Source organism: Symphalangus syndactylus, chromosome 3 (assembly GCF_028878055.3).
Source record: "Symphalangus syndactylus isolate Jambi chromosome 3, NHGRI_mSymSyn1-v2.1_pri, whole genome shotgun sequence".
Classification (NCBI taxonomy): domain Eukaryota; kingdom Metazoa; phylum Chordata; class Mammalia; order Primates; family Hylobatidae; genus Symphalangus; species Symphalangus syndactylus.
This window is the reverse complement of record NC_072425.2, coordinates 79,092,404-79,164,492: the sequence shown is the minus strand read 5'-3', so window position 1 is coordinate 79,164,492 and position 72,089 is coordinate 79,092,404. Positions and strand designations below refer to the sequence as shown.

Below are 72,089 nucleotides of genomic sequence, written 5' to 3'. Positions count from 1 at the left end.
ACCATCACAATTGAGATCATGCTTTATTCTGCCTCTGATGTAAGATTTTGATTGCTCAAGGCAGTCAATAAATTTTGATTCTTAAAGACACGCTCTGATAATTTTCTGTGAAGTAGGAAACTCACTCAAGAAGATCAACCTTTGAGTGGTATCACAGTCTAGACTTTAAATTTATAAAGTGGAAATGGGCTACAGTTGGAATAGATTCTTAGCTCTATGGATTCTATTTCTATCACAGCTCTCCTATCCACCTCCCTCTCCATTGCCCATGAAACAGCCTAAATCCAGGCCTTTAACACTTTTTATTTGAATTATTATGGAAATAGTTAACTGTCTTTACTGCCTCCAGATATGCTTCCCTCTAGCTTCCTCCTTCATATTGATGTGCAATGATATAAACTCCATATCTGATCCAAATCTGCTGAAAAACCTTTAATAAATGACTTCCTACATTTTTCAGGAAAAAGTTTAAGTTTTGCGGATCATCACATACCACACTGTTTGAATGAATACAGAGTAAAATAAAAAGTAGTAGAAATACCATTTGACCCAGCCATCCCATTACTGGGTATATACCCAAAGGATTATAAATCATGCTGCTACAAAGACACATGCACACGTATGTTTATTGCGGCACTATTCACAACAGCAAAGACTTGGAACCAACCCAATGTCCAACAATGATAGACTGGATTAAGAAAATGTTGCACATATACACCATGGAATACTATGCAGCCATAAAAAATGATGAGTTCATGTCCTTTGTAGGGACATGGATGAAGCTGGAAACCATCATTCTCACAAACTGTCGCAAGAACAGAAAACCAAACACCGCATGTTCTCACTCATAGGTGGGAATTGAACAATGAGAACACATGGACACAGGAAGGGGAACATCACACACCGGGGACTGTTGTGGGGTGGGGTGATGGGGGAGGGATAGCATTAGGAGATATACCTAATGCTAAATGATGAGTTAATGGGTGCAGCACACCAACATGGCACATGTATATGTACGTAACAAACCTGCACATTGTGCACAGGTACCCTAAAACTTAAAGTATAATAATAATAAAAGAAAAAAAAGTAGTTGAATGAATGTAGAGTAAACAAAAATGGGTGGGCCTCATGCTTCTATAAAATACAAGGTTTTATTAGGTAAATTAAAAGTTTCTTAAGCTTCCAACATTTTCTTATTCCACAGGAAGCTGTAAAATTTTCTGCACTGGATCCACACTTTGTCTTTATATTCTCCTCTCAGCACACCCTTCCCCAGTATTTGGTAACCCACAGGTTAACATAGAAAATAAACAAGTCAGGGTGGCTGGCAAGGTGGCCAAATAGGAACAGTTCTGGTCTGCAGCTCTCAGTGAGATCAACGCAGAAGGCAGAAGGTGGGTGATTTCTGCATTTCCAACTGAGGTACCCAGCTCGTCTCATTGGGACTCATTAGACAGTGGGTGCAGCCCAAGGAAGGTGAGCTGAAGCAGGGTGGGGCATCACCTCACTCATGAAGTGCAAGGGGTTTGGGAACTCCCTCCCCTAGCCAAGGGAAGCCGTAAGGGACTGTGCCATGAGGAATGGTGCATTACAGCCCACGTACTATGCTTTTCCCATGGTCTTCACAACCTGCAGACCAGGAGATTCTCTCGGGTGCCTACACCGCCAGGGCCCTGGGTTTCAAGCACAAAACTGGGTGGCCATTTGGACAGACACTGAGCTAGCTGCAGGAGTTTTTTCATACCCCATTGGTGCCTGGGAATGCCAGCAAAACAGAACCATTCACTCCCCTGGAAAGGGGGCTGAAACCAGGGAGCCAAGTATTCTAGCTCAGGGTATCCCACCCCCACAGAGCCCAGCAAGCTAAGATCCACTAGCTTGAAATTTTCACTGCTGGCACAGCAGTCTGAAGTTGATCTGGGATGCTTGAGCTTGGTGGGGGGAAGGCTACTCAAACCATCACTGAGGCTTGAGTAGGTGGTTTTCCCCTCACAGTGTAAACAAAGCTGCCAGGAAGTTTGAACTGGGCAGAGCCCACCGCAGCTCAGCAAAGCCACTGTAGACAGACTCTCTAGATTCCTCTTCTCTGGGGAGGGCATCTCTGAAAGAAAGGCAGCAGCCCTAGTCAGGGGCTTATAGATAAAACTCCCATCTCCCTGGGACAGAGCACCTGGGGGAAGGGGCAGCTGCGGGCACAGCTTCAGCAGACTTAAACTTTCCTATCTGCCGGCTCTGAAGACAGCAATGGATCTCCCAGCACAGCCCTCAAGCTCTGCTATGGGACACACTGCCTCCTCAAGTGAGTCCCTGACCCCTGTGCGTCCTGACTGGGAGACACCTCCCAGCAGGGGTCGACAGACACCTCACACAGGAAAGCTCTGGCATGACCCTCTGGGACAAAGCTTCCAGAGGATGGAACAGGCAGCAATCTTTGCTGTCCTGCAGCCTCCACTGGTGATACGTGGGCACACAGGGTCTGGAGTGGACCTCCAGCAAATTCTAGCAGACCTGCAGCAGAGGGGCCTGACTGTTAGAAGGAAAACAAACAAACAGAAATGAATAGCATCAACATCAACAAAAACGATGTCCACACAAAAACTCCATCCGAAGGACACCAACATCAAAGACAAAAGGTTGATAAATCCACAAAGATGAGGAAAAACCAGTGCAAAAAGGCTGAAAATTCCAAAAACCAGAACGCCTCTTCTCCTCCAAAGGATCACACTCCTTGCCAGCAAGGGAGGAAAACTAGATGGAGAATGAATGTGATGAATTGAGAGAAGTAGGCTTCAGAAGGTAGGTAATAAAAACTCCTCCAAGCTAAAGGAGCATATTCTAACCCAATGCAAGGTAGTTAAGAGCCTGGAAAAAACGTTGGAGGAATTGTTAACTAGAATAACCAGTTTAGAGAAGATCATAAATGACTGTATGGAGCTGAAAAACACAGCACAAGAACTTCATGAAGCATACACAAGTATCAATAGCTGAACTGATCAAACAGAAGAAAGAATATCAGATATTGAAGATCAGCTTAATGAAGTAAAGCAAGAAGATAAGATTAGAGAAAAAAGAATGAAAATAAATGAACAAAGCCTCCAAGAAATATTGGACTATGTGAAAAGACCAAACCTACATTTGATTGGTGTACCTGAAAATGATGGGGAGAATGGAACCAATTTGGAAAACACTCTTCGGGATATTATCCAGGAGAACTTCCCCAACCTAGCGAGACAGACCAACATTCAAATTCAGGAAATACAGAGAACACCACAAAGATACTCCTTGAGAAGACCAACCCCAAGATACACAATCATCAGATTCACCAAGGTTGAAATGAAGGAAAAAATATTAAGGGCAGCCAGAGAGAAAGGTCGAGTTACCCACAAAGGGAACCCCATTAGACTAACAGTGGATCTCTCTGCAGAAACTCTACAAGCCAGAAGAGAGTGGGGGCCAATATTCAACGTTCTTAAAGAAAAGAATTTTCAACCCAGAATTTTATAGCCAGCCAAACTATGTTTCATAAGTGAAGGAGAAATAAAATCCTTTACAGACAAGCAAATGCTGAGAGATTTTGTCACCACCAGGCTTGCCTTACAAGAACTCCTAAAGGAAGCACTAAATATGGAAAGGAAAAACTGGTACCAGCCACTGCAAAACATACCAAATTGTAAAGACCATCAACACTATGAAGAAACTGCATCAACTAATGGGCAAAATAACCAGCTAGCATCATAATGACAGGATCAAATTCTCACATAACAATATTAACCTTACATATAAATGGGCTAAATGGGCTAAATACCCCAATTAAGACACAGACTGGCAAATTGGATAAAGAGTCAAGACCCATTGGTTTGCTGTATTCAGGAGGCCCATCTCATGTGCAAAGACACACATAAGCCCAAAATAAAGGGATGGAGGAATATTTACCAAGCAAATGGAAAGCAAAAAAAAAAAAAAAAAAAAAAAAAGCAGGAGTTGCAATCTTAGTCTCTGATAAAACAGACTTTAAACCAACAAAGATCAAAAAGACAAAGAAGGGCATTACATAATGGTAAAGGGATCAGTGCAACAAGAAGAGCTAACTATCCTAAATATATATGCAGCCAATACATGAGCACCCAGATTGATAAAGCAAGTTCTTAGAGACCTACAAAGAGGCTTAGACTCCCACACAATAATAGTGGGAGACTTTAACACCACACTGTCAATATTAGACAGATCAATGAGACAGAAAATTAACAAGGATATTCAGGACTTGAACTCAGCTCTAGACCAAGTGGACTTAATAGACATCTACAGAACTCTCCACCCCAAGTCAAGAGAATATACATTCTTCTCTGCACCACATCACACTTATTCTAAAATTGACCACATAATTGGAAGTAAAACATTCCTCAGCAAATCCAAAAGAACTGAAAACATAACAGTCTCTCAGACCACAGTGCAATCAAATTAGAATTCAGGATTAAGAAAATCACTCAAAACCACACAACTATGTGGAAACTGAACAACCTGCTTCTGAATGACTACTGGGTAAATAACACAATAAAGGCAGGAATAAATAAGTTCTTTGAAACCAGTGAGAACAAAGACACAATGTACCAGAATCTCTGGGACACAGCTAAAGCAGTGTTTAGAGGGAAATTTATAGCACTAAATGCCCACAGGAGAAAGTGGGAAAGATCTAAAATCAACACCCTAATCACAATTAAAAGAACTAGAGAAGCAAGAAGAACTAGAGAAGCAAGAGTAAGCAAATTCAAAAGCTAGCAGAAGACAAGAAACAACTAAGATCAGAACAGAACTGAAGGAGATAAGAGACATGAAAAACCCTTCAAAAAAATCAATGAATCCAGGAGCTGGTTTTTTGACAACATTAAAAAGTAGACCATTAGCCACACTAATAAAGAAGAAAAGAGAGAAAAATCAAATAGATACTATAAAAAATAATAAAGGGAATATCACCACTGATCCCACAGAAATACAAACTACCATCAGAGAATACTATAAACATCTCTACACAAATAAACTGGAAAATCTAGAAGAAATGGGTAAATTCCTGGACACATACACCCTCCCAAGGCTAAACCAGGAAGAAATTGAATCCCTGAATAGACCAATAACAAGTTCTGAAGTCAAGGCAGTAATTAATAGCCTACTAATCAAAAAAAGCCCAGGAGCAGATGGATTCACAGCATAATTCTACCAGAGGTACAAAGAGGAGCTGGTACCAGTCCTCCTGAAACTATTCCAAACAATAGAAAAAGAGGGACTCCTCCCAAATTCATTTTATGAGTCCAGCATCATCCTGATACCAAAACCTGGCAGAGACACAACAAGAAAAGAAAATTTCAGGCCAATATCCCTGATGAACATCGATGTGAAAATCCTCAATAAAATACTGGCAAAATGAATCCAGCAGCACATCAAAAGGCTTATCCACCACGATCAAGTCGGCTTCATCCCTGGGATGCAAGGCTGGTTCAACATATGGAAACCAATGCAGATAAGGCCTTCGATGAAATTCAACACCTCTTCATGCTAAAAATGCTCAAGAAACTAGGTATTGATGGAACATATCTCAAAATAATAAGAGCTATTTATGAGAAACACACAGCCAATATTATACTGAATGGGCAAAAGCTGGAAGCATTCCCTTTGAAAACCGGCAAAAGACAAGGATGTCCTCTCTCACCACTCCTATTCAACATAGTATTGGAAGTTCTGGCCAGGGCAATCAGGCAGGAGAAAGAAAGGGTATTCAAATAGGAAGACAGGAAGTCAAATTGTCTCTCTTTGCAGATGACATGATTGTATATTTAGGAAACCTCATCGTCTCAGCTAAAAATCTCCTTAAGCTGATAAGCAACTTCAGCAAAGTCTCAGGATACAAAATCAATGTGAAAAAAACAAAGCATTCCTATACACCAATAATAGACAAACAGAGAGCCAAATCACATGAATGAACTCTCATTCACAATTGCCACAAAAAGAATAAAATACCTAGGAATACAACTTACAAGGGATTTGAAGGACCTCTTCAAGGAGAACTACAAACCACTGCTCAAGGAAATAAGAGAGGACACAAACAAATGGAAAAACATTCCATGCTCATGGATAAGAAGAATCAATATTGTGAAAATGGTCATACAACCCAAAGTAATTTATAGATTCAGTGCTATCCCCATCAAGCTACCATTGATTTTCTTCACAGAATTAGAAAAAAGCTACTTGAAATTTAATATGGAACCAAAAAAAGAGCCAGCATAGCCAAGACAATCTTAAGCAAAAAGATCAAAGCTGGAGGCATCATGCTACCTGACTTCAAACTATACTACAAGGCTACAGTAACCAAAACAGCATGGTAATAGTACCAAAACAGATATATAGACCAATGGAACAGAATGGAGGCCTCAGAAATAATGCCACCCATCTACAGCAATCTGATCTTTGACAAACCTGACAAAAACAAGCAATGGGGAAAGGATTTCCTATTTAATAAATGATGTTGGGAAAACTGGCTAGCCATATGCAGAAAACTGAAACTGGACCCCTTCCTTACACCTTATACAAAAGTTAACTCGAGATTGACTAAAGATTTAAATGTAAGACCTAAAACCATAAAAACCCTAGAAGAAATCCTAGGCAATACCATTCAGGACATAGGCATGGGCAAAGACTTCATGACTAAAACACCAAAAGCAATGGCAATAAAAGCCAAAATTGACAAATGGGATCTAATTAAACTAAAGAGCTTCTGCACAGAAAAAGAAACTACCATCAGAGTGAACAGGCAACCTACAAAATGGGAGAAAATTTTTGCAATCTATCCATCTGACAAAGGGCTAATATCCAGAATCTACAAGGAACTTAAACAAATTTATGAGAAAAACACAACCCCATCAAAAAGTGGGCAAAGGATATAAACAGACACTTCTCAAAAGAAGACATGTATGTGACCAAAAAACATATGAAAAAAACTCATCATTACTAGTCATTAGAGAAATGCGAATCAAAACCACAATGAGATACCATCTCACGCATTAGAAAGGCGATCATTAAAAAGTCAGGAAACAACAGATGATGGAGAGGATGTGGAGAAATAGGAATGCCTTTACACTGTTGGTGGGAGTGTAAATTAGTTCAATCATTGTGGAAAACAGTGGTGCAATTCCTCAAGGACCTTGAACCAGAAATACCATTTGACCCAGCAATCCCATTACTGGGTATATACCCAAAGGATTATAAATCATCCTACTATAAAGACACATGCACATGTATATTTATTGCAGCACTGTTCACAATAGCAAAGACTTGGAACCAACCCAGTGTCCAATGATGATAGACTGGATGAAGAAAATGTGGCACATATACACCATGGAATACTATGCAGCCATAAAAAAGGATGAGTTCATGTCCTTTACAGGGACATAGATGAAGCTGGAAACTATCATTCTCAGCAAACTAACAGGAAGAGAAAACCAAACACCACATGCTCTCACTCATAAGTGGGAGTTGAACAATGAGAACACATGGACATAAGGAGGGGAATATCACACACTGGGGCCTGTCAGGGGTAGGAGGCTAGGGGAGGGATAGCACTCGGAGAAATACCTAATGTAGATGATGGCTTGATGGGCGCAGCAAACCACCATGGCACATGTATACCTATGTAACAAACCTGCACGTTCTGTACATGTATCCTAGAACTTAAAGTATAATAATAATAAAAATAAAATGAACAAGTCTTTAAATGAGTCTTGAAACATTTTGTTTGTATAAGCTTTAGAAGATTTTACCTATCATCCCTGCATCCTCATATCAGGAGAGTAGGCCATGACATTTCAGTCTTGACCCCTAGAAAGAAATATCCTAGGGCCAGGTGCGGTGGCTCACGCTTGTAATCCCAGCATTTTGGGAGGCCGAGGCGGGCGGATCACGAGGTCAGGAGATCGAGACCACGGTGAAACCCCGTCTCTACTAAAAATACAAAAACTTAGCCGGGCGTGGTAGCGGGCGCCTGTAGTCCCAGCTACTCGGAGAGGCTGAGGTGGGAGAATGGCATGAACCCGCGAGGCGGAGCTTGCAGTGAGCCGAGATTGCGCCACTGCACTCCAGCCTGGGCGACAGAGCGAGACTCTATCTCAAAAAAAAAAAAAAAAAAGAAATATCCTAAAAGTTTTTAGAAATGAGCTCCCTATGTATAACAATATAGCTATCTTTTTCCATGCAGTCATTTGTGGTCCCATAGCAACCCACGTGCTCCAATCACAAAGGAGGCAAGAGGTTTTGATGCGCATTTGTGGAGGGGATTAATTTCCTTTTTTTTCTTTCCAACTTTTATTTTAGGTTCAAGGGGGGTACATATACAGATTTGTTACATAGGAAAAGTGTGTATCATGGGGGCTTGGTATACAGATAATTTTGTCACTGAGGTTATCAGCATAATATCTGATAGGTAGTTTTAAAATCCTCACCCAGCTCCCACCCTCTACTCTCAAGTAGGCCCCAGTGTCTATTGTTTCCTACTTTGTGTCCAATTTATATTCCCTAAGGAATATAAATTGTTCTAACATAAAGACAAATGCACTCATGTTCATTTCAGCACTTGTTCACAATAGCAAAGACATAGAATCAATGCAGATGCCCATACATGGTGGAATGGATAAGGAAAATGTGGTACATATACATGATGAAACTTATATTCAATGTTTAGTTCCCACTTATAAGTGAGAATGTGCAGTATTTGGTTTACTGTTCCTGCATTAATTCACTTAGGATAATGGCCTCCACCTCCATCGATGTTGCTGCAAAGGACATGATCTCAATCTTTTTTATGGCTGTGTAGTATTTCATCATTTATGTGTACCACATTTTCCTTATCCAGTACACCATTGATGGGCATCTGCATTGATTCCACGTCTTTGCTATTGTGAACAAGTGCCGCAATGAACATATGATTGTGTTTATCTTTATGTTAGGACAATTTATATTCCTTTGGGTATACATCCAGTAATGGGATTGCTGGGTCAAAAGCTAGTTCTATTTTAAACTCTTTGTGATATCTCCAGGCTGCTTTCCATAGTGGCTGAACTAATTTACATTCCCACCAGCAGTGTATAAACATTCCCTTTTCTCCACAACCTCGTCAGCATCTGTTATTTACTGACTTTTTAATAATAGTAATTCTGACTGGTGTGAGATGGTATCTCATTGTGATTGTGATTAACATTGTCCTAATGATTAGTGATACTGAGCATTTTTTCCTATGCTTGGTGGCCCCATGTATGTCTTCTTTTGAGAAGTGTCTGTTTATGTCCTTTGCCCATTTTTTAATGGAGTGGGTTTTTTTGTGCATTGCGATTTGCTTAAGTTCCTTATAGATTCTAGATATTAGACTCGTGTTGCATTTATAGTTTGTGAATATTTTCTTCCATTCTCTAGTCTGTTTATTCTGTTGATAGTTTCTTTTGCTCTCAATAAGCTCTTTAGTTTAATTAGGTCCCACTTGCCAATTTTTGTTTTTGTTGCAATTGCTTCTGGGGACTTAGCCAATTTTTTTTTCCTAGGCTGATGTTGAGAAGGTTATTTCCTAGGTTTTATTCTAGGGTTTTTAGAGTTTCAGGTTTTACATTTATGTCTTTAATCCACCTTGAATTAATTTTTGTATATGGTAAAATGTAGTGGTCCAGTTTCAATCTTCTGCATATGGCTAGCCAGTTATTCCATCACCATTTATTGAATGAAGCATTCTTTTCCCATTGCTTGTTGATGTCAGCTTTGTCAAAAATCAGATGGTTGTAGGTTTGCAGCTTTATTTCTGGCTTCTTTATTCCATTTCATTGGTCTACTGTTTTTGGACCAGTACCATGCTGTTTTAGTTACTGTAGCCATGTGGTATAGTTTGAAGTCAGGTAGTGTGATGCCTCCAGCTTTGTTCTTTTTGCTTAGGATTGCTTTGGCTATTTGGACTCCTTTTTGGCTTCAAATTAATTTTAGAATGTTTTTTTCTAGTTTTGTGAAAGATGTCATGGGTAGTTTGCTAGGAATAGCATTGAATCTGTAATTTGCTTTGGGCTGTATGGTCATTTTGACAATATTGATTCTTCCTATTCATGAGAATGAAATGTTTTCCATTTGTTTGAGTTGTCTGTGATTTCTTTCAGTAGTGTTTTGTAATTCTCATTGTAGAGATCTTTCACCTACCTGGTTAGCTGTATTCCCAGGTATTTTATTCTTTTTCTGGCTATTGCAAATGGGATTACATTCTTGATTTGGCTTTCAACTTGGATGCTATTGGTTTATAGAAATGCTACTGACTTTTGGACATTGATTGTGTATCCTGAAACTTTGTTGAAGTTGTTTATCAGAGCTGGGACCCTTTTGTCAGAGACTGGGATTTTCTAGGTATAGAATTATATTATCCGCAAACAGAGATAGTTTGACTTCCTCTTTTCCTATTTGGACATCTTTTATTTCCTTCTCTTGCCTGATTGCTCTTGCTAGGACTGCTAGTACTACAATGGCTAGGAGTGATGAGAGTGGGTATCCTTGTTTTGTTCCAGTTCTCAAGGGGAATGTTTCTGGATTTTGCCCATTCAATAAGATGCTGGCTGTGAGTTTGTCATGGATGGCTCTTATTATTTTGAGTTATGTACCTTCAATATCTAGTTTGTTGAGGGTTTTTAAACATGAAAAGATGTTGAATGTTATTGAAAGACTTTTCTATGATGGTCATGTGGTTTTTGTTTTTAGTTCTGCTTATGCAGTGAATCACATTTATTGATTTATGTATGTTGAACCAACCTTATATCCTAGGAATAACACCTACTTGACTGTGGTAGATTAGCTTTTCGATGTGCTGCTGGATTTTTGTTGAGGATTTTTGCATCTATGTTTATCAGGGATATTGGCCTGAAGTTTTCTTTTTCCATTGTTGCTCTGGCAGGTTTTGGTATCAGAATAATGCTGGCCTCATAGAATGACTGAGGGCTCAGCTCAGGCTTTTTATTCCCTCCCCAGCTTGCAGGCAGCAGGGGCAGGGACCTTGACAGTGACAATGTTAGAGGCCTTACACTTGCCTCTTGGAGCTCCAACCCAGAGAAATGCAGAGCCTCTGCTAACCAAAATGATCAGCCCGGGGTGGAGTGGCTATGTCACACACCCAAGTTGGAGGCCTTGCCTGATGATGAGCAGGGGGTGGGGGCTCACAGGGAAGACAGTCTGCCCTTTTTGGGAAAGAGCAAAGAACCTGAGTGCCTGTGGTGTGCTGGAGGTGTAATAAGGCACACAGGTTCTTTGTTCTTTCCCAACCTGGTGGCAGCAACAGCAGGTGCCGCTGTAGCAGTGGTGTCAGAGGGATCGTCAGTTGCCTCTGAGAGCTCCACCCCAGAGATACATGAAGCTACTGCCAATGCCAATGATCAGCTGGGGGTGGGGTGTCTGCACAGCAGGCCCAATCGAGGGTCCCTGCCTGGTGTAGGCAGGGGGTTGGGGGTTCACAGGGAAAAGAGACTGGCTTCCTCTCTGTATGGCAGCTGCAGCATGATGGAAGTACCAGCAAAACAGTCAGGATCTTTGTTCTTTCCCCAGCCCGAGGGCAGCAAGGGCAATATCCCTGCAGCTGAAATGGTAGAGAGCCTTTGGGTGGTCTCTGGGATTTGCTCTCCAGAAAAACGCAGTGCCGCCACTGACTGAAGTGCTCAGGCGGGGACAGGATGACTGTGCTGGGGTCCAGGATGGGAGGCCCTGCACAGTGAGGAGTAGCGGGGGCAGGAATCCACATGGGAAATAGTCTGGCTGCTTTTCTGTATGGCAGCTGCACTGCGTTGGAGACACACGATAGTCCTTAAGCTCATCACTTACTCCCTCTGCAGCCTCAGGGCAGTTGGGGTGGGGGCTGCAGCAGCAACAAGGCAGAACTGTCAGTTAACTCTGGGAGCTCTGGCCCAGGGAAGTGCAGAGTCGCCACTAGCCTAAGTGTTCAGGCAGGGGTGTGTTGGCTGCGCTGGGGACCTGGGCCAGTGGGCTTTGGCTGGCAAGGTGTGGCGAAGGTAAGGCCTATAGTCTGTCTGCTCCTCAGCACTGTGAAAGCAGCATGTATCTTGGGAGCATGCAAGAGGGCCTGGCCTCGCCGGCTGGCAGGGCTATGGCAGCTGACCCTGGGATGCTCAGGAGCCCAAGGCCCTTGGGGCTCCATATGTGCCTGAGTGGCAGCTCTGCCCAGACTCCGCACAGCTCTCTGTCAGTCTGGAGGCCCTGGAGAGAGAGGGTCAGGGGATCTCCTGTGCCCAGGATTGCAGAGATCCATGGCAAGAGTCTGGGCTCCTGGGGGCTCTTGCTCCCTCACCCTTCCCCTGTGGTGAGAAGCCTTCCTTGGCTCCATGCCAGTCCCAGGTGGGCCGCTGTCCTGTCTCACTCTTCTCTGTTCTCTCTGGGTTTTGTTGCTTCCTTGATGAGTCCCAACATGTCCTCCTGGGCAATCCATTTGAAGAGGTAGTATTTATGGGCCATTCTGTCCCTTGATATTATGCAACCCATCTGAGCCATAGTCCTTCAGCCACATCCATGACCAAGTGCCTGGGAGATTTAAATAAACTTGGTGCTCCGCTTGTGTAGTAAAAACAGACTACCATCTAAGCTGAGATTTTTAATCATCACTTATGGAAAGGATATCCATGAAAGTCCATTAAAACTATGAATATATACAGATTGAATATCTGATAAGACACATCTTGAAAATATGTAAATATTTTGATGCATAATGTTTAAAGAAGGAGAAAAGAACAGAGACCCTTTTTTAAGCTTTTCGTCCTATGTGATGTCTGTATTTAGAATATAGTTAACTCATTTGCAAATCCGATTCTAAATAATAGAGAAAAAAATCTGTGTTCATTTATCCCCATTTCACTTGTAGTATTTGGGGATATGTAATTTCTAAAAGGCAATAGGCAATACAATGATATTTTAATTTTTAAAAACAAGCAGTTTTTTTTTTTTGCTTTTCTCAATTGGAATGCCAATCAACAAGAGTTTTTTGTTTTTTTGTTTTTTTGCTTGTTTGTTTACTCCACTTATAATGAAATCAAGTAGTTTTTCTGAACAGAATAATATATTTAGGGGAAGAAATAGCTTGTAAGATTATTGACTGAATGTGAAACTCAAACATTAAATGAGATGAAAAAACTAAATTAGTTATTCCCTGAGACAAACAGGGTGGGAGAATACCTCTGGGAGGCAGCTCCTTTTCCTCAGTTTTACTTATGAATTTAGTTCAACATATCCACACATAGTGCTTATCATATGCCAGGTGCTATTGTAAAATACATAACTGCTGATTTACTGGATTCTCATAACTCCCTAGGAAGGTGATTGTTATCATTTTGTCCTTTTACCTGAGGCAAGTGAGGCTCATACATGGTGTGATGGTTGATTTTATGCATTTACTTGACTGGGCATGGGGTGCACAGACATTTGATCAAACATTCTTCTGGGTATTTCCATGAGGGTGTTTTCTGATGAGATTAACATTGCAATCAGTAGGCTAGTTAAAGAAAGCAGATTGTCCTTCTTAATGTGAGTAGCCCTCATCTAATCACCAGAAAGTCTGTTAAGTATAACAAAAAGGCTGACTCTTGTGCAAATAAGAAAGAACTCCTCCTGCCTGGCTGTTTGAGCTTGGACATTGGTGTCTTCTGTCTTCAGACTCAACTGAAACATTGGCTCCTCAGACTCACACTGGAACTACACCATTGGCTCTCCCAAGTCTCTAGCTTGTCAGTTGCACATCTTGGGACTTCTCAGCCTCCATAATTACATAAGCCAATTCCTTATCATAAATTTTTTTATATATATGCACGTGTACACACACACACACGCACACATACACACACACACACACACACACACGCACGCACACAATCTGTTTATCCAGAGGACTCTAATACGGGGAGTAAGTGTCTCAAGGCCACATAGTTACAAAGCTCACCCAGGGAGTCTGATTCCAGGGCCCACGCTCTGTTGCCTCTATTGGCCCTTCAAATATCACTCAGTATTCACATAAAACATAATGTCTTAGGCACATTACGTGTACAGTAAGTCATAATGTCATTAATAGGTTGTTTGAAATTGCAACTTTGAGTGAAATGACATACTGTATGCCATAGGAATTTAACTCTTATTAATATCAATTAGCCTATGGTAAAATTGGTTTTGTTATATAGTACAACATTTTACTTAAAGTTGCAATTTCTTTTTTTTTTTTTTTTTTTGAGACAGAGTCTCACTCTGTCGCCCAGGCTGCAGTGCAGTGGTGCGATCTTGGCTCACTGCAAGCTCCACCTCCTGGGTTCACGCCCTTCTCCTCCCTCAGCCTCCCAAGTAGCTGGGACCACAGGGGCCCGTCACCACGCCCGGCTAATTTTTTTTTTTTTTTTTGTATTTTTTTTTTAGTAGAGACCAGGTTTCACGAAGTTAGCCAGGATGGTCTCAATCTCCTGACCTTGTGATCTGCCCGCCTTGGCCTCCCAAAGTGCTGGGATTACAGGCATGAGCCACCACGCCCAGCCTAAAGTTGCAGTTTCTAAGAACCTGTCAATACCATTAAGTGAAAACTTACTATACTCCTGTGAGATCAATACTAATATCTCAATTTGAAAAATGAAAAATTTGAGTCTCAGATGATTTAAGCAAAATACCCAAGGTTACATATTTCTATGTAGCTGAGGTAGAACTTGAACCCAGATCTTTGTGGCTCCAAACACCATTTTCTTTCCACTTTGCCTTCTGTCAGTTATCTACCTTTAATTAATGTAAGTATTTATCTACCTTTAATTAATTAATATACATAATCATGAAATAAGCTGAATTATCTCTGCATTTTAAGATCCAGATAAAATGGGTTTAATACCACACCGGTGGAAAATCCCAGTAGCCCTCCTGCATTTATGCGAATTTCAGATTCCCTGACTCTGAATTGACAAGTTCTCTAAACTCTTTTTTCTCTTTGCAGCATCTAGAAACTTCTTACTTCCACATGAGGAATGCAATGTCATTTGATGGATTTTCACATGACAACAAAAGAAAATAACAAAAATAATAAACAAGACCTTGCTTGCGTGGCAAATTCATTGCCTATTTTAGGAAAAGTCAGGGATGTCATTACACAGAGCAAAGAAAATAACAGAGGTTAATCAATGTTACTGCTAGCTTGCTCTTATATATACTTATTTTCATTTCTGATGCTTTTTTCCTCTCAAGGGTAAAAAACAAACATCAAACCTCTATAAATCTCTCATGCAGGGCACCCAGCTTTCTGCCGCTCTGTCCTTCTTTGTTTTGTAATCCACACTTTTGAAGCCCGTCTAAGTGCATTCATAGACAAGGCCATCTCTCCCCTTGGCCTCTGACTGTGGGGCAGGGGGTAAAAAGTGGGAGGTGGGTTATGTGCTTCTAGTTGGGTAAATGCTAAGCGTTTTTATGTGGGTTGCATTTTATTATCACTTTCTAACAAACAGATAATTGAATATTCAGAAAGGGTAAGTAACTTTCCAAAAGTTTCACAGATACTGAAAAATAAGTCAGGGTTCATACTTTGGTCGGTCTGATCACAAGCCAGACTAAGATTTGAACTTCTCTGAAACTGTTTCCTCAAATTTAAAATCAGAATCATGTTATCTAATTCACTGGCTGAACCAAGCTCATTCCTCACCCATTTTTTATTGATAATTCTTAAAGAATGTGGTCCTCACTCTCTAGGTTCCATGTTTTGAGCGTGAAATTCGTATCCCTGTACCCCACGCAGACAGGACTGGACCAGTTGTGGACCTCTGACCTACAAGATCCAAGGCATTACGTTCGCCTGGTTCATCACCTCCTTCAATTGTAGATGCTGCAGATGGAAGTAAATTGGTGTGAGATGACTGAACTGCAAGATGAGGTGGAATTTCAACATTCAGGCTGCCCTCTCTGTAGAAGCTTAAGTAAACAGGAAAGAATATTTAATGAAAATAAGGGGAACAAAGCAACCATGTGGAGAAAAGCAGAGATGACACATCAGGAGGCCACAAATGAACAATAAGTGAAACATTAGTTCCTGGACCTCAAACCTTGATGCCAGCATTCAGGAGGCTTCCTAAGCAAGGCCTGTCAGCTGTCCTATTTCCTTCCACTAGATTTCTTTCTTTTGTTTTGTTTAAGCTAGTTTCAATGACAGGCAGCTATCTCTTGTAATGAAATGATCCTAAGATAAAGGGTTATTGTAAAGTTCAAATGTAATTAGATAAGGAAATATGCATACATGTGGTTAGCACATATCTAGAAAATGATGATTATTAAAGAGTAACTGTTTGCTTACAATTATCTCAATCTTAACACTATTAAAATTTCCCCGAGGTCAGCCTACTTCTTTCAGGACAAGGATTATAACATTCTATGAGATTCAAATTAGTCATATATTTTTAATTTGAAAAGAAAAGTACAAAAGATGTTATAATTCAATGTAAGCACACTTTATAGCACATTTATTGTTTGATTTTATTTTCATGATATATTAAAAATTTTTTTGTATCAGTGCTTGTCCAACATGGTACAATGGAAACAATGACACTGGAATAATCAATTTTTTGAATTACTTATAATATGCTCTTTCATTTTACCAGATTTTTTGAAATAAAAAATGAATATTGAAGAATATTCATAGTAATTTTAGCTATTTTCTGTTCAATTTCTGAAAGAATAAGGAATACTAGCTTTTCAAAAGTTGGATTTTGGTTTTTGTTTAATTATAATATCATTCAAAGGACTAGTAAAGACTAAAAGGAACAATGACTTTATTGTAAAGATACATATAGACTGACTTTTCAAAGTCACCATGAGGAAGGCTGCACTGTGGCTATTTAAATGTAAATATATTTAGATTAAACAAAACTAAAAATATAGTTTTTTAGTTATATGAGCCACATTTCAAGCGCTCAATATATTGCTACCATATTAGATAGGTATGGAAGATTTCCTTCACCCCAGGAAGTTCTATAAAGCACTAGCTTTCTCCACATCTTTCTTTATTAGGCATTGTTTTCCATTAAATTTTCTACCTGCTATGACCACTCAAAGCCCTACTTCCATCTCACCCATGGGCAAAATATCCGCTACAGTGGCCATTTACCTTTTTCTTAAAGTCACAGAAAGAATGTAGTAACACTCTAATTTTTTTTAATCCAACAACCTCTTTTAATTGTGAAACTGCTGCCTCTGACAAGCATGAGCCATTGACCAGATCTAATCTCATCAACCATGGCTTCTTATATTGCTTACTCTAGTTGTGAGTCCAAGGGTAGGCATGGAATCATATTAGGATCATAGACCTTCTACGAGATTATAATATTCCAATATTGGGGCAAGATTGGTCTCTTTTGCTTTTACTTGGAACAAGTGATCGATGGAGCTGGCAGAGGCCATCTTGGCACCATAGGGAAAAGAGAAAAGGCAGAATGAAGCTAAGCAAATGCAAACAGTGCTGAGAGATGTGGCATTGTTCCTAAATCTCAATGTGTGAAAAAACCAATTCCTTTAGCTTGAATGTGGTTACAGCTGTTTGCAACCAAAATATTTCTGAGGCTGAGGAGGGAGGATTGCTTGAGCCCAGGAGTTTGAGACCAGCCTGGGCAATGTAGCAAGACCCTGCCTCCATGAAAAAAAAAATTCCCTGGGCCCGTTTGTGTGTGCCTGTAGTCCCAGCTACTTGGGAGGCTGGGGTAGGAGGACCTCTCAAGCCCAAGAAGTAAAGGCTGCAGTGAGCCATGATGACACTGCTGCACTCCAGCCTAGACAACAGAGTGAGACCATTTCAAAAAAAAAGTCTGGCTAATATATGGGTATTCGTGCATTTTATGGCACTGTGTATTAAAAGATACATATTTACAATACTACATTATTTAACTCTCTAAGTAGATTTCTATATAGTATAATTCTGCCATTATGTTTTGTCTTTGACATTGCATATTGTCAATTTTATTCAGTTTATTTAGTGCATACTTTATGTAAGGTACTCTCATATTCAACAAAAATTATTCAAATAAAATAAATGGACAAATCAAGAATGTATCAAAGAACATGAGTTCTGTCTTGATCATTGGTACAGCTTGGATGCTTGTGCCCTCCAAATCTCATGTTGAAATGTGATCCCCAATGTTGGAAGTGGGGCCTCATGGGAGGTGTTTGCGTCATAGGGGTGGGTTCCTCATGAAAAGCTTGGTGTCCTCCCTGTGGTAACGAGTGGGCTCTGGTTCTATTAGTTCACAGGAGGTCTGATTGGCAAAAAGAGTCTGGCACTTCGTTCCCTCTCTCGCCATGTGAGAGGCCAACTCCCCCTTCACCATCTGCCATGATTGTAAGCTTCCTGAGGCCTCACCAGAAGCAGATGCTGATGCCATGCTTTTTGTACAGTCTGCAGAACTGTGAGCCAAAATAAATCTCTTTTCTCTATAAATCACTCAGCCCCCACCGGGCGCGGTGGCTCATGCCTGTAATCCCAGCACTTTGGGAGGTCGAGAAGGGTGGATCACGAGGTCAGGAAATCGAGACCATCCTGGCTAACACGGTGAAACCCCGTCTCTACTAAAAATACAAAAAAAAAATTACCGGGCGTGATGGCGGGCGCCTGTAGTCCCAGCTACTCGGAGAGGCTGAGGCAGGAGAATGGCGTGAACCCGGGAGGCGGAGCTTACAGTGAGCCGATATCGCGCCGCTGCACTCCAGCCTGGGTGACAGAGCGAGACTCCGTCTCAAAAAAAAAAAAAAAAAATATCACTCAGCCTCAGGTATTCCTTTATAGCAACGCCACAAAATTGACTAATACAATCACAATTACTTTTTAAATGCAAACTAGCTGTGAGAGTTGTCTGTCTCAAATATTTAAGACTATAATTTTATGATCATACAACTCATACTCCCAGCACTCAGTAAAGACAACTTATATTATATTTCTGTCAGTCTTTTATATGCACAATTAGAAAATGATTAAAATAGTCTGATAATAGATTTCCCTGTTAAGTTCAGAAGCCCAGTATTCTTTCTTGGTTTTTAACTGTCATACTCCCTTTAATTTTATATTTATTTCTTTTAATGATGAATACAGAGGCAATAAATAATACTTTTCTTTATATAGGATTGGATTACAATTAACTGATGAATTTAGGAAAGGATTTAAAGATTTATTTTTATCATCTTGTAATTTAAAACAAAACAACAGGGCTATAAACTCCAAATATGCAGGTAAATGTAAAGCTCAACTTCAAATAAAATAAGACTTGACAATGATGAAAAAGTAGGAAATGTTTGAGAAACTTTATAGAAATATCCGTTTACTTCAAAAATAGGAGAAATGTGTACTACAGGTAGGCCACTACTTACAGACTCCTAATTACTCATATGTGAATTCTCAGAAGGCAAGGGCTGGGAGTAATACTGCTTTTAATGAAAGTCTGCTTTTATGAGTTTTCAGATGCCATAACCAAACTGACATTGTGTACCGTTGTTCTCTGGGGAGCTTCATGCGCAGAATGAACTCATATGTTCTATGACCTTGGGCCAAACAATATCTTAAAGAAGTGATCAGTATAACATTTCAGAAATTGAGGTGGCCAAAGTCAGTCTAGGAAAGTCTCTCAAGATTTGATATGCTGAATGCAGGAGAATTCATTTTCCATTCAGAGAAAAGGTCATACAAAGTATTCATGTGCCTCAACTGCTGAAAGCAATATAGAAAAAGAAAAATTGGGCTTAAACAAAACTTTTTAAAATCTGTCTTCATTTTCTCCCCTGTGATCCTTTATATCCAGGAAGGCTATTACTGTGGAAAGGCCTTAATATGGACTATTTAGACCAGTCATTTGAACAAATGTCCTAACGACAGCAGAAAAACATATCAGTGTTCTGCAGAATCCGGACTTGTAATCAAGTAGTCGGTGTTTAACAGACAAGTTTAGGTCATGGACATATACTGGAGCCAAGAATCAGAATTCTAGTTTTTGCTCCAGCACTGATTTGTTCAGCTATGTGTGATGTTTTCAGATAGATTTCTTTAGGGTAGGAAGCAATAATGTTATATGACTTGGAAAGGATTGATGAATGTTACTGAGTAAATAGATGTTTGCTGATTGCTGTGGAACAGTAGATCAAATTATTAAAGAAAAGTTAGGATAGAAAAACCCAAATACAGGCTGGGCGCGGTGGCTCATGCCTGTAATCCCAGCACTTTGGGAGGCTGAGGCGGGTGGATCACGAGGTCAGGAGATCGAGACCATCCTGGCTAACATGGTGAAACTCCGTCTCTACTAAAAATACAAAACATTAGCTGGGCATGGTGGCGGGTGCCTGTAGTCCCAGCTACTCGGGAGGCTGAGGCAGGAGAATGGCATGAACCCGGGAGGTGGAGCTTGCGGTGAGTTGAGATCGCGTCACTGCACTCCAGCCTGGGTGACAGAGCAAGACTCGATCTCCTAAAAAAAAGAAAAGAAAAGAAAAGAAAAATCTAAATACAAAATTATACCAGTATGTAGCTATTTAGAGTTCATTAGTTACAAAGCTGTTAAGATTATAGATATTGCATATTATAATATATACATGTGGAATTTCTGAAACTGATACTGTTTAGGCAGTTACCAGTTTGGCAAAATTTTACATTTTCTGTAGTGAGTGAAAACAAATTATTTGATCTGAAATTACTATTTTATGAAACATATTATTTGACTGTTAAATCATCAATTCTTTTGGAGCTGGCCAACAATGTACCAATTTATTTTTAGTAGTGCAGCCCATGATAAAGAAAAGCAGAAAGCCACTAAGGACAAAAAGATTACTGAGAGCTCCTCCTCATTGTACTTAAATTTTGTCTAGGATGAGATAAATGGAAAAAGAGCTTCAGACTTTGAAGATCTAGAAATTTGGGAAATTTTCCAAATGTTCATGTGGATGAGTAAACTGTCACATTTCCAGAATGAAGAACAGTGTTTTTTATTCTGCCTGGACTAGTATTAGGGAAAATGTTCAATTAAAAAAGTTACCATATAAGAATTATATCCAGAGTATCATATTTAATTGATTTTTTAGTTACGCAAAAAAAAAATTCAATTATCAATTTTTTGAGCAAAAATAAGGCAACAGGTCAGGCTCTAAAAATAAATATAAGACTATAAAAGATGCATGTCTTATATTCTACCATGGTAAATGGGGCAGTGCTAAAGGAGAATGCAGAGTCCTCCTTCTGGTATACAGAATTTATATTATTGCTTTATTATTGCCTCACACACATCAACCCTTGAGGCAGGAAAGATGTGTTCATAGAAAGCAACTTGCCAGTGACCATGCCAGAAATGTTCAAATATACTTCACTATGACATGGTAAGAATACACTAATATTAATGTAACATCGACAGGAATTCAGTAAAGATAGAAATCTGATAATAGTAAGAACCATCATTAATTAATGAGTCCTTGTTATACACCAGGCACTGTGTTAGTGCTCTCTGTCTTTCTGTCTGTCTCTCTCTCAGAAACCATGCATATTCATATATATTTATATAAAATGATCATACAATTCCAGCAGCCACATAAAAGTTTGGAAGCATTTCCTCTTTTTTCTCTTTTTGAAGAAATGGGGAAACACAGGCACAGACAAATATGGAAACTTTGCAGCATTCACGCAAAGGATGCAGAATGGAGCCTGAATTAAAATGCTCCCGCGGATAGAAGAGGCTTCATTCTTCTTTCTAGAAAGACTGTGGTGAAGGTCCTGGATTGTGACAAATATGCTATTTCCTCTAAACCCAGACTCCCTCCTCTTCAGGTAGTTTGAACCGTCTTTCCTACCCCTAAACCTGTAGATTATGCCTCCATCTCTCCCATCCTTACACTCTACTCAAAAGGTAAGCTGCTGTCTTCTTTCTCTTAGTCCATTCTGCATCCTAAAAGTCTCCACCATACTCTCTGTGGAACACCATTCCATTCTCATCAACTCCCTCCACATCCTCTACCACACACACCTTGACTTAAGTGAGGCTTCTATAAAGACACTGCCCACCTCCCACCTCCAGCAATTGCAAAGGGATGCTTCTCAGAGTTGGAGGCTTCTTGGGGTTGGGAGGAGTGGCCAGTGTTCTCCACCCTCGGTGCAGTTCCAGACCCTTCCTCCTATGTAACAAACCCTTTCCCTTGAGGCTGACAACATCCAGCCACGTGACCCTGTACTTCTTTCTCACACTCCTTTGCTTTTACTGAAGACTTTGCAGCTTTTTCTCTATGTCTAAGTTTCACCATCATTTTTTTATCTGGCACATAGTAGTTGCTAAATTATATTATTAAAAAATTCCCAGCGATTATTCTTAATAAATTATGTGTGATACACTCACAATTCATGGTGAAATGACCACGTATCTCGGAACGAGAGTTGAAAAGGACAATGAGGACACTGCTTCCCATACTCTGAACTCTAAGTTGCATGATCTTGCCAGTCTCAGGATTGTCAGCCATCCACTTCCACAGCCAAATCCTAGACATGCTGGAACTTTGAAATATTCAATTATAATATCACATACATACACACTTATTCCAAACCACATTCCTCCAGCCATAACTCATCACCTCCACTCTGCCTTTCTTCATTGTATTGTAAAGAATGAATTGGGTTATTGTGACAGTCTTTATCAGTATTCCCATTACTCTACTATTTTGTCTTTCTACGGTACCTCCTGTGGAAAAAAATTCCACATCATAATCCACCAGACTGTCTTGTGTTCTCCTCCTACACAAACAACTCTCCTACAGATGGAGAAACTCATATAACTGCATTAAAAGTTCATTTGAAAGGCATAGTTGCCAAACTCAATTGGAATACCACCTGGCATTTCTATATTTTCCTGGGCAACTTTCTCTTTCACTTCCCACAGAGCATATTTCAAACCTCTATTGTGCTTTAGTTTTCTTTATTACATCGCTATATGAAAGTGTAATTCATTTATTCTGCACTTACTTACTAGACATCTGTTACGTGCCAGGCAAAGTGTGCTAGGTATTATGGTAGAAAAAAGTGTAACATTTGACTTTGTTCCCTCTCACTCCTGCCTTCATTCCTAAAAGCATTCACCTATCTCTGTGCCCACCTTGCCTAGGGGAAGATATATCTCCCTCCGTGCCCACCCATTTTACCTGTACTCTGTTAGCTCACCCATTAGCTCAGTTAGCTTATCCCTCTCTCCTCTATCTGAAAATTCTCCATCCTACTAGCTCTTCCCCAGCAGCACTTGTACTTACTTATTTCTGCCCTATCTTTAACCAATCGATATGACCACTCTCAACCATCATGTTTGCTTCTAAGTATTTCCCTGTATCTTCTCATTCTTCAGAGCCGCGGTACAGTTGTCCACGCTCCCCTCCTCATTCATTTCATTCTCTCTCCAGCCTCCTGCAGTCTGGCATCTTCTCCACTATTCTACTGCAGCAGTCCCTTCCAGGGTCAACAAAGCCTCTTTATTAGAAAAGGCACAGGGCACTTACTGTCTTCAGTCTTTCAACTCTGCAGACATTTCTTTTTTGTGTGTGGGTGGGGGGAGACAGAATTTTGCTCTTGTTGCCCAAGGCTGGATTGCCATGGCACAATCCCAGCTCACTGCAACCTCCACCTCCCAGATTCAAGCGATTCTCCTGCCTTACCCTCCCAAGTAGCTGGGATTACAGGTGCCTGACACAATGCCTGGCTAATTTTTGCATTATTAGCAGAGACAGTGTTTCACCATGTTGGCCAGGCTGGTCTCAAACCCCTGATTCAGATGATCTACCTGCCTCAGCCTCCCAACGTGCTGGGATTACAGGCATGAGCCACTCTGCCTGGCCAGGCATTTCTTTTATAAACCATGTACCCTGCCTCTGGGCCACCAGAGGTTCCTGGTCTTCTCCCACTCACCTCTGTGGTCAGTTACTCTGCCTGTCATGACATGCGGTGATCCTCTATGTTCATTCTTCTCCCCTTACAGTTTGTGTGTTCCATGAATGACATCATTTACTCCCTCAAATCCAAGTGCATATTTTATTTGTATGAATCCTCAATAAGAAATTTCCTATGGACAGAGGCTGTGCATGTTCGTTGTTTTAGTCCTGACACCTATCACAGAGTGCCTGACAACCCAGTGCCCAGCAATACAGAAAAATGCACAGACTGAATAATACAGGAAGTTGTAGACCAGGCGCGGTGGCTCATGCCTGTAATCCCAGCACTTTGGGAGGCCGAGGAGGGTGGATCACGAGGTCAGGAGGTCGAGACCATCCTGGCTAACACCGTGAAACCCCGTCTCTACTAAAAATACAAAAATAATTAGCCAGGCGTAGTGGCAGGCGCCTGTAGTCCCAGCTACTTGGGAGGCTGAGGGAGGAGAATGGCCTGAACCCGGAAGGTGGAGCTTGCAGGAGCCAAGATTGCGCCATTGCACTCCAGCCTGGGCAAAGGAGTGAGACTCCCTCTCAAAAAAAAAAAAAAGAGAGAGAGAAAAAAAAATACGGGAAGTTGTAACCAGGAGGACCCATTGAAAGTGGAGTGTATTCTTTCACTCAGTATTCACTGGAAATGCACTATACACTAGTTCCACTGCTTGTGTTGGGAATTCAGTGAAGAGCAAGAAAGACTAAGTCTCTAGCCCCTGGCACTTACATTCTAGTAAGGGAAATAGTCATTAAACATACGTACTATATAGGGTGTCAGAGAGTGACAAGTGCCACGAAGCAAATAAAGCAGGGAAGGGAGTTAGAGACTGATAGAAGGTAAAAGTGTGCCAGCTAGTTGGGGTGGTCTGGGAAGGAAGGCTTTTTGGTGGCATTAACCCTGAAGAAATCAATGTAATGAGAAAATGCCTAGCGGCTATTTGAAAGAAAACCATTTCAAGAGGAGGAAATGGTAAGTACAGTGAAGTGGGAAAGGCTTTGGGGTACTTGAGGAGCAGAAATCAGGCCAAAGGGATTGGAGCCGAAGTTCTGATTCTAGACAGAATATAGGAGGCAGTGGCACTGCATCAATCCCACTGGAACAAGTAGTTCAAAAAGTAAAGAAATTGGAAATGTAATCGTTTTAAAGATATCAGAGAGCTGTGGTGGCATAGATGATTAGATGGACTACAAGTTAAGTTGAGATGACTCCCTGTTTCCTTCACTGACAGGCAAGGTTTCTGTTCAGACTTGCCCTAAGCTGAGGTGTTTTGCAAGGGGAAAGAGAAGACAATAGAGCTTACTTTCTACGTAGCTTCATTGAGGTACGACTCATGCACCGTACAATTCACCCATATAAAATTTACAATTCATTATTTTTTAGTGTTTTAGAGATATGTGCAACCATCCCCACAGTCAATTTTTGAACATTTTTATCACCTCAGAAGTAAAAGCCATGGCCGGGCGCGGTGGCTCACGCCTGTAATCCCAGCACTTTGGGAAGCTGAGGCAGGTGGATCACAAGGTCAGGAGTTTGAGACCAGCCTGGCCCATATGGTGAAACCCCATCTCTACTAAAAATACAAAAATTAGCCGGGCATTGTGGCACGTGCCTGTAGTCCCAGCTACTTCGGAGGCTGAGGTAGGAGAATTGCTTGAACCCTGCACTCCAGCCTGGGTGACAGGGCGAGACTCCATCTTAAGAAAAAAAAAAAGAAAAAAAAGCCACATGCTTCAGCTATTACTTCTTGTCTTCCTAAGCAACCACTAGGCTTCTTTCTCCCAGTAGATTGTCCTATTATTGACATTTCATATGAGTGGAGTCAATAATATGTGGTCTTTTGTTACTGACTTCTATCAGTTAACGTAATGTTTTCAGGGTTTTCCATGTTGTGGCATGTATCAGCTCCTCATTCCTTTCTTGTGAGTAAAGAAAAAATAACAAAATTTACATTTTAACCATTTTCAAGTGTACAGTACAGTACTGTTAACTGGATGCAAGTTGTTGTGCAATAGGCCTCTGTAACTTTTTCATCTTGCCAAAGGGAAACTCTCTACCCATGGAAAAACTCCCCATTCCCCCTCTTCCCCAGCTCTGGAGGTCACATTCTACTTGCTGTTTCTATGAATTTGATTACCTTAGAAAACATATACACAGGGAATCATGCAGCATTATTCCTTTTATGACTGGCATATTTCATGTAGCATAATGTACTCAAGCCTTATCCATGTTGTAGCATATGATAAGATTTTCTTCTTTCTTTAGGCTGAATAATATTCCAGTGAATATGTGGTTTATACATTAATTTCTCAGGAGATATTAGTGTTCTTCCAACTCTTGGCTATTGTGAGTAATACTGCAATAAAGATGGATGTGCAAAATCTTTTCAAAATCCTACTTTAAATTTTTTTGATATATACCCAGAAGTGGGATTGCTGGACTATATGGTAGTTCTGTTTTTAATTTTTTGAAGAACCTCTGTTTTCCATAGTGGCTACACCATTTTACATTGCCACCAACAGTGCACAAGAGTTTCAAGTTCTCTGTATCCTTGCCAGTATTTCTCATTTTCTGTTTCTGTTTTGTTTTTTGGATAGTGGTCTAGCTAAGAGATGTGAGGTGACATCTCATTGTGGTTTTGATTTGCATTTCTCTGCTTAGTGATATTGAACATATTTTTATACGTTGGCCATATTGATGTCATCTTTAAAGAAACATCTATTCAAGTACTTTGTTAATAGGGGTTTTTTGCTTGTTTGTTTGTCTGTCTAGTTTTGATGTTGTTGAGTTGTAGGAATTCTTTATATGTTTGGCTATTAACCCTTTTCAGATACGTGGTTTGCAAATATTTTATTCCGTTCTGTAGGTTGCCTTTTCACTCTCTTCATTATTTCCTTTCTGTGCAGAAGATTTGAAGTTTGATATAGTTCCATTTGTATATTTTTGCTTTTATTTCCTCTGCCTTTGCTGTCATATCCAAGAAATCATTGCCAAATCCAAAAACATGAAGCTCCTCCCCTATATTTTTATCTTACTAGATAATTTTATAATTTTATAAATTTTAGTTTTATAAACATAATTTTATAAATTACAGTTTTATAATTTTAGGCCTTACATTTAGGTCATTAATCCATTTTGGTTTGTTTGTTGTTTTGAGACAGGGCCTCTCTCTGACAACCAAGCTGGAGTGCAGTGGCGTCATCACAGCTCACTGCAGCCACAACTTTCTGGGCTCAAGCAATCCTCCTGCCTTACCCCCACCTCTCCCAGTAGGTGGCACTACAGGGTGCGCGCCACCACACCCGGGGGAATTTTTACATTTTTTGTAGAGACGGCTTCGCAGTGTTGCCCAGGGCTCGAGCGATCCTCCCACCTCAGCCTCCCAAAGTGGTGGGATCACGGGCGTGAGCCATTGCACTTAGCCGTTAGTTCATTCTGAAGTGATTTTTGTATATAGGTAGAGGAAGGTAAGGGTCTAACTTCATTATTTTACACGTGAATATCAAGTTTTCTCAGCACCATTTGTTGAAGACACTATCTTTTCCCCATTGTATTGTCTTGATGCCCTTATGGCAGATTATTTTACCATATATGTGAGTTTATTTCTGGGCTCTCTATTCTGGCCCATTGGTCTATATGTGTGTCTTTATTCCAGGATTATGCTATTTTGATTACTGTGGCTTTACACTGTTTTTTGAACTTGAGAAGTGTGAGACCTCCAGCTTTGTTTTTCTTTCTCATAACTGTCTTGACTATTTGGAATACTTTGAGATTCCTAATGGATTTTGGATTTTTTTCTATTTCTGCAAAAAATTCCAATGAGATTTTTGTACAGACTGCATTGAATCTGTAGATTTGGGGGGTAGTATGAACACTGTAACCATATTCTTTTCCAATCCAGGAACATGGGATGTCTTTATATTTATTCGTGTCTTCATTAATTACTTTCAGCAATATTAAGAGTATTCAGTATACAGGTCTTTTGCATCTTTGGTTGGGTTTATTCCTAAGTATTTTATTCTTTTTGATGCTCTTGTAAAGCGGATTTAAAAACATTTCCTTTTCTGATTATTTATTCTTAGCGTCTAGAAATGCAACTGATTTTTGTAGGTTGATTTTGTTTCCTGCAACTTTACTGAATTAGTTTATTAGTTGTAACAGTTGTCTCTGTGTGTGTGTGTGTGTGTGTGTGTGTGTGTGTAATCCTTCAGGTTTTCTACATATAAGATTATATCATCTGCAAATGAGATAATTTTATTTCTTCCTTTCAAAATTGAATGTTTTTTACTCCTTTTTCTTGTCTAATTGCTCTGACTAGAACTTCCAGTACTGTGTTGAATAGACGTGGCAAGACTGGGCATGCTTGCCTTGTTTCTATTTGTAGAGGGAAAGCTTGAGTATGATGATAGCTATGGGCATTACCTATAGGGCTTTTAATATGTTGATGTAATTTTCTTTTATTTCTATATTATTGAATTTTTTTACATGAAAGGGTGCTGAATTTTATTAAATGCTTGTTATTGCACTAATTGAGATGATCATGTGACTTTTTTACCTTTCTTTCAGTTAATACAGTGTATTGCATTGACTAATTTTTGTATGTTGAACCATCCTTGCATCCCAGGAATAAACACCACTTGGTCATAGTGTACTGCTGAATTAAGTTTATGATATTTTGTTGAGGATTTTTGCATCAATATTTAGCAAGATTATTGGTGTGTAGTCTTTTTGTGGTGTCCTTCTTTAGCATTGGTATTAAGGTAATACTGGCCTCATAAAATGAGTTTGAAAGTATTTTTTCTTCTGAAATTTTTCAGAAGAATTTGAGAAAGAGTGATGCTAATTATTCTTTAAATGTTTGGTAAAACTCATCAGTGAAAACATCTAGTCCTGGGGCTTTTCTTCATTGGGAGATTTTTGATTACTAATTCAATCTCCTCAGTTATGGATGTGTTCAGATTTTAATTTCTTCACAATTCAGTCTTGGTAGGTAGTATATTTCTAAGAATTTATGTCTTCTAAGTTATCCAGTGTACTGGAGTATTGTTCATAGTAGTCTCTCGTAATCTTTTTACTTCTGTGTCCTCATTTTTAATGTCTCATTTCTGATTTGTGTTACTTTAGACTTCTATTTTCTTACTTATTGAAAGAATTTGTTAAATTTTTTATTTTTTAAAAAAGAAACTCTTATTTCATTGATTTTTCTGTTTTTTTATTTATTCTCTATTTCATTTATGTTTTCTGTAATCTATGACCTTCCTTTTACTAACTTTGGATTTAGTTTGCTGTTCTTTTTCTAGTTCTTTGAGATACAAAATTATCTCCAATTATTGACTTGGGACCTTCTTTTAAAAATACAAACATTTACTGCCACAGTTTTGGTGTGTTGTGTTTTCATTTTCATTTGCTTTAAAATACTGTTAAATAGTGATTTCTTGACTCATCAAGTTGTTCAAGAATATATTGCTTAATTTCCACATCTTTGTGAATTTTCTAGTTCAGAGTTTTCTAGTCCAGATTTCTAGTTTCATGGTGATTAGAAAATATAGTTGGTTTTCTTTCCGTTTTTTTTTTTGAATTGTTAAAACTTGTTTTGTGTCCTAATATGTGTTCTGTCTTGGAGACTGTTTTATGTGCACCTGAGAAGAATGTGTCTATTAACATAGGGTGGAATATTGTTTATATATCTATTGGATTCAATTCACTTGTAGTATTGTTCAAGTCCTTTATTTTCTTATTATTTTTCTTTCTGGTTGATCTATTTATTATTGAAAGAAGAGTATTGTAATCTCCTCCTATTATGTTTTTTTAATCTAATTCTTCCTCCAGTTCTATCAATGTTTGCTTCATGTATCTGGATGCTCTGCTGTTTGGTGCATATAGATTTATAAGTGTTGTACTGTGAATTGACACTTTCATCAATATGATGTGTATTGTTTTTCTCTTGTGACAGTTTTTAGCTTAATGTCTATTTTGTCTGATACATGTATGGGCACCCCTGCTATTTTGGTTACCTCTTGCATGGAATATATTTTTCTATTCCTTCATTTTCAGCCTATGTGCGTTTTCAAAGCTAAGTAAATCTCTTGTAGATAGCATGAAATTGGATCTTTTTAAAATTGATTCCACCACTCGGTCTTTTGATTGCGGAGTGTAATCCATTCACACTTACACTAATTATTGATAGGGAAGGACTTACTGTTGCAATTTTGTTAATTGTTTTCAGTATGTCTTAGCATTGTTTGTCCCTCTTTTCCTCTCTTGTTACCTTTGTGTTTCATTGATTTTTTTTTTGTAGTGATATGCTTTGAGGCCTTTCTTATTTTCTTTGGTATGTCTTCTATAGCAATTTTCTCTGTAAGTTACCATGGGGATTATATGAAACATCTTATAGCTATAACAATTTATTTAAACTAAAAATTTAATTCAATTGCATACAAAACCTCTACTCTTTTACCTCCAATTCACCTTACATTATCAATGTCACAAATTATACTTTTAGTATTTTGTATCCATTAATATAATTTATTAATTATGGTTATTTTTATGCTTTTATTTATACCTGATTTAAAAATGATTTATGGACCACGATCGTAGTATGACAAGATTCTGCATTTTTTTTTTTTTTTTTTTAGACAGAGTCTCACTCTGTCACCCAGGCTGGAGTGCAGTGGTGCAATTTCAGCTCACTGCAAGCTCTGCCTCCTGGGTTCACTTCATTCTCCTGCCTCAGCCTCCTGAGTAGCTGGGACCACAGGCACCCACCACCATGCCCTACTATTTTATTTTATTTTATTTTATTATTTTATTTTATTTTATTTTATTATTTTTTGTATTTTTAGTAGAGATGGGGTCTCACCATCTTAGCCAGGACAGTCTTGATCTCCTGACCTCATGATCCACCCACCTCAGCCTCCCAAAGTTCTGGGATTACAGGCTTGGGCCACCACACCTGGCCTAGATTCTGCATTTGACTATATGTTTACCTTTACCAGAGAGCCTTATACTTTTGTATGCTTTCAAGTTGGTATCTAGCTTTCTTTTATTTCAACTGGAAGGACTACCGTTAGTAATTCTAGCAAGGTAGATTAATGGTGATGAACTTCTTCAGCTTTTGTTTATCTGGGAAGATCTTTATTTCTCCTTCATTTTTGAAGGGCAGATTTGCTGTGTATTCTTAGTTGGCAATTTTCTTTCTCTTTCAGCCCTTTGAATATACTACCTCATTCCCTTTCAGTCTAGAATGTTCCTGCTGATGAGTTTGCTGATAATCTTATGAGAGTTCTCTTGTATATAAGTCACTTTTCTCTTGCTGCTTTCAAGATTGTCTGTCTTGGACTTTTGACTGATTATAATGTGTCATGGTGTTGGATCTTTAGGTTCATCTTAGATAGAGTCCTTCAAGCTGCTGAAATTTGGTTGTCCATTTCCTTTTTCAGATTTGGGAAGTTTTCAGCCATTTCTTCAAATAAGCTCTCTGCCACAGGCTACTCTTCCTTGTACAATCTGTGGACCCAGTTATCATCTGCCACCACTGTCTAGTTATCTTTTGACTGCCACAAATGGACTCCAAAAAATCTCCAAAAGAAATTGTTACCATGACAAGATGGCCAACTAGACACAGCCAGGAAGCACTGCTCCCACTGAGAGAGACCAAAATATTGAGTAAACCAACATATTTTGAGCCCATCTTCAGAAAGAAAATGCTGAGAGTCATTACAGAGGTGATGCAGACAACAAGGCTGAAGAGGGAGGAAGCTGGGAACCCTGCATAGGATACTTGCATGACAGGTCTAGTTCCCAGACCTGAATGCCTCCTGGGGAAGGGATAAGTGAAGGGATGGAGGGACAGGCCACTCTCACTGTGGACCTCTGGGATCCTAGGTACATAGAACTTCACATTCTCCTTGGACATTTGAGCTGGCAGTGGGATCTTCAAAGAGAGTAGGCAGAGACAGGGCTTCACTGGCATGGAACCTAGGAGCTTTTGTGCATGTGGCAGCTGTGGCAGAGCGTGGCCTAGACACCCATCCCCCAGGGCTCTCCACCTCCCTACAGGCAGCTCTAGCCTCAGCTGATTGCTGGCCCAGGAGAGAGTGTGGCTGGCTTCCCTGTGAGACTGGGAAACTTCCAGGGCCCTTCCTGGCCACCGTGCAGGAGGTGTGCACAGAGTAGCCTCTGCTGCCAAGCCTGGGTGCTTTGCTTCACCTGAGTACCTTCCTGGTGGCCTGGGAGCACTTTGGATCCCCCAGGACAGCTGGGGCCCAATCTCAAGGGTCTGGAGGATGAAGCTGAGAGCCAGTCCTAGCTCCCCAAAACTACGCAAATACATGGAAATTGAACAGCTTGCTCCAGAATAACTCCTCGGTGAACAATAAAATTAAGAAAGAAATAAAAAAAATTCTTTGAAATAAATGAAAATAGGGACACAGCTTACCAAAATCTCTGGGACACAGCTAGAACAGTATTAAGAGGAAAGTTTATAGCACTAAGCACCTTCAGCAGGAAATTAGAAAGGTCTCAAATTAACAATGTACCTTTGCAACTAGAGGAACTAGAAAAAAAACAAGCCAACCCCAAAGCAAGCAGAAGATAATAAATATCTAAAATTAGAGAAGAACTGTATGAAATTTAGACACAAAAATCCATAGAAAAGATCAATGAAACAAACTGTTTTTTCTTCAAAAGAATAAACAAGATCAATAAACCACTAGCTATATTAACCAAGAAAAAAAGAGAAGATCTAAATAAGTACAATCAGAAATGACAAAGAAAACATTGCAACTGATCCCACAAAAATACAAAAGATCTGGCTGGGCATGGTGGCTCACGCTTGTAATCCCAGCACTTTGGGAGGCCGAGGCGGGCGGATCATGAGGTCAGGAGATCGAGACCATGGTGAAACCCCATCTCTACTAAAAATACAAAAAAAAAAATTAGCCGGACGTGGTGGCAGGCGCCTGTAGTCCCAGCTACTCGGAGAGGCTGAGGCAGGAGAATGGCGTGAACCCGGGAGGCGGAGCTTGCAGTGAGCTGAGATTGCACCACTGCACTCCAGCCTGGGTGACAGAGCGAGACTCCGTCTCAAAAAAAAAAAAAAAATACAAAAGATCCTCAGAGACTATTATGAACAGCTCTAGGTACACAAATTAAGAAAACCTAGAGAAAATGGATAAATTCCTGGAAACACACAAACTCCCAATATTGAACCAGAAAGAAAGTGAAAACTTGAACAGACCAATAAGTTCCAAATTATATCAATATTAAAGAAACTGCCAACCACAAAAGAAAAAAAAGAAAAAAAGAAAAAGAAAAGCCCTGGACCAGATGGATTCACAGACAAATTCTCTCAGTACCAATCGTATTGAAACTATTCAAAAAAATTGAAAAGGAAGGGTACCTCTCTAACATCCTACGAAGCCAGAATCAGTCTGATACCAAAATCTGGCAGAGACACAACAAAAAAAAAGAAAACTTCAGGCCAATATACCTAACGAACATAGGTGCGAAAATTCTCAACAAAATACTAGCAAACTGAATCCAGCAGCGCATCAAAAAGTTAATTTACCACAATAAGGCAGGCTTTACTCCTGGGATGCAAGGCCAGTTGAACATATGCAAATCAATAAATGTGATCCACCACAGTAACAGAATTAAAAGCAAAACCCATATGATCATCTCAGTAGATGCAAAAAAAAGCTTTCAATAAAATCCAACATCCCTTCATAATAAAAGCCCTCAACAAACTAGGCATCTAAGGTACATACCTCAAAATAATAACAGCCATCTACACCACACCCACAGCCAATATTATACTGACTGGGCAAAAGCCAGAAGCATTCCCCCTAAGAACAAAAACAAGACAATGATGCCCACTCTCACTGCTGCTATTCAGTGTAGTACTGGCAGTCCTAGCCAGAGCAGTTAGGCAAGAGGAAGAAATAAAAGACATCCGCGGCTGGGCGCGGTGGCTCACGCCTGTAATCCCAACACTTTGGGAGGCCGAGGCGGGCAGATCCACGGGGTCAGGAGATCGAGACCATCCTGGCTAACACAGTGAAACCCTGTCTCTACTAAAAATACAAAAACAAAAACAAAAAACAAACAAACAAAAAAGACATCCGCATAGGAAAAGAAGAGGTCAAATGATCTCTCTTCACTGACAGTACGATTCTCTCTTTTTTTGAAACTGAGTCTCCCTCTGTCGCCCAGGCTGGAGTGCAGTGGCGCTGTCTCAGCTCACTGCAGCCTCTGCTTCCTGGGTTCATGTGATTCACCTGCCTCAGCCTCCAGAGTAGCTAGGATTACAGGCATTCACCACCACGCCTGGCTAATTTTTGTATTTTTTAGTAGAGATGGGGTTTCACCATGTTGGCCAGGCTGGTCTTGAACTCCTGACCTTAAGTGATCTGCCTGCCTCAGCCTCCCAAAGTGAGGAGATTACAGGTGTAAGCCACCATGCTTGGCCACTGATAATATGATTCTATATCTAGAAAACCCTAAAGACTCTGCCAAAAGGCCTGTCAAACTGCTAAATGACTTCAGTAATGTTTCAGGGCACAAAAATAATGTACAAAAATCAATAGCATTTCTATATATAACTGAGTACCTCAGCCTCGAAATATATTTTTAAACTATTTTTTTCTTTCCTTCCTAATCTCAGAATGTGGACTCTTTGTTATGCCCTTTCCCAACAGGCATATCTGTGCACAGTGCTTGCTCATCTAACTATGTGCTTGCTTAGAAATTCCAGGAGCCAATTTTGAAACAAACCAGGCAGAGAGACCAAGCCGCAGATCTTCCCACTCAAGGGGAGTTACGCCCAAGTCAGGATGATGCAAATTAGATCTCTAGATGGGCGATTACTTGAGATAACTATGGGAACAAGACATGCAGCTATGCACTCCCTTTTCACTACTCATGTCTATATCCCACACCTTTTTCCTTCTTAAACCCCTTCACTCGGCCCAGAAGGCTGAGATGGCTCTTTTGAGGCTTATGCCCATTCTCCCATCTGCTAGCATTTGACCAATAAAAGTTGCTTTCCTTCCACCACACCTCAGTGTGTGGTTTGACTTCTGAGAGGAGAGCAGCTGGACTTGAGCTGGTTACATAGACACCAATAATGTTCAAGCTGAGAGCCAAATCAAGAACACAATCCCATTTACAATAGCCACACACAAAAATGAAATACCTAGGAGTACAGCTAACCAAGAAGGTTCAAGATCTCTACAAACCTGACAATGTTGGCGTTGCCATGTTTGAAAATGATTAACTACTTAAGGAAGGAGCTAGAGTGAAGAGGACAGGAGCCATTGTGGACATTCCAGTTCATGAGGAGCTGTTGGGTCATGTAGTTGATGCCCTTGGTAATGCCATTGATGGAAAGGGTCCATTTGGTTCCAAGACCCATAGGCGAGTTGGTTTGAAAGCCCCTGGAATCATTCCTCAAATTTCGGTGCAGGAACCAATGCAGATTGGCATTAAGGCTGTGAATAGCTTGGTGCCAATTGGCCATGGTCGGCGTGAGCTGATTATTGGTAATGGACAGACTGGGAAAATCTCAATTGCTATTGACACAATCATTAACCAGAAACATTTCAATGATGGATGTGAGGAAAAAAAGAAGCTGTACTATATCTATGTTGCTATTGGTCAAAAGAGATCCACTGTTGCCCAGTTGTTGAAGAGACTTATGATACAGATGCCATGAATTACACCATCGTGGTGTCAGCTACGGCCTCGGATGCTGCCCCCCTTCAGTAACTGGCTCCTTACACTGGCTGTTCCATGGGAGGGTATTTTAGAGACCATGGCAAACATGCTTTGACCATCTATGACGACTTATCCAAACAGGCTGTTGCTTACCATCAGATGTTTCTGTTGCTCTGCCAACCCCCTGGTTGTGAGGCCTATCCTGGTATTGTGGTCTACCTATACTCCCAGTTGCTGGAAAGAGCAGCCCAGATGAACAATGCTTTTGGTGGTGGCTCCTTGACTGCTTTGCCAGTCATAGAAACAGGCTGGTGATGTGTCTGCTTACATTCCAGTGAATGTCATTTCTATCACTAATGGACAGATCTTCTTGGAAACAGAATTGTTCTACAAAGGTATCCACCCTGCCATTAATGTTGGTCTGTCTGTGTCTCGTGTTGGATCTGCTGCCCAAACCAGGGCTATGAAGTGGGTGGCAGGTACCATGAAGCTGGACCTGGCTCAGTATCATAAGTTCACTGTTTTTGCCCAGTTCAGTTCTGACCTCGATGCTGCCACTCAATAACTTTTGAGTTGTGGTGTGTGTCTAACTGAGTTGCTGATGCAAAGACAGTATACTCCCGTGGCTATTGAAGAACAAGTGGCTGTTATCCATGCAGGTGTTAGGGGCTATCTTGACAAACTGGAGCCCAGCAAGATTACAAAGTTTGAGAATGCTTTCTTGTCTCATGTCAGCTGGTACCAAGCCCTGTTGGGCACTATCAGGGCTGATGGAAAGATCTCAGAAGAATCAGATGCAAAGCTGAAAGAGATTGTAACAAACTTCATGTCTGAATTTGAAGCTTAAACGCCTATGGATTTACATCAAATGCCAGTTCAGTTTTGTCATTGTTTATTCTAGTAAATTAGTTTCATTTGTGAAAGGGTTACTCTCATACTCCTTATGTACAGAAATCACATAAAAAATAAAGATTCCATAATGTGAAAAAGAAAAAAGATCTCTACAAGGAGAACTGACAATCACTGCTGAAAGAAATCACAGATGACACAAATAAATAAAAAAAAAATTCCATGCTGATGGATTGGAAGAATCAATATTGTTAAAATGGCTATGCTGCCCAAAGCAGTTTAAAGATTTAATGCTATAACTGCCAATGTCATTTTTCACAGAACTAGAAAAAAACTATTCTAAAATTCATATAGAACCAAAAAAGAGCCCGAATAGCTAAAGCAATCCTAAGCAAAAAGAACAAACCTGGAGGCATCACACTACCCGACTTCAAACTATACTATAAGGCTACAGTAAGCAAAACAGCTTGGTCCTGGTACAAAAAAAGACAGATGAATGGAACAGAATAGATAATCCAGAAGCAGTTCTGCACACCTATAGCCATCTGCTCTTTGACAAAGCCCACAAAAAAATGGGAAAATGATCCCCTATTCAATAAATAGTGCTGGAATAACTAGCTAGCCATATGCAGAAGAATGAAACTGGACCCCCACCTTTCATTGTATACAAAAATTAACTCAAAATGAATTCAAGATTTAAATGCATGACCTCAAACTATAAGAATCATGGAAGAAAACCTAGGAAAAACAGTATTCTGGACATCAGCCTTGGCAAAGAATTTTTGGCTAAGTCCCCAAAAGCAATTGCAACAAAACCAAAAACTGACATGTGGGACCTAATTAGACTAAAAAGCTCCTGCTCATCGAAAGAAACTGTCAGTAAACAGACAATCTACATAATAGGAGAAAATATTTGCAAACTGTGCATCCAACAAAGATCTAATATCCAGAACCTATGAGGAACTCAAACAAATCAAGAAAAAACAAACAAATAAACCCATTAAAAAATGGGCAAAGGACATGAACAGATACTTCTCAAAAGAAGGCATGCAAGCGGCCAACAAACATATGAAAAAATGTACAACATCACTAATCATCAGAGCAATGCAAATCAAAACCACAATAAGATACCATCTCACCCCAGTCAGAATGGCTATTATGAAAAGGTCAGACAACAACAGATGCTGGTGAGGCTGTGTGTGCATAAAAGGGAATGCTTATAAACTGTTGAGGAGAATGTAAATTGGTTCAGCCACTGTGGAAAGCAATTGAAGATTTCTCAAATAACTTAGAACTACCATTTAACCTACCAATCCCATTATTGGGCATATACCCAAGGGAAAATAAATCATTCTACCAAAAAGACACATACACCTGTATGTTCACAGCAGCATTATTCACAACAGCAAAGACATGGAATTAACCTGGGTGCTTATCAATGGTAGATTGAATTTTAAAAATGTAGTACATATACACCACAGAATACTACACATCCATAAAAAAGAATGAAATCATGTCCTTTTCAGAAACATGGATGCAACTGGAAGCCATAACCCTAAGTAAATTATTATAATACAGGAATGGAAAACCAAATACAGCTTGTTCTCACTTGTAAGTGGGAGCTAAACACTGAGTACACATTGACATAAATATGGTAACACTAGACACTGTGAACTATTAGAAGGGGCAGGAGGAAGGGGAGATGGGTTGAAAAACTATGTTACATAATATGCTCACTACCTGGGTGATGGAATCCATGTCCTAAACATCAACATTACGCCACATACCTGTATAAAAACTTGCAGCTATATCCCCTGAATATAAAATAAAAGTCAAAATTATTTTTTTAAAAAGAAATTGTTGTCATTACAGGAAGTGGTAGATATTTTGGGTTCTGCCTAGGCTGTTTCTGAATCAGAAGGGAGTCCATGTGATTCTGTTTGACATAAGTATCCCTGCTCAAACCATTCTGGAAGGAATTAACTTTATACATGGAGACATCTGTCATCTCTCTGAGGTAGAGCAAGCCTTCCAGGATATAAATGTTACTTGTGTGTTCCATATTGTCTTTTATGTTATGTCAGGGTGGAAACAATTGAATCAAAAACTGCTTGAAGAAGTCAATGTGGGGGACACAGGCAATGTCCTCCAGGCTTGCAGGAGGACAGGAGTAATAAAATTAGTGTACACTAGTGCTTCTAATGCATATTTGGAGGTGAAATGGTCAGAAATGAAGATGAATCTGTCTTTCTTAGCTCTTCACGTCTATAGCAATCACTACTCTCAGACAAAATTGACTATGGACAAAAAGATGGTGGAAGTGAATGGTGTTTTTCCTCCCGTACATCCCTAACATCCTGAATCCCTTCCCTTAAGTCTGTGACCACTGGGATACTTGGTCCCACTAGGATAGCTTCCCTCCACTGTGATTCCTCATCTACATGTTCAGTGTCATCAGAAGAATGATGTCCTTTTCCAGATAGCTGAATTACACAGCATTTACATTTATCTTATTTCATTTTTTATGACAAGTTATAAAATTGGAATAAAAAGCAGAAACAGGGAAAGAGATTTTCTGAAGTATACATTTTATATGAGCCAAGGAATTAGTACCTGGAAAAATAAACTGTAATATTTAAAATTAGTTTATATATGGAGATAATTATGTTTCTTGATAAAATGCATATCACCCTACTGATTCTCAATTTGAAATAAGCATTATAACTTTTACATGTCTGAACATGAAATTTTACAAATTTGACAGAAGAGGCCAGAGAATTAGCTTGCTCTTTTTCCACTATGTAGAAATAAAATAAGAAATCAGCAGTCTGCAATCAGCATTACTGGAACTCAACCATGCTGATGCCTTGATCTTGGACTTCCCAGCCACCAGAACTATGAGAAATAAATATTTCTTGTTTAAGCCACCCAGTTTATGGTAATTTGTTATATCAGCCTAAACTGATTAAGACAAAAATGCTAAGAAACAGAAAGGCCACATAGTAAAATTCTATAACCTGTTCTGGAGTTTTAGATCTACTACAAAAGTCTAGAATCCAGTAGGTCCTCATGGATTGAATATGGCACCAGCAAGGGGGATGTGGACATGAGCCAGATCCTAACACAAAGGATATTTGCCCTCAAACCTCCTTTATGGCTCCTTCCAGGAGTGTGCAGCCCAGAATAAAGGTTTGATGGAGTGACTGGTGCCACAGGTATGAACAATCGGCTCATAATGGGGGCAACAGTTTGGAATCAGAGAATCATGATTATTCTTGTAAATGATACTTATGGACCAAAGGGGCACATTGGACTCAGAACATAGCAATTTTTCCCCTAGGTCTGTCAGCCTATATATCTTTTACAGGCCAGGTATGTCAAGAGTCTACATTTGGGAGAGGTCTTAAAATCCATATAATATGTATTTTGTACACAATTTCAGAATTTGTAGCAGATTATACTCAAGATACTGCATTTTATCTAGTGTGTTTTTACATTATAATTTCACAGGGTAACAGCTTCTCATTTTCAATGCTAGGTTACTTTTATGTGATATTCACATTTTGTACCAGTCTGGTGTTCAGATTTTATATTGCTTGATACGATTTTTTAAGTGCATAATCACTTTCTTAAAGTTGCTGTTTAAAAACTTATGGGAAGCATGACATAATATAAATTATATTAGAGATGGAATATTTAATATCCCCTAAAATACCAAATAACTTAGACCAGTATCCCAGTATTTAAATATATAGTTGATAACTCAAAGTAATTTATCACTGTTTCTTTGTAATCGTTCTGATGTCACAGGTTGTTTAAGGCTTAATGATGGTTAAGAACATTTAGTGAATTTATGCACACTTTAATGAGTTGATTTAACATTTCAACTGTTTATGTGCAAGGACCCATAAAATTATCAATTTAAATGACTTCAGAATTAAAATATAATAGTTTATTCTTGGAGCATCAATTTTTCTCTCTCTAGTTATTGGTCAGGCTACCAAATGCTTTTTAAAAAATCTAGATTTTAAATATTTTTATTTATTTATTTATTTTGAGATGGAGTTTCACTCTTGTCGCCCAGGCTGGAGTGCAAAGGCATGGTCTCAGCTCATTGCAACCTGTGCCTCCTGGGTTCAAATGATTCTCCTGTGTCAGCCTCCTGAGTAGCTGGAATTACAGGCACCCGCCACCATGCCCAACTAATTATTGTATTTTTAGTAGGGACAGGGTTTCACCATGTTGACCAGGCTGGTCTCAAACTCCTGACCTCAGGTGATCCGCCCTGCTTGGCCTCCCAAAGTGCTGGGATTACAGGTGTGAACCAGCGCGCCGGCCTGGATATTTTTACATGAGATTGTGGATGATAATCTCATTTTGGGTAGATTTGTATTTTGGGTAGATTTGTATTCTGGGTAAATTTTTATCAGGGATCCTGATTTAAAAAGAAAAAAATAAATTTTTTATGGTTATGATTAGCATTTTTCATTAATTACCACCTATTTTAGTTAAGGTAGCTTCATTTAATTCATACAACGTTTTATTTGTTAGTGTATGGTGCAATTAAAACAATAGTTACAATGTCATGAAGGACCTGCGCCAAGAATCACATGACACCACATAGCCATCAGTACCTATGACAATGCTACTTTTAAATTCTCATTTTTTAATGAGAATATTGAGGCTCCAAGATGTTAAGTAACTTTCCTAAGAATACACAGCTAGTAGATTCAGATTTATAAGGCCACGAAGCCTGGGTTCTCAGTTACTACTCTGCTCACTGGAACTTGTGGGAGCAAATTCTGATCAACTTATAAGCTCTTCTTCCCCAAAAGATCTTAGCTTGGAGAAGAAGGAGACCTCTATACTGCAGAGCTAAAGCTTTGAGTAGGTCGTGCTTGACTTCTGGGGCATGTGACATGTGAATAAAACTGGTTTTACGATGGTAAAATCATCAGCGTTTCCATGGAGCATCCTTTGTTTCTCAGGGCATGGGAACCAACCATTTGCAGCATAAGGTAAATTTTTAACTCATAAGTCAAGGGAATTGTTATTGCTACAGATATCACCAGATTAGTTGGCAGGTGATTCTTATTGAAATATCATAAAGGGCAAGTATCGTGACAACTTTTCTCCATGATTAATAAAACAGATAATCTTTACAATACTAATCATTGTTTCTTTATAAAATATTCTTGATTACTTAAAGTACTACTAAATTAAAAATCCGATTTTTGCAACATGTAGAAGGCTCTTTTAAAAGAAACTATAATATTATTCTATATTGTATCTCTGTAGGTATAACATCACATCACCATAATCTGCATGGTCTAAAAAAATAATAAATTGTTTCTCAATAAATAACTTTCCCACAATATGGAAACATTGGCAATGTTTTGTTTTGTTTTTTTGTTTGTTTGCTTTGTTTTGAGATGGAGTCTCGCTCTGTCACCCAGACTGGAGTGCAGTGGCATGATCTTGGCTAACTACTACCTCGGCCTTCTGGGTTCAAGCGATTCTCCTGCCTCAGCCTCCTGATTAGCTGGGACTACAGGCATGTGCCACTACACCAGGCTAATTTTTTGTATTTTTAGTAGAGACGAGGTTTCACCGTGTTAGCCAGGATGATCTGGAACTCCTGACCTCATGATCAGCCTGCCTCAGCCTCCCAAAGTGCTGGGATTACATGCATGAGCCACCACGTCCAGCCGGCGATGTTTTTTAACGTGTAGTTTAGTCTTCAGACCCTCTCAAATTACTTACTGAATTAAAGTATGCCTTTTATAAGAAACAACATTCAGTAATATAAAAATAAACTCTCATCTCTTCTTTACTTTCCATTTAATTTAAGGTACATTTTGGAGGACATTCTTGTGCTTACTTCATGTAACCTCACTTGCTTTTAGGTGAATTCAAAATTCTGATGTTAATCCCTTGTATTAGGGTTCTCTAGAGGAACAGAAGTAATAGGATATATGTATATATGAAAGGGAGTTTATTAAGGAGTATTGACTCAGACGATCACAAGGTAAAATTCCAGTATAGGCTGTCTGCAAGTTGAGGAGCAAGCAAGCAAGCCAGTGGTGGTTCCGTCTGAGTCCCCAAACCTCAAAAGTAGGGAAGCTGACAGCGCAGCCTTCAGTCTGTGGCCAAAGGCTCAAGAGCCCCTGGAAAACCACTGGTGTAAGTCCAAGAGTCCAAAAGCTGAAGAACTTGGAGTCTGATGTTCGAGGGCAGGAAGCATCCAGCACAGGAGAAAGATGAAGGCTGGAAGACTCGGTAGTCTGCTCTCCCATCTTCTCCTGCCTCCTCGCTGGCGGCTGATTAGATGGTACCCACCAGACTGAGGGTGGATCTGCCTCTCCCAGACCACTGACTCAAATGCTAATTTCCTTTGGCAACACCCTCACAGACACACCCAGGAACAATACTTTGCATCCTTCAATCTAATCAAGTTGACACTCAATATTAACCATCTTCTTACTGAGCCGTTAACTCATAATAACACTGCCAAAGAGAACTCTAACAGTTCACAGAAGCATTGTTTGTTGTCCTAAGTCTGTCATAATATGCTGTATAACCTTTGAAGAAACATTTAAATTTTCCTCTTTCAAGCAATGAAATGTGCATGCCTTAAATTGAAAGAACATGAGCCTCCTTGATGTGTTGCCTGACATGGTGGGAAAGGTGAGCCCCTGTGTTGGAGGACTCATCTTGGATCCCATTCTCTCACAGGCTTGTGAAAACAGAAGTCACTTTCCTTCTGACCTTGGCATGTATCCTGCTTCAAGAATGGAACTGGAGGCATATCCATTCTGATTACAGAGAAAATTTAAGTCACTCGCCTATAGAATTTTAATTTCAATCATTGTTTTAGGAATTTGCATGTATATGGCATGTTTTGTCTTAACTAATAGAAAAAGTGTCCTTTTTCAAAAACAGAAACGTTAATGTAATAATAATAGTAATGACTTCACAGAGTGTGTGTGTTCTGTTCCAAGCACTTTAAACATATTAACAATTTAATCCTCACAGTAATCCTTGGAGGATGATATCATCCTGATTTTGCAGGTGAGACAACTGAGGCACAGAAAGGCCAAGCCTTATATAGCAGAGCTGGGATTTGAACCCAAGGGATGTCTGACTCTTAGTGCTGTTTGTTCATACTCTTAACTGTGGGCCAGATGTGTGTGACTGGCTATCAAACGTGGTTCTGACACAAAATTCTACATCTAAATTCCAATCTCCATTTTACATTTCTGCTAACCTGATGGGGGAAAAACTTTTATTTTAATATGACCAGGGATCCACACTTTGAAAAATATTGCCAGTGCAGTCCTGACAGCCACTTCTTCATTCTTAAGCACCTGGGAGGAAACTGTTGAGAAGTGGTTTGTTATGAAATGGTAAAATCAGCTCTGCCCTTGCTGATGAATCAAGAATAATTACCAATGACTAAGTCCAGCCTCATGACCACTTTCTTGACTGACATTGACTTTGCATCCTAATTTGAAGTTTACAATTCTGGCAAGATATTGGACAGCTGCATGGATAATTTTGTTCACAAATATAGATGCAAAACTCTATGCTGCATTAAAGCTATTTTAAAGAGCATACTTTAGGACTAGTGTTTATTTCCTTGTGTCTAAATTTCCTGTTTTGCATTTGCTTCAGCTAAGATTGTTTTGGGCTAAACTTACCTTCCTACACAGACCCTTGGTTTCGTGTAAATCAAAATAATCATTAAAACACAGGCATATTTAATTATATGACATTTGTTGTCTCTACACTAAAGTTTTTCTAACATTCTTAAATTATGTCTACATAATGAATATATTTTTAACAGAAGAAAAGCTATATGTTTGATTGCCTGCTTATTTAACTAAAAAGAGAAAGAAGAGATAGAAGAACTATGAAGTCTTTATTGGTTGCCAAACAATAAAAATACTTTTTTGGGAAAAAAGTAAACCCCAACGTTTCCTTGAATGTGCTTGTTCTTTCAGCTCAGTCCTAAGAGTGGAGATTACTGAGCACAGGGCCCTGAGATGAACTGAGGGACTCGCATCTCATTCAAGCCTCACAAAGCAGTGGAAGGATTCACGTTTTCTTCATGTTATAAAGAGCACACTGAGACTAAGAACGGTTGATTAGTTTGCCCAAGTTCTCAAGAGTAGTAAAATTTTGAGCCATTAATTTAAAACAGACCATCTGGAGGTAGACTAGAGCTGAGAATGATCTCAGTTAAAGGAAGGAATTCTGTCACTTTGTGGTTTTAAGAAGAGATAAGATAGAAACCAACTTACTGAGTATTAAACAAAAGGCTATTTCCCGAAAACATCCTTCCACATTCATTCTTCAATCAGTAAAATTTTACTACCATTAAGGCAGAAAAAGGGTTAGACACAATCCCTTCCTTCAAGAAGTTTAGAGGTTAATAGGGACGCTACAATATGCATGACATAACTTAAAAGCTACATAAAAATGGTACAGAAAGGTAAAGATTTCTCTGTGGAAGAAGTATAAAAAAGAAAATATTTTCCTCATGGTAAGCTTGAAGATTCTTCCTCCCTGGGAGGCCTAAAGGAGTCTTCGTGATGGAGGTCTAGAATCCATCTGTAGTTGGTTAGTGCGTGCACATGTGAGAGGGAAGGCCATGCTGGGCCTGATCCAAGAATGAGGCTGGAAATGGGTGTACTTTTAAGAAAATGAATAAATAAATAAATGATCTTGTTTGCCTAGGAGCCTGCAAGGGACTAATGGAAGCTGTGACTAGAAAGACCCTTTGGAGCCAATTTGGAGATGGCCTTGAAAACGAGGGGAGTATAGAATTTTCTCCAAAAGAAAATATGAAATCTTTAAAGGATTGTATCCGCGGAGGGGCAAGATAGTAACAAAATCTTCGAGGAGAGAATAAGCCCTTACCTCACCGCTGTTCACCTTGTTTGAGGGCTTACCCTTCACAGCATGGGTCCCTGCTCCTGGCCCTCCCCATCATCTAGGCAGAGTTCACTCTTAGCCCCTGTCAAGTGTGATCACCAGCTGACTTGTCTATCTCTTCTTTTTTTTTTTTTTTTTTTCTGAGACGGAGTCTCACTCTGTCACCCAGGCTGGAGTGCAGTGGCACAATCTTGGCTCACTGCAAGCTCCGCCTCCCGGGTTCACGCCATTCTCCTGCCTCAGCCTCCCCAGTAGCTGGGACTACAGGCACCCGCCACCAGGCCTGGCTAATTTTTTGTATTTTTAGTAGAGACAGGATTTCACCGTGTTAGCCAGGATGATCTCGATCTCCTGACCTCGTGATCCACCTGCCTCGGCCTCCCAAATTGCTGGGATTACAGGCGTGAGCCACCTCGCCCAGCCATCTATCTCTTCTTATCAGTAATTGGGCAGTCTTGATACTGAGCTTCCCAGCTGTGGACCCACAACTAAATTAATGTAAGATCCAAAGATCTGAAACGCCCATTAAGATGCCACCCTTGAAAATAAAGAATATTAGATACCAGCAGAGGTTTATGCAAAAAGAAGATGGCGTGGTGGAGAAAAACTGGGAGTAAAAAAATTAAAGGAAGAGAAAATAATAAAAAGGAACAGTGATCATTTGTATTAAATTATGAGAGTGAAAATAGGGCTATTTTACAGGTGCAGTGGATCACAGGTTGTTGACATGTAACCAACAAGAATTGGATGATATGGCTGCAACACTTTGTCTGCAAAAGCTCACATGTATTGGCTAGTAATGTTCAAGTAATTAACAGAGGACATTAATGAGTTAAATATCTATCCACACATGTTTTCTCTAAAAAAATTCAGGTCTCCATTTTTTTCTGTCTAATACTTCTGACTTCAAGGATAGAGTCAAGAGAACTGGGACCAGGAATTGCAACTATTGCAATGAGGCAAATCCCTGCGATGTCCCAGGTCAGAGAGTCAAGAGAGAGACAGCTAAACAATGGGACTGAACCCCCCTATGACATGACCTTTTAAAACAGCTCTTTTTTTGTGCTTCTTTAGATAGATAGAAGTGAACTTATGCCTATGCTTTGATTTTTGCAAAACTCTTAGTCTGTAAAAGATACAGTTGTGACTAGGAGACTAACTCTCATTTGCCTCAGTCCTAAATTCAGTGTGTTCGGTGTGACATTGAGGAAGTAAAAATCATAATAATGATTTCAGGAGTGACATATTAACTCCATATTTTTGAAAGAAATTTTACCTACTGGTGTTCCAAAAGCATGTCATGAGATGATCTTTTACACTGAAAACTAGATTTCTGTGAATGTGGAATGACTTTTGGGTCCTTTTCTTTCCATATTCAAATCTTATTTCACTTCTATGAGATTTCCCCTTATTTATGGGTTTCTTTAATCATATGCATATATTTTTTATGTTGAAATCTAGTAAAGGTATAAGCTTTTGTTTCATTTTTAGCGTGGGCCTGAGAAGCTCTTCCATCATAATCTATGGCTTTCATTATTGATTCTGTTTATAGATAGGATATGAATGTAATATAAAAATCAAAAACAAGTTTTAAACAAAAATTATTTTTGAAATTAGATTTTTCTCTTCAACTTAAATATTTTACCCTTCCAAAGGGTGAGGGAAGGGGGAAAGATGAAAGTGGCAGAATTAATGTAGAAATAAAATGTTTGGAGCAGAGCTTGGGCTTTTTCCCATAGAGTGAATACTAAATTTTATCAGTATAAAGATCCATCACAGTTTAAAGAAGCAAGACATTTTCCAATTACAATGATAACTTTTAACATACCTAACATTTTAACATCTCTATATCTTCTAATACATTAGACTTGAAAAATTCTGTAGTGATTGCTTGTCTCAGCATTTTGCAAACATCATCCTTGCTGTACCAAAACAAGAGTTCACCAATTTTGGAAAAATGTGTGAGTGGCTGTACCTATTCTGGGACTAGACAACGGACAGCAATTACTATACGTGCAAGTAGTTGTTCTCTGATGAGCTCAAACAGTCACTCACAACACTTCCCATGCTCTGTGGTTCAGATGAGGAGCCCTGGTAGAGAAAGGCAGCTCTAGATCTTTTTAAGAAGGTAATAAGACACCAAACTGTGCCATTCAATGGAAAGTATTAATATAATACATCTCTCCAAGGATGGGCTGACAATGAGAGTTGAAAGCCACCAGACAGCAAGTGCAGGGTGCAAACTCTGTGGCTCTGAAAATGAGTGGGAAGGTAGTTACACAAAGTTGCTGCCCCCCATACTTGTCTGGAGGCCTGGCTGAAAAGCCAATCCTAGCATGCCCCTCCCATCATCGTGGCCACTCTAGAAACCAGCCCCAGCCACAGTTTCCCTGCTAGGCAAGAGTTGTTATGCTTCTTTTACAAACTTCTAGTACATTTAAAGTTTTCCTTTTGTCTTCTTCACCAGAGAAAGAAAAGTTTACTTTTGGACAGGTTGCACTAAAGCACTTTAGATGTTCTCTTTTCTCCAGTGGAAGCCTGTATCTTAGGAGACACGGGAGCCCGCTGCTGGCTCACCTGTCACAGAACTGGATCATGAAGCTTTCATCTGGTTTTTCCCAGGTGGGCATTTTAAAATTCTGCTTCAAAGTCTGTCTTTGTACTTTTAATAAATAAGACATTTGTACTGATGGAATCTGCAAGACAGGCTTGAAGGAAAAAATAAGTGTCTCAAAGTGAAAGTCTGTTTCTTTTTGCATGAACAGTCATGTAAAAAATGTATTAAAAATAGCCTTTTTGACTTGGAGATCTATTATGTTCAGTAGCTAAACTATAACACAGAAGACCACATGCAGCACATACATGAAATATTGTTGAGGTGGCCATTTGGAGTCCTGGGTTCTAGTAAGGACTCCACTTCAATTGGCCGCATGATCCAAGGATGGGCACATCACTTCTCCAAAACTTAGGGTCTTCATCTCTAAAGTGAAGGCTGAACATTACAGGTACCCTTAAAGCTGCAAAGCATCACACAACATTTCACACCTGTTTACCCTCTCATTCTCTTAGATAACACTTTTTCTCTCTTTTCTCTTTCCTCAAAATGCCAGTGTCTCCTCTCCCAGTCTCATTCTTAGCTCCCTACTTCACCAGAAAACTGAAGCAATCGAAAAAGAATGTCCATGAGCTTCCAGCATCACATTGGCTTATGGCTGTGATCTGAATGCTCTCCTCCATAATTCAGGTATTGAAATTTAACGGCCAATGTGACAGTATCAAAAGATGGGCCTTTAAGGCCATGTGGGCTCCTCCCTCATCAAAGGGATAAAGGTCTTTCTAAAAGAGGCTTCACACAGCGTCTGGCCCTCTTGCCATGCTACCTTGTGCCAGGTGAGAATGCAGTGAAAAGGACCTCACCAGATGCCAAAAGGACCTCACTGTCTCCTTGATCCTGAATTTGCCAGCCTCTAGAACTGTGAGAAAATAAATTTGTCTTCTTTTCTTTTCTTTTTTTTTAAGACAGAGTTTCGCTCTTGTTGCTCAGGCTGGAATGCAATGGCACAATCTCGGCTCACTGTAACTTCCGCCTCCCAAGTTCAAGGGATTCTCCTGCTTCAGCCTCCCAAGTAGTGGAGATTACAGGTGTGCACCACCACGCCTGGCTAATTTTATATTTTTAGTAGAGACAGGGTTTCACCATGTTGGTTAGGCTGGTCTCAAACTCCTGACCTCAAGTGATCCACTGCCTTGGCCTCCCAATGTGGCATGAGTCACTGCACCCAGCCAATTTCTTTTCTTTACACATTGCTCAGTCTGTGGTATTCTGTTATAATAGCACAAATAGACTGAGATCAAAATTGATACCTGGAGAGTGGAGTGTTGCTGCAACAAATACCCGAAAAATGTAGAAGCAGCTTTGGAACTGAGTAATGAGTAGAGGCTGGAACCATTTTAAAGGGAATGCTGAAAAAGCCTGTATGGCCTAACATGGCACATTAAGGGTGATTCTGGTGAGGGCTCAGAAGAAAAGGAGAGCTGTAGGGAAAGCCTGAACCTTCTTAGTTTATCTTAGACAAATTCTTATATTATCTCAGTGGTTGTGACCAGAATACTAGAAATATGGACAGTGAGGGCCTTTATTATGTTATCTTAAAGAGAAATGAGAAATACCTTACTGGACACTGGAAGAAAGGCCACCACTCTTACAAAGTAGCCAAGAATTTGGCTGAATTATGTTCCTGCCTCAGTATTTTGTGTGAGGTAGAACTTAAGAGTGATGAACTAGGATACTTGATGAAAGAAATCTCTAAGCAGCAAAATGTTGAAGGAATTGCACGGCTTCTCTTAACTGCTCATAGCAAAATGCAAAAAGAGAGAAATGACTTAAAGATGGAATTTATAATCAAAAGGGAAGCTATCACATGTAAAGAATGTAAAGATTTGAAAAATTCTCAGCCTGGCCATGTAAATAATAAAAAAGCATGTTTAGTAGAGAAAACCAAGGGTGTGCCCAATTGACAGTCTGATAAGCAGATTAGTGTGAATAGCAGAAAGCCAGGAGCAATTTATCAACATAGTGGGAAAATGACCCCAAAGACATTTCAGAGATCTTTGAGGCCGCCACATTCTTCACAGGCAGAGTGCTAGGGCCTTGGGGGCAGAACAGGTTTGAGGGAGGGGCCCAGGGTGCCCATGGGAACTTGAGGCTTACCATCCAGGGCCACCTCAAATCTCTGCTCCCTGCATTCTGGCACAGTGCTCCTTGGCTGCCCCAGCTATGGCTCAAGCAGGCCCAGGCGTGGCTCAAGCCACTGCTTCAGAAGGTATAGGCCATAGCACTTGGCAGCATCCATGTAGTGCTAACTCTGCAAGTGCACAGAGTTCAGGAGCTTCGAAGGCCTAGCTTCCTCCCCTAGGTTTCAGAGAATGCCACAGAGCGCCTCCACCAGAGGAAGGCAGAGTGGAGCTGTGTGAGTGAGGCCACCTCAGAGAGTACTCACTAAAACAAAATCTAGTGGAACCATGGGGGTAGGGCCATGCTGGAGACCTCCACATTTTCGAGTCACCAGCATGCAATGCCAGCATGAAAGAGCTGCAGGCAGCAGACTCCACTCCATGAGGGCTGTGGTGTGGGCTGTGCCCAGCAAAGCTATGGGGTTGTGGCCTTGGGAGCTTTGAGGATCCAACCCTTGCTGCAGTCTGCCTTGAAGGTAAAACATGAGTCAAATAAAATTATTCTCAAGCCTTAAGATCTAATGTTGTTTGCCCTTTTGGGTTTTGGATTTACTCAGAACTTGTTACCCCTTTCTTTTTGCCAATTTCTGCCTTTCGGGATGGGAATGTCTATCCCACACCTGTACCACCATTGTGTTTTGGAAGCAAATAACTTATTTGACTTTGCAGCCTCATTGCTGGAGGGAAATTTGCTTCAGGATGAATTGTTCCTTGAGTCTCACTCATACTTGATTTACATAAACCTCTGGACTTTAGACTTTTGAGTTGTTGTCGGAATGAATGAAAACTTTTGGGGCTATTGGGATGGAATTAATAATGTATTTTGCACATGAGAAGGATATGAATTTTGAGTGGCCAGAGAAGAATGCTATGATTTGAATGTATTTCTGCCAAAATTAATATGTTGAAACTTAATGAAGAATGTGATCATATTGAGAGGTGACACCTTTAAGAGGAATTAAGCCATGAGGATTCCTCCTCCATGAATAGGATTAAGGATGGTTTTAGTCCATTTTATGGTGTTACACAGAATACCACAGACTGGGTAATTTATAATAAACAGAAATTTATTGGCTCACTATTCTGGAGCTGGAAAGTCCAAGATCAAGGGGCTGATTCCTGGCTAGGGCCTTCATGTGTGTCCTTTCATCGTGAAGGGCATAAAAAGGGGTGAGAGAGAAAAAAGCAGGCCAAATAGGTCCTTTGATAAGGAGCCCACTCGCACAATAGCAGCATTAATCCATTTATGAAGGCAGAGCCATCATAGTGTAATCATCTCTTAATACTATTTTAATGGTAATTAAGTTTCTAACACATGCTTTTTGGGAGGACACATTCAAACTGCAACAAAGCCCTTAAAAAAGAGGCTAAATGCAGCATTTGGCTCTCTTGCCCTTCTGCCTTCTGTCATGTGCACAGGCAGCAAGAAGGGCCTCACCAGACATCAAATTCTGGCATCTTGATTTCGGGCTTCACAGTTTTTATACCTGTGAAAAAATTAATCACCCAATCTGTGGTCATCTGTCATAGCAGCACAAAATGAACGAAGATACTTACCCACCAGTACCTACACCCACAGAGTCTGCCTTCTCACCTTTTAACTTAGACTGACTACCCTTATCATATACAAAGCTCATACTTCACCTATTCAAAAATAGAAGTTACAAGATTAGCTCACCTCTGGCCTTTGGATTTTTCCTTTGAAAATTCTATGAGCATCCAGTCATGCTATATTCCCTATCCTTAAGGACACAACAACAATAGAACACAAACAAAAAGAAACTTTTCTTAGTTTTACTTTCTCTGCCAGCTCCTGTCCCATTTCTATTCTCTTTTGCAACAAAACTCTTTGAAGGAGTTATCCACACTCTTTTAAAATATTTTTCTCTGTTATTCTTGTAAACACAGTCCAATTAGATTTTTCAACAATCCCCCTATATTGCTCTTGTCAAAGTGTCCAACAGACCTCACATTGCTAAAATCAGTGGTCAACCGTCAATTCTCACATTACTCACACTATCTGCAGCATCTGATATAATTGATTACGACTCTTCCTTGTTAAATTTTTTTCTTGTTTCAGTCAGTCTCTTGGCATTAGTTCCATCCATATGCCACTGACTTCCAAATGTGGCTCTCTAGCCAACAACTCTCTCCCAAACTGGAAACTAAAATCCCAAAAGGCTTATTTGACTCTTTTTAGATGTCTTAGAGATACCTCAAACTTATCAATGTTCAAACCTGAACTCCTGATCTTTACGTTCAAAACCTTGTTTACCTGTAAACTTCCTAATCTCATCTGGTGGAAACTCCATTCTCACAGTTGCTTACACCAAATATTTACGAGTCAAACTCATTTGGTGGTCTCCTATGAGCTCACACTTGCAGTTTCACTCCTATGGAGCTCAGCCAGGGCTAGAACTTCCATTATGTTTTAAATCATATGGCTGGTAGTTGTGCTGACTATTGGCTGACTTTTGGGGCTCTGTTCTCCCCCGTCAGTCTAGCTTAGCTTTCTATCAGCATGGCAGCTGCATTCCAAGACATAAAAAATGGAAGGTGTGGGGATTCTTGAAGTTTTGTCTTTGGAGTTGCACGTTGTCATTTCTACCACATGATATTGGTTAAAGCAACTCACAAGATTAGTCCAGATTTAAGGGGAGGTAAGATAGAGTCTATGTCTTGATGGAAAAGTGGAAAAGTCATATTGCAAAAGGGCATGTAAGATAGAATGGAGTGTTGCAGTCATCTTTGGAAACAATCGACCGTATAGGACATCTTCAAATTACAAAATAAGCTACTTGCCCTAGAATGTGCCCTCTTTCCCCTTCTGTTACAAACACATGACCCAGCTGTGATTAGGCAGATATGGACCATAGCCTAGGGCATGAAATAGCAAAAAGTTGAAAGAAACCTGTACTCTGATAATCATGCAACGCTGAGTTGCTCATCCCATGACTGTTAGGTAAAGACAAAAAACTTTCTTTCATCTCCCTTTCTACCCGTTCCCTTTCACCCTCACCCCTGGTATCTTTGATGTTCCCCGAACTGGCCAGGCACTCTCCAGCCTTAGTCCTTTTAATTGTTCTGTCCACCTGAAACATTCTTTCCACAAATATCTATGGAGCTCACTTCTTCACTTCATGCAAGGGTTTATTTAAATATTGCCCACTTAATAAAGTATTTTTGACCACACTTTTTAAAATAAAATTCCATGACTAATTAAGACTGACATTTAGTCCTTTGAACAATACATAGATAAAAATGTCTGTGGAGTGAAAAGAATAAATGCTGACTTTGCTGTTTACTGCTTTTCTTCAGGAAAGACTCATTATTTCTCAGACTACTTCATCAGAAAATGGAGATAACAATGGCTTTCTGTTATGGTCGTTGTGAAACTTAGATGACCCCATGTTTGAGAAGTCCTCCTTATGAGGTCGCCCTCATGATTGCTCTTCACTTGAGTTCAGGCTCCCGCTCTTTGTCACTCCCCTTTGTGGAGACAGACAGACTTTCTGGAGCTGACTAACCTCGACTAACCTCTCACTACCCAACCCACATCTGGCTACAGGGGAAAGAACATGTTTGTCACAGGAACTAGGCTGATTGTATCATCCCCAAAAGAGTGTATTCAGATTCTTCTTGAGAAGAGTCTAGAATTGCACCAGAACTCTGACCCCTAGCCCAAAAGCTCGCATCAATGTGGTATTTTTACAAACATGTACGTAGTGAAATGACTACCACAATCAAGCTAATTAGCACATCCATCACCTCACATATTTACCTTCCTTTTTTACTATATAAGAACTCTTTTTTTTTTTTTTTTTTTTGAGACGGGGTCTGGCTCTGTCACCCAGGCTGGAGTGCAGTGGCGCAATCTCGGCTCACTGCAAGCTCCGCCTCCCGGGTTCACGCCATTCTCCTGCCTCAGCCTCTCTGAGTAGCTGGGACTACAGGCACCCGCCACCACGCCCGGCTAATTTTTTTGTATTTTTAGTAGAGACGGAATTTCACCGTGTTAGCCAGGATGGTCTCGATCTCCTGACCTCGTGATCTGCCCACCTCGGCCTCCCAAAGTGCTGGGATTACAAGCGTGAGCCACCGCGCCCGGCCTTATATAAGAACTCTTAAGATGTATTCTCTTAGCAAATTCCAATTATACAATACAGTATTGTTAACAATAGTCACCATGCTGTACATTAGATCTCCAGGACTTATTTCTCTTGCATAACTGAAATTGGACTCTTTAATCAATATCTCCCAATTTCCCCTACCCCCAACCCCTGGCAAACATTATTCTACGCTCTGCTACCCGGATATTTTGTCTCTCTATGTACATTTTAGATTGCACAAAATAATTTGCTGTTGTGATGAATGGCATTGCATTGGGTCCACAAATCAAGTTAGGAAGACATCTTTATGACATTGAGTCTCTCTATCCATGTACATGGAATCGCTCTCCATGTATTTAGTTCTTTGATTTCTTTCATCAGTTTTATAGCTTTCCTCATATAGATCTTATACAAATTTGGTAGATGTATGCCTACAGTTTTAATTTCTAGGGGTGCTAATGTAAATGATATTCTGTTTTTAATTTCAAATTCCACTTGTTTATTGCTGATGTATAGGAAAGTGATTGATTTTTGGTTATTAGCTGTGCTCTTATTTTTATTTCCCTCATTTTCCTTGTTTTGAATTTACTTTGTTCTTCTTTCTTATTTCTTGAGTAGGAACTTAGAGTATTGACTTGAGGACACAAATGACGCTGAATAGCCAAAACAATATTTAGCAAAAAGAACGAAGCTAGAGGCATTATATTCCCTGATTTCAGAACATATTATAAAGTGATATGAATTAAAACCACATAGGTACTGCTATAAAAACAGACACATTGACCAATGTAACAGGATAGAAAGCCCAGAAATAAACCTAGCCATTTGATTTTTGACAAAGGTTCCTAGAACACACAGTGGGGAAAGCACAGCCTTCTCAATAAATGCTGTGGGAAAAACTGAGTATCCGCATGTAGAAGAATGAAATGAGATCCTTTATCATACCATATACAAAAATTGACTCTAAACTGATGAAAGACTTAAATATAAGACTTGAAGCTGTAAAACTATTACATGAAAACAGAGAAAATGCTCCAAGATATTGGTTTGATCAGCAATTTTTTGGATATAACCCTGAAAGCATAGGGAACAAAAGCAAAAATAGACAAACGGGATGACATCAAGATTAACTATCTTAATTATATTATTTGATGAATAGAAGTCATTAATTTATAGAAGTTCAATTTAATAAACTTTAAAAATATTTGGTGTCTCTTTGGTCCTGTTTAAGAAATCTTTGCCTATCTCAAGGTCATGGAAGATATTTTGTACTGTTTTGTTATAGAATTTGTATTGTTTTTACTGTCTAAGCTTCCACATTGTGGCCTATGATCCATCCTGAATAAATGTTGCTAAAAATTAAACTTTGACTTAGCTTACTATAAATGATATTCATATTTATGTATTACATATGAGAATTATGTTACTATAAAAACTATAATTAAGGGAGAACAGATAGTTTAGATACATATTCATGAAGATGCCACTTCCATTCAACGGGAAAAAGGATAGTCTTTTCAATAAAATTTACTAGATCAGTTAGGTATCTGTAGGTGTGGTGGGTAATTTTATGTTTATACTTGGCTGGGCCACAGTGCCCAGATATTTGGTCAAACATTATTCTGAATGTTTTGGTCAAGATTTTTTCATTTGGATAAAACAATATATAAATCATTGGACTTAGGGTAATGCACATTACCCTCCATAGTGTGGACTGGCCTTCTACAATCAGTTGAAAGACTTAATAGAGCAAAGACTGGCCGGGCACAGCAGCTCAGGCCTGTAATCCCAGCACTTTGGGAGGCTGAGGCGGGCAGATCACGAGGTTAGGAGATCGAGACCATCCTGGCTAACACAGTGAAAGCCCATCTCTACTAAAAATACAAAAAATTAGCCGGGCGTGGTGGCGGGCACCTGTAGTCCCAGCTACTCAGGAGGCTGAGGCAGGAGAATGGTGTGAACCTGGGAGGTGGAGCTTGCAGTGAGCTGAGATGCCACTGCACTCCAGCCTGGCGACAGAACAAGACTCTGTCTCAAAAAAAAAAAGAAAAAAAGAAAAAAAATCGAGCAAAGACTGACACTTCCTCAGCAAGGAGGAATTCTGCTAGTAGACTGCCTTTGGAGTCAAACTGCAACTCTTCCCTGGGTCTCAGGCATGCTGGCCTAACCTGTAGATTTTGTATTAACCAAGCCTTCACAATTGTGTAAGCCAATTTTAAAAAATAAATCTCTTCATATAGATAGGTAGATAGATGTACGGACAGATGGACATTCTGCTGTTCTGCTGGTTCTCTTTTCCTGGAGAACCCTGACTAATACAATGGGGAAAAACATGTATCTTGACCTACACTTCACCGTGCACAAAAATTAATTTAAAATGAATCATAGTATCCTGCTCATTTTTAATTCTTCAGATAAAATTTTACCTACTATATCTTTAGATAAACTTTTAATAAAAGTTAATTAAAATTAACTTTTAATTTTATTTTTATGTTTTTTTCTCTCCCCTGTGAAACAGTAGTATACTTGAAAACAGGAGAATTTCTTTTATGTTACCAACGCAGTGCCTGGTAACAAATTTTTAGAGGCTACTATGTGTCAGGCTCTGTGATAAGCGTTTTAAGCACTTTACTTCCCTAAGTCCTCAGAATAATTATACCCTCTTATATAAGTATTATTATGACCACCAAATCACAGATAAGAAAACAAGCATTAGAGAGAAATTAAGTCCAACTGATTCTAAATGCAGGAAGCTTGTACACTAGGTTCCCCTACATGGCTCCTCAATAAATAAATAAATTAAGAAATAAGAAAGGGCCAGGTGCGGTGGCTCAGGACTGTAATCCCAGCACTTTGGGAGGCCTAGGCAGGCAGATCACGAGGTCAGGAGATCAAGACCATCCTGACTAACATGGTGAAAGCCCATCTCTACTAAAAATACAAAAAAATTAGCCAGGCGTGGTGGTGGGTGCCTGTAGTCCCAGCTACTCGGGAGGCTGAGGCAGGAGAATGGCATAAACCTGGGAGGTGGAGCTTGCAGTGAGCCGAGATCATGCCACTGCCCTCCAGCCTGGGCAATAGAGAGAGACTCCGTCTCAAAAAAAAAAAAAAAGAAAGAAGATGGGCTTAAACTTTCATAAAATATCAGTCATATAAGAATAAGGAAAAGGAAAAAAGAATATAAATGAAAGATAAAGACAGAGAACAAGAAGAAAACACAGCGGAGAATCAGAAATAAAGAAGATTGTTGAAAGAAGAGAATATATTACTATATTTATTTATTGAATATATTGATTAGGCTCTGCTCTCGGTGGCGGGATAAAGATAGATGTATTATCTATGTAGATAATATATAAATAATAAATATATGTTATTACATAATTTATAAACAACAGATAAACTATCTATTTATAGTCTAATCATGAAGATGGCACATTAATACCTGACAATAACAGGTAGAAATAGAGCCAGTGAAGATGAGACAGAAAGCATCATAAGGATTGGGGAAACACAAGGACACCATGGAATGGGCTGATTTTGGAGTTTTAACCTCTGCCTCAAGAAGTTATGGTACTTGCCTAAGCAAAGAGCTGGAAGTCTTACAGAAAAGGAAAATGTGAATGGACATAGTTGAGTGTTGGAAGAAAGGATGAGGGTTGAGCTAAGTTGAGCTGCTAGGGTAGAGAGTAGGGCAGAAGTTAATTTCCAAAAAGGTGCTCAGAAGGATCTGATCATGGAAAGTCTGGGTTTTATAAATTTCATCCTTTTAACAGAGGAGCATCTGAAGCAGACCTTTCCTGTGGGATGATTATCAGGACAGAGGACACAGGGTCCGTTAGAGAGAAGGGTAACTGAGAAGTGAGGCATGACCATGGAAGCTTATGGGTGGTTTAGGCATAAGGTAACTGGGGCCTGAGACCAGAGAAATTCCAGCAGCAACAGAAATAACAGAAAATAGAAATGGAATGAAAACAGTATAGGAAAAGGAAATATTTTACAGCTCTTATTCCATCTCTGGGAGAGCTTACACGTATACAGTCTAGAGTTTTTTCTCTTGTTGATGGTGAAAGGGAATAAACGTCATGAAATTCACCCTGGAGGCTAAGGTAGTTTGACTCAGAGTTCTCTCCACTGCTTGACCTTTCGTGACCCCGGGTACACACTAACTCTGAAGTTAGTGGGCAAGGTGGGCAGGAGCTCATGGACTCCGTGAAATCCATCTGAATGTTAGCTCTGTCTCTCACCAGGCTGGGGGGCCAGGGGCTGTGGCTTAACCTCATTGTGCCTCAGCCAATTCTTCAGCATGTAAAATGAGGATATTCACTATGTGGCCATTGTGAGATGATCCATGTAAACCTGTGTAGCACTGAGCACAGTGCTGTTCTCAGTAAATGCCGAGACCTAATGCCCGACATACCCGCAGCTCCACGCATGTGCTCCTTAGCAAGCATACTCACACAGCTTGGCTTGCCTGCTGTGTCACATTATAAAAGCTGGCTTCCTGGTTATTGCTACAGTGCAGCCCATAATACCGATTTCCTTAAGAGCAAAAAAATGCCTTATTTCTTTCCTCAAAGATGAGAATTGGCTTTTTAAAACTTTTCCTCAAATAACAGGACTTGTGCTGTAAATGCTCATGACGACCGGTCCTTTTACATGTACGGGCTTATCTTCCTGAAGTTACAAAGCTGTGGCTAGCTGCTTTCTTCTGTTTTTTTGGTTTTTTTTTTTCGAGACGGAGTCTCACTCTGTCGCCCAGGCTGGAGTGCAGTGGCCCAGTCTCGGCTCACTGCAAGCTCCGCCTCCCGGGTTCACGCCATTCTCCTGCCTCAGCCTCCCGAGTAGCTGGAACTACAGGCGTCTGCCACGATGCCCGGCTAATTTTTTGTATTTTTAGTAGAGACAGGGTTTCACCATGGTCTTGATCTCCTGACCTCATGATCCGCCCGCCTCGCCCTCCCAAAGTGCTGGGATTACAAGCATGAGCCACCGCGCCCGGCCGCTTTCTTCTGTTTTAATGACCACAGAATGCACAAAGTAGAGGTGCAAGTGGAAGCTGCAAAGGCTCTACAAACTCTGTCAAGGTGCTTGTCCTTGCCCAAGCTGTTACTGTGTTTGGTGGAGATTATTCCCCGCTGATCTAAAATATGCTCTAAGGCCAATGTGGGAGGATCACAAGAAGTCAGGAGTTCGAGACCAGCCTGGCCAGCATAATGAAACCCCGTTTCTACTAAAAAAATACAAAAATTAGCTGGGTGTGGTGGTGCACACCTGTAATCCCAGCTACTCGGGAGGCTGAGGCAGGAGAATCACTTGAGCCCAGGAAGTGGAGGTTGCAGTGAGCCAAGATCGCACCACCTCACTCCAGCCTGGGTGACAGAGAGAGACTCCATCTCAGAAAAAAGTAATAATAATTACATCATAAAATATGCTCTAATGTTGGAGCCAAAGGTCAGCACTGTCACTACACAAAGCCTCACTTTGAATAGAGATGCTTGCTGCTGCTATTTCTTGGGACATGAGCATTCTTTAACTGAGTTTAAAGTTCTTGAATTATAAATGGATAGAAATGCAATTTCCAGATGTATGCTCATAAAGGAATCTTCACACTTGAAGATACAGTGAACACATACACACACGCACACACACAGACATGCACACACATAAATGTTTAGAGAAGTTCCCTTAATCAATCTGACAGCATGTAGTTATAAAAAACACGGATTTTATGAGGTGACGGTACAGCTTCTGCTGCCCTATATACTCTCTGGAGAACGAAGAGCACTGAATGCTGTATTTTTACTTTCTATGTTTGGAACTATACTTATTATCGTGCCATTACTCAATAAATATGCATCACAATGTCCCCATACCACCATGAATGGGCACAAATAACCCCATCCCACTGTGGTGGGATTAATTTTTTAGGACACCTGGTGCTGTCCACTGTTAAGAGCATCAGTTTGCCTGATTTTTTCAAGTTTATTCTCCAAGAGCCTTTCACTCAGGTGGGGTCTGCGAAGAACCAGCAAGTCCAACAACTCAACTGAATGTCTACAGCCACAGGTGACAGATAAGTATAGCAGCTAACCCAAAGCAAATAAAAACAACTCCTAGGGAAAATAAGAGGGTTGCTGGGTGGGCTTTTTATTTGAGTGCCACTGTGGTCTTACTGATTTGAGTGCCCACATGTTTCAGAATTTAGGGTGTGGGAGTGACCAGGGAGCACAGTGACTAGAGGAAACAAGAAACAAAGTAGACATTGTTCACCTTGGTTGCTAAATTTAATATGTCCCTATTGCACTTTTAGTTTTGGGAAATTTTTCCAACATTAAAAGAAAGCCCTTTTAAAGAAGAGTGTTGAAGCATTGGTTACATGAGAACCAAGGAGGATTCACCTTCGAAGGTGAAATTATGTGTTTTAGTCAATTTTCACACTACTATAAAGAAACACCTGAGACTGGATAATTTATAAATGAAAGAGGGTTTTTGTTGTTGTTGTTTTTTATTTGTTTGTTTTTTCACTCAAAATTCTTTAGTTTTTAGAAAACTAACAGGGTGGGGTAGGGAGACTGGGGGGCAAGCAGCCTCAGGAGTAGGGCTGGTGGAGAAGGGCTACGCTTCTGTCTCCACCTGAGGCTGGCTCCCTGCCGTGTTGCTCTTCTGCTCCGCCTTCATCTCTGTGTCAGTGGAATGGTCTCCTGAGCAAGCCTCTGCCTTGGCCTTGTTCTCCTCCTCAGCCAGCCTCTCAAACATGTTGGCATAGTGCTACTTCTTCTGGGCAAGCTGCCTGCGGATCCGCTGCTGACACACAGCCAGCTGGGTCCTGGCCGCTTTATTGTTGGGGCAGAGATGCAAGACCTTCTGGAAGTCAGCCCGAGCCAGTTCAAAGTCATTCACCGCCAGATGGGCCTCTCCCCAGCGGAAGAGGCCCTTCTCGTTGTTGCTGTCCAGTTCTAGGGCCTTTTTACAGTTTTCAATGGCAGCAGAGAAGGCCTGTAGTTTCAGCTGACACATGATCGGGTTGAGGGGAGAGGCCAGTCGAAGGGCCTGTGACTTCTGTGCTTCCTCACTGGAAAAACTGGACTCATATTCCAGCCAGGACACAATCTTCTTACACTGTAGTAAAGCTTGCTTGTATTTGCCTTCCTTGAAGTACACACTGCCCTGCTCTTTCACTATAGTGTTCTGTTCCAGCTTCTGTTCTGAATTCTTTTCCCAAGAGTCCTTGGCCTTTTCCAAACTCTTTAGGTGTAATTCATATTTCAGCTGGGCGTTTGGCAGGATTTGGGTCTTTTCCTTCCCAGCACTGCCAAAAGCATAGCTGGGCTTGAGGTACACAGTGGAATATTCTCCTTTCTCCAAGTGCTGAATGGCCCTCTCCAGACCATAAGGCAGATCCAGGTTCTCCCCCTCACCAACCTCAAAGCGAAGCTCCTGTTGGTCAAAGAGCTGGTCCTTGTAGTACCCTTCCAGTGCAACCTCCACCATAGCGCCCTCATTGGGCTTGGCATAGCCTTCACCGTGAGTCCCTATTCTGCGGATGATTCCCCCATCTTCCTCTTCCGTCAGATCTTCTTCCTTAAACAATTCCACCTCAAACACAAGCGTGGCATTGTGGGGGGATCTTTGGAGGACTGTCTGCTGAACCCTAGGCATATTCTGGTTTGCAGGTGATGTGGCACACCTCCCCCACCTTCACAGATGCTACGGCAATGTCCCAAGCCTTGATGACCTCCCCTTTTCCCAGGTCAAAGGAGAGTTTGTCCTTGCAATCCAGACTGGAGTTAAACTTTGTGCCCTCTAACAGCCAGCCAGTGTAGTGGACAAAGGCTCAGTCCCCAATCATGGGCATCTCTGTACCTGTGTCCTCACTCTCGATGACCTTCAGCACGCCTTCGTCCTGTTTGGGGCTGATGTCCACTTCCTTCGTGGGCAGCAGCGCCGGCTGCGCCCCGCTCTGGGTAGCCTTCATCTCCTTGGCTGTGGCGCGAAATTTTTAAGGGAGCTGGCGCAGGCGCACTGCACTCTGGGCCGCAGGCGGGGGCGCTACCTGCAGGGCGCGAGGGAGGCCGGGCGCTGCGGCGCTGACCACGGACCGCGCGGAGACTGCAGCACTTCTAAGGAAAGAGGTTTAATTGACACAGTTCCACGTGGCTGGGGAGGCCTCAGGAAACTTACAATCATGGCTGAAGGCAAAGGAGAAGCAAGTATCTTCTTCATGAGGCAGCAGGAAAAAGAAAACAGGTGAAACTTCCTTATTAAAAAAACATCAGATGTCATGAGAACTCACTATCAGGAGCACAGCATGGGGTAAACTGCCCCTGTGATCCAATCACTCCCCCACCAGGTCCCTCCTCTGACGTGTGGGGATTACAATTCGAGATGAGATTTGGATGGGGACAGAGAGCCAAACCTTATCAGTATGTCTATTCAGAAAAATGTTTATATATGTGTGTGTGTGTGTGTGTATACATATACATATTATATATATATATATATATATATTTTTTTTTTTTTTCAGGTTCTCACTCTGTCACCCAGGCTGGAGTGCAGTAGCGCGATGTTGGCTCACTGCAACCTCCATCTCCCGAGTTCAAGCGATTCTCCTGCCTCAGCCTCCCAAGTGGCTGGGATTACAGGTGCCCATCACCACGCCCAGCTATGTATATATACATATATATGTGTATATATATATATATGTATATATATGTGTATATATGTATATATGTGTATATATGTATATATATGTGTATATATGTGTATATATATATGTGTGTGTATATATGTGTATATATATATATATGTGTATTTTTAGTAGACACAGGTTTTCACCATGTTGGCCAGGCTGGTCTTGAACTCCTAACCTCAGGTGATCCGCCTGCTGGCATAAGCCACTGAGCCTGGCCAGAAAAATATTATTTATATTCTAATGGTACCAACTTCAATACCCTTTATCACTCTGAACCACAGTTTTTTAATTTAATAAGGAAAATTTGGGTAGAAAAATGTATTAAAATATATATTAATCTATCAAATACTACACAAAGACTAGTCCTTAAATGGGTTAGGCAATATGCTGAAGTTGAACACCAGTAAAACGTTGAGTAACCCCTCCATAGAATTCCCATAGAAACCTCTTCCTGACCATAAACCTAAGATCATTGCTCTCCCTCACTACCACAGGGATGTGATTTTAGCATTTGTATCCAATTTGCGGGTAGCCTAAGCCACCAGTGAGCTATTTGGCATTCTGTATCTAAGCCTGTTCCCTCACCACCACACTTCTTCATTTCTCTTGGTTCTATTCTATCTGTAGAAAACACTGAAAAGTGACAAGATGTGATGTTGAAAATCTATTTCAAAATCATACACTCATTGCTCACTAAATATTAGCTCTTCAATTCCCTGGAGGTACCTGGGATCAGTCGCTCCCGCCTCTCTATATAGAAGGGGTAGGGGTACTCTGACTGTTGGGCAGTTGTATATTCTCTCAGTTTTCAAAAATGTCTACTAATTAAATGCCATTGGACATGTGCTCCTACTTCCTGTGGGGGATGAGACACAGTGTGACACAAAAGACAAAATGTCCTTTCTGTATGTTATTATGTCACCTTGTTCATATTCTGTGACCCTACACATTTATAATGTCACCTTTACCTTTCATTATGTTCATACGTGCACACTATATTCTGAGACCTCTCATTTCATTGTTGATTTGTCGATTTCTGAACAAACAGCACTGTTTTAATTATTTTAACTTCAGACTTTTCAGTAGGAAAAGTCGTATCTGATTTTTATCTTGCTTGAAAATGCTTCTTATTCATATTCTCCTCAGGATGAAATTCCCCTTATCCTGATATTCAGTAACCTCATTCATTCCATCCATTCCACCTGACTTTCTCCCCATCTATTAGCTCCTGCTGTATTCGTTTCTCATCTTATCAAGCTTAGGAAGAATATCGTCCATTGTTTACTATTTCCTCTCTTCTATCATTAGTCAAAACTGTGTTTCTCCAAGTGTGGTCCATGAACTATTGCCTCTGAATTACCATGGGTACTTGCTACAATGCATATTCCTAGGCCCCATTCACTCTGGAATGAATGGAGCTTGAAATCTGCAAATGTAATATGCGCCTCTGAAGTACATCATCGTTTGATAGGTGCTTCCCTAGCCTCTCTGCCCATTGCATGGCATCACTCTCACAAACCCTGACTCAGGATGAACCTGCCTTTCTGCCTTCTTATGGCCTTTAACTAACTGGGGTGAGTGGTGTGACTGAACGAGCATTCACCGCAATCCACTTCAACAGGCTTCAAACACCACTGATAATCCTGATACAGAAGTCAGCATCTGCCACACATTCTCCCTATCAGCAGTGACCCAAGTGTTCAGTCCCAGCCAGTGCCTCACTTCACTTATATTGAGTTTCCTTTAATGGGCCACTGTTGCTCTTTTCTCCCAATACTTGTGAGTCTGAGACACCCTAGTTTATCAAACATGTTCTAAATGGCACTGAAGCTCAAAGAGAAATGGTCTGGATGCCACTTCCCTTCTGCACAAATGGCTCTTTTATATCTCTATAAATTTGCAAATGAAAAATAGACACTTCTAGAAGCAGGAGCAACCTCACTTATCAGACCATTGATAAGACAAACATAGTTACAACCATCCCCTGAACCATGCATTGGGCACTTGCCTTATACCTGTTATCATGAGAGGGACTGTCTAAGTGGTTCATGCCAGAGAAAAAGAGAGTTTTCCCAATGTAAATGAACTTAACCTCTAAGGATTTAATACTTCTAGTAATTCCAAAATGACTTTAAAAAATTAAACTTCTTCCTTGCTCCTTAAATTTCTCTGTACCTCACACTGTAAATGAGTGCACAAGAAAGATTAAAAAGAAGATGGCACTAAAATTTTGGCTGTTACGTGGGAATGATGAAAACAGTGATTTTTAAATTATTATTTTTACAAAGTAACATTTATTAATTTTGTAATTAGAAGGAAGAAAGATAATACTTATTCATTTAACAAATATGCTCCAACTTGAAAATGCTTTGAAGATGAGGGGTGAGGTCAGCAGCCCACTATGTCAGTAAGGTACTTTATCCTTGGGTCCTGTACACACTTACAACAGCAGGACAATCTGGTGCTTTGGGAAGAAGTGTCCACAGGGGCTAAGGCACAAAATAAGAGGGCTGCATATGGACTGTGTGAAGTAATAAATTCCTGAAGGCCTGCTTATTCTATGTATTTAAAATTTAAAATTACCCATTCAAGCACGGAAAAGACAATTTAGGGTCTTTATAACCAAAGAGGATAAGAGTGATCTATTCTCCTTAATGGAACTCCAGAGACTAGAATTTAACTATTTCCTGGCTCCATTCCACTTCTACCACCCCAATTTGAGTCTAGAACTCAAAGTACAATTCATCCTAGATTCTATGTACATGTACAAATCATCACATTTGTTTTATCTAGAAGTGTAATGATAACTTAGTGTTGCAACAAAAGCCCTATGTCTATTCAGAAAATGTTATTTATATTCTAATGGTACCAACCCCTCCCTTGACTTGGCTCTGTAACCATTCTGGTAAAAAGGAGGTATTAAGGTAAATAGGAGGGATTACGTGTTGAAGATGGACAATCACTCAAAACTTGAAAAAAAAAAAAAAAAGTCACTCCACTGCCTAAAGCACTTCAATGATTTCCCATTGCATTCAGAATAAAATTCAAGTTGCTTATCCTGACCTATGAAGCCCTAGACCCTTCCATTCCTCTGCCTTTCTCAGTTTATCTTATGCCAGTCTCTCTCTGTGCCATCCTCATGGACATGAATAGTCTTCTTTGGTCTGAAGATTATTCTTGGTTGCTTAATATACCGCTATAATAAGAAGAAGAAATTTGCCCCCTTTGAATGCCAAATAAGATAAAAGAATTTGTGGCTGGATGTTATCATAAGTACAACATTTCTGTTTGGGAAGTACGGAATACTTCTCAGCCATAAAAAAGAATGAAATTATATTTTTTGCAGAAATATGGATGGAACTGGAGGCCATTATCTTAAGTGATATAACTCAGAAACAGAAATTCAAAGACTGCATGTTCTCACTTATAAATGGGAGATAAGTAATATGCACACATGGACATGAAAAGTGGAATAGACATTGAAGACTCGTTGGAGATTTTGGAGACTCCAATAGACACTGGAAGGGTGAGAGGGAAGTGAGGGATGAGAAATTACCTGAAGGGTACACTGTACACTATTTGGGTGATGGGTACACTAAAAGCTGAGGCTGCACCAGCACACAATATATCCATGTAACAAAACTGCACTTGTACCCTCTAAATCTATTTTTAAAAGTGATTAGAATCCATATGTTCTCCCCAACCAGCATTTGTCAGAACAGTGGTCCCCATGTGCCTGCAGGGACTTGACCAACTATTAGGGCAAAGGCCTGCTACTTATCTACTTCCATGGTCAAGAAAACCACAACAGCTTTGGTGATCAAGAATGTGGAACCCTTTGAGGAACCTCTGCTAGGGTCCAACCTGCAGACCCTGACCCAGCGATGGATGAATGAAGTACACTGACACACAGATATTCTGCTTTGCCAGTCCAGCTGAGTGTCTGAGCCACTTGTAGACTCCCTGGAGAGTACCGTGAACAGTTGCAACTGCCTCCTCAATCAGTCAGTGAGACTTGCATTTATTTAGTAAAGATTAATTGACAAAGGTCGTAGGAAAACACCATTAGAGGGTAATTGACATTGTGGTCTTCCTGAGTGGAAAACAATTAAGCACCCAGGGTACATCAAAGGTTAGTCTCAGGAAAACAAGTTAGTTAGATAAACTACTCTACATTATTTTATATTTGTGCCTTAAGCTCTCTAGCTCCTGCAAAGAGACTCTGGCTGCCTTCAGCCAGACAATCCAAAGCTATGCAAACTCTCAGGCTTTCCAAGAGAGTTTGTGGCTATAACTATCATTAATAAACTGGCCTGATTGAACCCCCACAAACCTCAACTTCAGCAGAGAGCTGGAAGCAGGGTAAGGAACTACAGTTGCCATTGCAATTCATTGAGAATAAAGAGAAGCTAATGGGACTTGAAATTCATTTGAATAACCTTAGTCTTTTTGTGTCCTAGAATATTCTTAAAACACTTTCAAGGTAAATCATGATATGACCCACAGAGGGAAAAGATCTGTCATTTTGGAGACCTTAAAATACTTGATTTTTAAAAACATGAGCATTTTACTTACCCTTGTGATATAAAGTGCTAAGATTTCCCAGGGGTTGTGTAAAAATGTGCATTTTATATTCAGAGAAAAGGCTGCAAGCACAGAGATGTCACTTCAGGGATTCAGTTTCTAGTTGTTATCTTATTGTCAATCCTTTCAGCTTGGTCATCTCTATATCCCCACACACAAGCTCATTAAACTAAGATATTTGCTATGTTTTATGTATAATATAGAGAAAAGCAGACATCACTTCCACACTCATATGTTTCTGAAGTGATATGTACTCTTTGTAAGACTCAGAAATCATCCCTCTCTGCTTGCCTAATAAAAAAGTAGAAAATCAAATATTTCTGGTATGATGCTGCTTTTCACCATTTTAAATGTGACTAGAAAAGGCTTGCATACACCTTACTGTAGAAATACAGGTAGACTACCCACATGAGAACAGGTGATTAATTCAAAGTTGGGGAGTGGGAAGGCTTTAGAGTGAGCAAAAAATAGGAGGGAAAGGGTGGGGAAGGCTTCAAGTATGCTCTGATTGCATGTAGTTGGCAAGGGGAAGTTGGAAGTAGGTTAACTAGAAGCAGAGTATCTTATGTGGTTGGTTTGGGGAACATATTTTGCTTTATTTGGTTGGTTCCAAGTTGGAAACTAGGCAAAATAGGGAAGCTAACAGTCATTAATGATATCCTGACCATTTGGGACCAATCACTGCCAATGATGTGGTTTGGCTTCCTGGACTGGTGGCTTCAGAGATTGTGAATCAGAATTCTATTGTCATATCATCTGACCACTATTCATTTGAATATTTATCCTCTCAGCCCCCCATTATGGTCATTCTCTTACTTACGAGAGATTGACCAATTCAGGAGCAGCTAGAAACCCACATCTTCACCACTGTGATATTGCTGAGTGGTCTCCATTGTAAACTATATTATGAGGTCTTCTTGACTTTTTGTTGTTGTGTCAGCACTGAGAGGTGAGGCCAGCTGGACTTCCTGGGTCCAGTGGGGACTTGGGGAACCTTCCTGTCTTACAAGAGGATTGTACAAAGCACCAATCAGGGCTCTGTAAAACACACCAATCAGCACTCTGTAAAATGCACCAATCAGCGCTCTGTAAAATGCACCAATCGGCAGGATTCTAAAAGTAGCCAATTGCCAGGAGGATTGAAAAAAGGGCATCCTGATAGGACAGGAACAGAATATGGGAGGGGCCAATAAGGGAATAAAAGCTGGCCACCCCAGCCAGCAGTGGCAACCTGCTCCCCCTTCCACACTATGGAAGCTTTGCTCTTTGCAGTAAACCTTGCTACTGCTCACTGTTTGGGTCCGTGCCATCTTTAAGAACTGTAAGAGTCACAGCAAAGGTCTGTGGCTTTATTCTTGAAGTCAGTGAGACCATGAACCCACCAGTAGGAACCAACTCCGGACACAGGATGACAATGTTCTCTGGTGAGAACAGCTGCACAGTGAGAATGTAAGACCTGGCAGAGGATGTGATGGACCCGCATCATGGAAGGTATGACCAAAGTGTTGCATGTTTTGTAGTTCCGTGTGCAGGGTGGAATGGCGCCCAGCGGCTTTTTCTCCCCTGTTGCTTGGCGAGTGGGAGGGAGGGTTACAGTGTTGCAGGATTCCTTCCGTGCCCCTTCACCAGCTGGAAATCTCTGTGGCTGCGCTGACTTCTGTTCCTGCCCTCGCTCAGGCCTGTCGGGTTGCTCTGCCCACTTGGTCCAGCAGGCTGCGCTTGGCTCACGTTACTGGCCCAGATCCTGGGGTCAGTGTGGCTGCATGCTCAGCTTGTAGCTGGACTGGGCATGCTGCAGTTGGCTTCCATATTGGGCGCTGGTATCTAGATGAAGGGGACGTGGTGGCACCGGAATACTTGGAGATGACAGCAACTGCGAAGCCCCAAACGGTGTTACAGCTTTTCTTTGAGGAGTCCTGAGGTCTGAGCGCCCCCGGAAATGTTACAGCTCTCTCTGGTTCCTCCTGCCTGCAGCTTAGTGAACACGGGTGCGTTACAGCTCCTTTGTTACTGCCACCCGCAGCTTGGGGAGTTCTCACAACCAACAAGAATAAGGTGTGTGGACAGCAGAGAGTGAGAAAGGCAGAGAAGAATTTTATTGAGCGACAGAAAAGCTCTCAACACAAGAGGGGACCTGAAGTGGGCAGACTTCTGTGTGAAAGGGGGCCTGAAAGCTGGCAGCCATCTGTGTGGCTGAGTATAGGATTTGTAAGGGCTCAGAATGGGGGAGTGCATGCTGATTGGGCCATGGGTGGTCTTGGAAAAAGCACCATTCTATTGGTTAAAAGGCATAGAAGATGTTCTCACTCCCGTTGTGGACTCTACCTACAACTGGCAGTTGGGTTTTCAGGGGTCAGGCTGTCTTTGGCTTAAAGGTCGGGTTTCAAAAACAAAAATAAGCACAAGTCCCTGTAAAATGTTACAGAAGCAGGAATTCTAATTTTCCAACCCAGACCAAGAGAACATGTAGAACATAGACCATGAAGATCTGCCTTAGAATGGCAATTATCTTTTTTCCATAAGGAATTGTGAGATGTAGAGCCTGTTTTACTTTGCCTGTTTCATTGATCCAAATATAGTGAGAAGTATTAGCAATAACACAGAGCTACCATGAGTAGCCAACAAGAAATCTAGAGAAATGTGGTTATTATTACTTGTACCAATGAACTGAGGCTGATTTATATTTCGTATAGGGAAGAGACAATGTCATTAATAACTTCCGCCAGAGTTATTGGTGATAAAACAATTGGTGATAGTTTTCTTACAGTTTTTTTCTATTTGTACAATTCTCACTCTGATTATTCACACAGTGAGTCAGTAACTCCCCCAGGTAGACTGCCTGAATAATCAAGGGTGGCCTCATTTGGAAGCTCCAGTCTGAGGTGGAATTTCTAGACTTCCGCTTGGAAACTGGGGTTGACCCATTGATATTTTATAATGGCCTATTTGAATCCCTAGAAACTTCTCCTTTGAAGATTTACATAAGACAATAACTTTAGGCCGGGCTCGGTGGCTCATGCCTGTAATCCCAGCACTTTGGGAGGCTGAGGCGGGCGGATCACGAAGTCAGGAGATCGAGACCATCTTGGCTAACACAGTGAAACCCCATCTCTACTAAAAAAAAAAAAAGGCCAGGCATGAGAATGGCATGAACCCGGGAGGCGGAACTTGTAGTGAGCTGAGATCGCGCCACTGCACTCCAGCCTGGGCGACAGAGCAAGACTCCATCTCAAAAAACAAAAACCAACCAAACAAACAAACAAAAACAGTAACTTTAGTTAAGGCTTTTTTTGGCATAAAGTTCTGTTAGAATTTTTCTTTAGTTTTTCTATTACCTTCTTTCTTTGTATGGGCCTCAACCTTAAAACAGCCAACTCTAGAAAGTAGAGTGCCTTAACTTATTCATTTTCATGGGGTTTCCAGCAGAGATGATGAATTTCTTTTTTTTTCCCAAAGCATCCCAAATTCATGTAGTACTCTAAAAGCATACCTGCTATATGTTTACTACATGGTCTTCAGCTAATTGACGAGCTCTAATAACTGTAATAAATTCCATTATATGGGTTGATTTTACCTCAGATAGAAAATATATTCTAAAGTAGAGCTTAAATTAGTGATAATTTTCAATATCAGTTTTGAGGTATGATCCACCAATGAATAACACTGGATCAGGAGTCACAATGAGAGCCAGTCTCTCATCAATCTGAGTGAGGTACAGAAGCTCCCCTAACTGACTTATAACAATCATGAGGTTCCCCTTCTTCTGGCAGGGGGAGAAGAGTGGCAGTTTAAGGAATTACATCAGTGAATAGTAAAGCGAGAGGGAGGGAGTAAAACTCTCATAAGAAGTTAATCAGCTGGTTGAAAAGTATTGCATGCTCTTTATCAGTAATTATGTCTACACTGCCCAGGGAATCTAGGTGGGGAGCCTAGAAATAGTTTAAAAGAAGCATCAACAAATGTTGCAGTGGAAGCTGTTGCCTTAAGACAAGGGCTATAAGCCTTTGCAGCTGGGTCAAGGGTAAGGCTATGGAAAATGATGAATTTTTGATGGTTTCCATGACATTGAGTTAAAAACAAAAACGCTTGTACAAGTTGTCCATGCACAATTAGACAAAATGGCATATTGTAGTCAGGGGTGCCTAATTATGAAAGGGAGTGCCTAACTACCAAAGGAAGAGGCTACTGAAGAGCCTTCTTGAGTTACAGAATTTCTATTTGGGCCCCCGCAAAAGACAGTTTCTTACTAAGGACTCGGCCACTTCATAAAAAGAGATCACAAGCTCAGAAAAATTTCGCAGCCATTGTCTACAACATCCAGTTAAACCTAGAAATCCTCTCAATTGTCATTTTGCGAAGCATCGAGGTGAAGTTTCGATAGTGTTCTGCCTACCAATAGAGGCAGAATAGTTTCACCCTCTTAAGATAACTTATGCCCTAAATACTAGCCTGTCTTTTGACAAAATTATAATTTAGCTTTTGGAACATTATGTTC

At 40.4% G+C, this 72,089-nt stretch overlaps 1 protein-coding gene and 1 pseudogene across 1 annotated transcript; one reads left to right on the top strand and one right to left on the bottom strand.

The window, feature by feature from the left end:
- Window positions 1-35,152: 35,152 nt before the first annotated feature.
- LOC129479360 (ATP synthase subunit alpha, mitochondrial-like) lies at window positions 35,153-36,945 on the top strand (annotated as a pseudogene).
- A 23,899-nt stretch (window positions 36,946-60,844) lies between these two features.
- LOC129478524 (peptidyl-prolyl cis-trans isomerase FKBP4-like) lies at window positions 60,845-62,259 on the bottom strand. Its single transcript, XM_063636615.1, has one exon. It carries the CDS (start codon window positions 61,975-61,977, stop codon window positions 61,087-61,089), a length of 891 nt encoding a protein of 296 aa, XP_063492685.1. The 5' UTR covers window positions 61,978-62,259; the 3' UTR covers window positions 60,845-61,086.
- Window positions 62,260-72,089: the final 9,830 nt, after the last annotated feature.

Excerpts from the sequence above, each read along its gene's own strand:
- LOC129478524 (XM_063636615.1), bottom strand. The coding sequence starts at position 61,977 with ATGCCTAGGGTTCAGCAGACAGTCCTCCAAAGATCCCCCCACAATGCC.